This window comes from Bubalus kerabau, chromosome 18 (genome assembly GCF_029407905.1).
Source record: "Bubalus kerabau isolate K-KA32 ecotype Philippines breed swamp buffalo chromosome 18, PCC_UOA_SB_1v2, whole genome shotgun sequence".
NCBI lineage: Eukaryota > Metazoa > Chordata > Mammalia > Artiodactyla > Bovidae > Bubalus > Bubalus kerabau.
Window position 1 is genome coordinate 29,541,558 of NC_073641.1, and position 72,089 is coordinate 29,613,646.

Here is a 72,089-nt window from a genome sequence, read left to right on the forward strand (position 1 = left end):
TGGTTTTGTTGATTTTTGCTATGGTCTCTTTTGTTTCTTTTGCATTTATTTCTGCCCTAATTTTTAAGATTTCTTTCCTTCTACTAACCCTGGGGTTCTTCATTTCTTCCTTTTCTAGTTGCTTTAGGTGTAGAGTTAGGTTATTTATTTGACTTTTTTCTTGTTTCTTGAGGTGTGCCTGTATTGCTATGAACTTTCCCCTTAGGACTGCTTTTACCGTGTCCCACAGGTTTTGGGTTGTTGTGTTTTCATTTTCATTCGTTTCTATGCAAATTTTGATTTCTTTTTTGATTTCTTCTGTGATTTGTTGGTTATTCAGCAGTGTGTTGTTCAGCCTCCATATGTTGGATTTTTTAATAGTTTTTCTCCTGTAATTAACAATTATACAGAAGAGGAATTACCCTGCAAATAAGGGGATTGCAGGGTAATTCCTCTTCTGTATAATTGTTAATTGAATTATATATGAGAGAAATTTTTTTTTATAATTTTGATAACTTTAGCACACTAACAGAAATTTACTTCATTTTGCTTTGAGGTTCTGTAAAAGACCACACAAAAATTTAGTGAAGATTATATCACAAAATCTTTCTTTATTTGAATTACTAGTCAAATGTCTTTAGCCTATGACAAGAAGAAAATTTCAAGTTTAAGTGGTCTTTATATGAAAACAAAATAAAAATCTACTGATTTTTAAATACCGTATTTTTAAAAAATCAGTAGATTTTTATTTTGTTTTCATATAAAGACCACTTAAACTTGAAATTTTCTTCTTGTCATAGGCTAAAGACATTTGACTAGTAATTCAAATAAAGAAAGATTTTGTGATATAATCTTCACTAAATTTTTGTGTGGTCTTTTACAGAACCTCAAAGCAAAATGAAGTAAATTTCTGTTAGTGTGCTAAAGTTATCAAAATTATGAAAAATTTTCTCATATATAATTCAATTAACAATTATACAGAAGAGGAATTACCCTGCAATCCCCTTAGTTTCACCACTTAATGAAGAAAAGGAATGGCTATTCCTAAAATCTGAATTTTTACTAATTAGAACACAGTGGGAAAATATACAGCCAAAGAATTTTAAAGGCTGCATTACTGAACCCAGAGATATTTTATCATATAAAAAATGCATTATTATCATCCTCTATGAAGTGTTAAAAGTGAAACTGTTAAATATAGTTGGAGGCTTTGCTGATGACTCAGACGGTAAAGAATCTGCCTGCAACACAGGAGACCCAGGTTCAATCCCTGCGTCGGGAAGATCCCCTGGAGAAGGAAATGGCAACCCACTTCCTTATTCTTGCCTGGAGAATCCCATGGACAGAGGAGCCTGTTGGGTTACAGTCCATGGGGTTGCAAAGAGTTGGACACAACTGAGCAATTTCAAAAGAGAGTAATTAGTATTAATCCTTTGACAAACTAGAATACAACAAAAATAAATAAATAGTACATTTTAGGTTTTATAAGTAATAATTTTTATTTGAAATGTTTGACATTAAGATATTTTTAGTTTTTTAAAGATCAATTAATTAATCTCAGAAATATGATCCTAATTATTTTGAATGAATCTAAAAGATTTTTTATATAGGGTGGGATCCATGTAGATTTTTCACTAATAATAACAGTTAATCCATGCACAGACAGACTTAAGAATATCATATGCATGAACTCTTTCAATCCTCAGAGCGATTCTAAATGTTAGGTACTGTCATGACCCTTGTTTTATAGATGATAAAATTAAGAACCAAAGAGTTTAAGTGACTTTTGTTAGCTCAAACAGTATGAGGTGGACTCAGGATTTGAACCCAGCAGACTGGCTCCATATTCCACTGCTATACTATCTCCTCATTTTTACTGATCAGAACAGATGTGTAAAAATATAAAGGAAAAACTGTGTTAGTAATAAACTGGCCTTTTTGGTTTGGTTTAGAGGGAAAAGAGGGATGACAATTGCAAATAATATTGTATCTATAGTGAAATATCAACTTAAACACAAGCTGGGGGTCAGATATATTTGGCTATGTTTGGAAAATTGGTGGAACAACAACAGGGGCCAACTAAATGAGAAAACGATGGAATTAGCTGAGACCCCAGCCTCCACCACATGCACACACTACTGTATTCAAAATGGATGACCAGAAAGGATCTGCTATATAGCAAAGGGAACTATGCTCAGTATTATCTAACAACTTAAATGGGAAGAGAATTTGTATATGTGTAATCAACTCACTTTGCTGTACACCTGAAACTAGCACAACAGTGTCAATCAACTATACTCCAATATAAAATAAAAGGTTAAAAAACCAAGTCAGTTTTGTTATTTGCTGCCAAAAGATGATCAATACAGTTTTATTTCCTCCTTATCTGAGCTTTCTCTCATTCTGTCTCAAAAATCTCGCCTTCATTTGCAACCCAAGGTATGTCTTTCTTTGACTTCCATTGATTTCTTTCAGTTAGGAACACACTTAGGTATAACTCTAATATGGTGAAAGTGAAGTCGCTCAGTCATGTCCGACTCTTTGCGACCCCATGGACTATAGCCCACCAGGCTTCTCCATCCATGGAATTTTCCAGGCATGAGTACTGGAGTGGGTTGCCATTACCTTCTCCAGAGGATCGTCCAGACCCAGGGTTGAACCCTGGTCTCCCGCACTGCAGGCAGATGCTTTACCATCTGAGCCACCAGGGAACTCTAATATGGTAGTGCTTTGTAAATATACAGTTACATGCTAATATTATTCTGTAATGCATAGTTACTAAATATGCTAGTACTTTTTCCAAACTATACCTATAAACAGTATAGGTAAGCATTCAACAAATACAGATTGAACTGAATCATCAATGTCAAATCTTATACTATTATAATCACTTTTGATTTATTCTATATAAACATTCTCATAAGAGGAATCTTATTTTGTAGCACACTGCAAACATGTTTAGCAGAAGACAAGATGTTTATCTTTTAGCAAAGAAAGAAGACTCAATCTGCATGTCATGTTGTGGCATTAAATTCAACTTTATTTAAAAATGCACGTTTTCTTTATGGCTTAAATCACATAAACAAATTTTTAAAACATTCTACTTTTCACACTCTTCTGTCAGACTCCTACAACTGAAGGTTACTTATCTTGCAACCTAGCCTAAAGTCAGCAATAAGGAGTTTCATATGAACCAGCAATTCCACTTCTGGACATATATCTGGAAAAAAATGAAAAGACTAATTTGAAAAGATATATGCACCTTAATCTTCATAGCAGCACTATTTACAATAGCCAAGACATATATATGAATGACACGTGCGTGCGTGCTCAGTTGCTCAGTAGTGTCTGACTCTTCACAATACCATAGGCTGTAGCCCATCAGGCTCCTCTGTCCATAGAATTTCCCAGGCAAGAATACTGGAGTGCATTGCCATTTTCTACTCCAAGGAATTTTCCCAAGCCAGGAATCGAATCCATGTCTCCTGCATCTCCTGCTTTGCCAGGCAGATTCTTTACCACTGAGCTGCCTGGGAAACCCCATATATGAATATTACTCAGTCATTAAAAAAGACTTAAATTCTGCCATTTCCAACAATATGGATGGACCCTGAACGTACTACGCTTAGTGAAATAAGACAGACAAAGACACTTTATGCTATCACATGTAGAATATAAAAAATAAAACAAATGAATGTACATATAAAACAGGAGCAGATTCACAGATTAGAAAGCAAATTAGCAGTTACCAGAGGGTAGAGGGGATGGGAGTGGAACAAAACAGATAAGCAACAAAGATATATGTATAGGATAGGGAATTAAAGCAATCTTCATCTAATACTGTTAAAGGACTTTAACCTGCAAAAGTACTGAATCACTATGCTGTATACATGAAACAAATATACTATTGTAAAGCAACTATACTTCAATAAAAGAAATACATTAAAAAAAATTTCAGGTTCCAAACAGAAGCCCCAAAGTCTATGTAATAGAATTTCAGGCAAGTTATTCCCTTAGCTATATGAAAATGGGTAATAATTCTAAACTGCAGCATCACATTAATAACTAAACAAGATAAAGTTACTAAAGTATTTACTTGCAGATCATGACATGGGCATGAATAAATTTGAGAATTAGGTTGAGGCAAAACATACTCAGGATCTACCGATAGAAAAGTCAGACATCACTTGAGAAAAGAAGTTTTAGCCATTTTTTATTTTTACAAATCCAGCTATCTATATTCCAACCTACAGCAGATTAAGAGTAGCAAATCAAAACAATGATCAGAGAAAGCTCCAAGCAACCACTGTAATGATTATTCCTCACCCCCACTTTTCCTCTTTGGTAATGATACATTGTTTTTTTTGAAGTCTGTTAATCTGTTTCTGTTTTGCAAATGAATTCATTTGTGTCAGTTTTTGATTCCACATTTAACAAATAAACATGAATTTGTTTTTCACATTATCTTTTCATTTTTGATGTCTAGTGCTAGTAATACATATGACATTCTCAGTGTTCTGAATCATATAAGACAGTATTGATGTAGGTACCAACAGACATTCATCTTGTAAACTTATGGTATCAATAAATACAGTATAGTACTGTAAATGCTTTTTCTCTTCCTTATGATTTTCTTAATAACATTTTCTTTTCTCTAAGTTCCTCTATTGTAAGAGTACAGTATACAATATATATAATATACAGAATATGCTGTTAATCAACTGTATATGTTATAGGCAAAGGTTCTGGTCAACAATAGGCTATTAGTAGTTACGTTGGTGGAGTATCAAAAGTTATATGCAGATTTTCCACTATGTAGTGTGTTGGTGCCCCAAACTTCCAAGTCGTTCAAGGGTCAACTGTATTTGTTATTGTTGCCAAATCAGAGCAAGTTCGGTAACAACAAGACACATTTAGAGTTATCTTGCTGAAACTGAGGAAGTATATATAAAATCTATTTTTAAAAAATGAGCATGAACCTCCAATGCAGGTGTCATGCAAATAAATCCCTGTACATTATACAGACTTGAGGGCCTCAGATTATTAACACACAATAGAAGTGTGTTGAGTGTACTAGCAAAAGCAATGGGTCTAGGCTCGTATTCAAATTATAGCTCTACCATTTATAAGCTGGGTCTAGTATTTAACCCAAGTTACCCCAGCTGTAAAAGGAGATAACAATAACTATTTAGCAAGGTTATTTTAAAGACCTAAAAAAAAAAAAAAAAAAGGCAAAAAACTGAAGTGCCCATAGCACCGTAATGTAACCGTATTCATTCAATACACTCTGTATAAGGGGGCAGAGAAGTATATAATACAATTTAGAATGATTTTTTTTTTCATTTAAATTATTTCTTATTTAAAAATTGTCCCATTTTAATGTTTTGCATTAAAAAGGGCTTCAATTATTTTGAAACTTTATTTATATGAATTCCTCATTCTTGTAACTGTAACTGTGTTAGTCACTCAGTCATGTCTGACTCTCTGTGATGCTATGGACTGTAGCCTGCCAGGCTCCTCTGTCCATGGAATTCTCCAGGCAAGAATACTGGAATGGGTTGCCATTCCTTTCTCCAGAGGATCTTCCCAACTCAGGGATCAAACCTGGGTTTCCTGCATTGCAGGCAGATTCATTGCTATCTGAGTCACCAGGGAAGCCCTCAGTCTTGGACAATACCAAATGAAGCATTACTACCTGTGAGTTAGAAATGCATACATCATTTGTATGCAAAATGCATCCAATTATCATAATAAGTAGGATGTGGGGAAACAGGCTCTTATCCATACTGCTGAGGTGAGAGGAAACTATCAGTCTGCCTGAAAGACAAGTTGATAACTTACATCAAAAGGTTCAAAATGATGTTCACTCTTTCATCCAGGAACTAGTAAACATATGATAGATTAATAAAAAGATTATATTTATTATATATATTAATTATATATTAATAAAGATTATATTTGTTATTTTATTAATAAAAAGGATTAATAGAAAGAATTCACCTATTAGAGATATTAGAAATATCCTAAAGCTTTGTGAATAGGAAAATTGCAAGCAAACTGTAATTACAGTTCATTCAGATGAAAGAGTAGATATTAATGGATGCAATCCAAAAAGTGCATGTAATTGTCATAAAAACATGATCGTAATTTAATGCTAAGGAGAAAGGAACAAACTGCAAAGTGCATACTATACACTGCAATGATAGGTTATGTGATGCTGTTAAAGTGCAGCACTCAACATGTCAGCAAATTTGAAACACTCAGCAGTGGCCACAGGACTGGAAAAGCTCAGTTTTCATTTCAATCCCAAAGAAGGGCATTGCCAAAGAATGCTCAAATTGGGGGGCGGTCCTAAGATGGCAGAGGAATAGGATGGGGAGACCACTTTCTCCCCCCAACAAATTCATCAAAAGAACATTTGAACGCTGAGGAAATTCCACAAAACAACTTCTGAATGCAGGCAGAGGACATCAGGCATTGAGAAAAGCAGCCCGTTGTCTTTGAAAGGAGGTAGGAAAAAATATAAAAGATTAAAAGAGAGACAAAAGAGGTAGGGACAGAGATCCGTCCTGGGAAGGGAGTCTTAAAAAAGAGAGAAGTTTCCAAACACCAGGAAACACTCTCACTGGCGAGTCTGTGGTGAGCCTTGGAACCTCAGAGGGCAACACAACTGGGAGGAACAATAAATAAATAATTAAAACCCAAGATTACAAGCCCAATGGTAACTCCCAGTGGAGAAGCAGCACAGACACCTGCATCCGCCACTAGCAAGTGGGGACTGGGCAGGGAGGCGCAGGCTGCATTGCTCAGAGTAAGGACTGGGCCTGAATGCCCCTAGGGCAATCTGAGGGAACTAACTTGAGATAGCAAACCAGACCATGGGATAGCTACCCCATGAAAAGCCCTAAACTAAAACACCGCCAGGCCTGCTCATAGAACAAAGGACTGACCAGAGCTAGCCGGCTGCGGACTGGCCCATCCCCCGCTGGAGACAGGCAGGCAAGGGCAGCCAGAGCCAGAAGGGGGAAATTGCAGGTCCAGAGAGGCATCATCTACCAAACTGCAAGCAGGCTTCATTGCTAACCAAGACTTCTTGGGATTCTGGACGGTCGACATCCGCCTGAGAAGGTGCACTGGCTGTACACTCAGAAAACTGAGTGGCAGGGATGGGGGAGGCGAAAAGTTGCAACTACTGTGCTTGCCAAACACCTGGCAACCTGAGAGGCTCGGACGTGGGAAGGGCACAAAACACAGGCCCAACTGAGTCTGTGCCTTTGAGGAGTACCCAAGTACCTGAACCTGAGTGGCTAAGACCTGGGAAGTGCATGTGACCCAGGGCCCACCTCAGACAGTTCCTGGCAGAGCAAGCTAGAACCTGAGCAGTGTAGACTGGGAAAGCACACACGGCATGAGCAGGGGCAAACCCAGTGTGGCCAAGACGCTGGGAGCACTTCCCACACATGCCAGTGTTATTTGTTTGCAGCGTTCCTCTCTCCCCACAGTAAGACTGAAAAAGTGAGCCTAAAAAAGTGTCCACCACCGCCCCCTTGGGTCACTGAAGAGACCAGCAAACAGAAGAAGCTAAATCAGAGGGAACCGCCCTGGAAATGACAGGTGAAATAGATTAAAACCCTGTAGCTAGCACCAACTACATAGGAAGGGGCCTATAAATCTTGAGAAGTATAAGCCGGATCAAGGAACTATCTGAAAATGAACTGACTCCACACTGTCCACAACAACACCAGAGAAAGTCCTAGATATATTTTTACTATTATCATTCTTTAAATTTTTAAGTCATTTATTACTCCTTTAATTTTCATTTTTATAACCTACTATTATTTGTAAAAAAAAAAAAAGACCCTATTTTTTAAAGCGAACTTCATATATATACGTATTTTATAATTTTTGTGACTTTGCTTTTTTTCCTTTAATATTGTATTTTTGAGACTCCAACCTCTACTCTAGATTTTTAATCTTTGCTTTTTGGTATTTGTTATCAATTTTGTACCTTTAAGAACCCAAACTTCAGTACCCATTTTTACTTGGGAGCAAGATTACTGGCTTGACTGCTCTCTCCCCCTTTGGACTCTCCTTTTTCTCCACCAGGTCGCCTCTATCTCCTCCCTCCCCCTTCTCTTCTCTACCCAACTCTGTGAATCTCTTTGTGTGTTCCAGACTGTGGAGAACACTTAGGGAACTGATTGCTGGCTGGATCTGTCTCTCTCCTTTTGATTCCCCCCTCTTATCCTCCTGGCCACCTCTCTCTCCTTCCTCCCTCTTCTCTTCTCTTCTCTGTGTAACTCCATGAACATCTCTGACCAGTCCAGACTGTGGAGCACACATAAGGAAGTGATTACTGGCTAGCTTGCGCTCTCCTCTTTCGATTCCCTCTCTTCTCCTCCTGGTCACCTCTATCTCCCTCCTCCCTCGTCTCTTCTCCATGTAACTCTGTGTACCTCTCTGGGTGTTGCTCACTGTGGAGAAACTTTTCATCATTAACCTAGATGTTTTATCATCAGTGCTGTATAGATGGAGAAGTCTTGAGACTACTGTAAGAATAAGACCGAAAACCAGAGGCAGGAGGCTTAAGTCCAAATCCTGTGAGCATCAGAGAATTCCTGACTCCAGGGAACATTAATTGATAGGAGCTCATCAAATGCCTCTATACCTACACTGAAACCAAGCACCACCCAAGGGCCAACAAGTTCCAGAGCAAGACATACTACACAAATTCTCCAGCAACACAGGAACACAGCCCTGAGCTTTAATATACAGGCTGCCCAAAGTCACTCCAAACCCACTGACATCTCATAACTCATTACTGGACACTTCATTGCACTCCAGAGAAAAGAAATCCAGCTCCACCCACCAGATCACTGACACACGCTTCCCTAACCAGGAAAACTTGACAAACCGCCAGTCCAACCCCACCCACAGTGAGAAAACTCCACAATAAAGAGAACTCCAGAAACTGCTCAAATATGGAAAGGCCACCCCAAACACAGCAATAAAAACAAGATGAAAAGACAGAGAAATAACCAGCAGGTAAAGGAACAGGATAAATGCCCACTGAACCAAGCAAAGGAGGAAGAGATAGGGAGTCTACCTGATAAAGAATTCCAAATAATGATAGTGAAAATGATCCAAAATCTTGAAAGCAAAATGGAGTTACAGATAAATAGCCTGGAGACAAGGATAGAGAAGATGCAAGAAAGGTTTAACAAGGACCTAGAAGAAATAAAAAAGAGTTAATATATAATGAATAATGCAATAAATGAGATCAAAAACACTCTGGAGGGAACCAACAGTAGAATAATGGAGGTAGAAGATACGATAAGTGAGGTAGAAGATAGAATGGTAGAAATAAATGAAACAGAGAGGAAAAAAGAAAAATGAATTAAAAGAAATGAGGACAATCTCAGAGACCTCTGGGACAATGTTAAATGCCCCAACATTCGAATCATAGGAGTCCCAGAAGAAGAAGACAAAAAGAAAGACCATGAGAAAATACTTAGGAGATAATAGTTGAAAACTTCCCTAAAATGGGGAAGGAAATAATCACCCAAGTCCAAGAAACCCAGAGAGTCCCAAACAGGATAAACCCAAGGCAAAACACCCCAAGACACATATTAATCAAATTAACAAAGATCAAACACAAAGAACAAATATTAAAAGCAGCAAGGGAAAAACAACAAAAAACACACAAGTGGATTCCCATAAGGATAACAGCTGATCTTTCAATAGAAACTCTTCAGGCCAGGAGGGAATGGCAGGACATACTTAAAGTGATGAAAGAGAATAGCCTACAGCCCAGATTACTGTACCCAGCAAGGATCTCATTCAAATATGAAGGAGAAATCAAAAGCTTTATAGAAAAGCAAAAGCTGAGAGAATTTAGCACCACCAAACCAGCTCTCCAACAAATGCTAAAGGATCTTCTCTAGACAGGAAACACAAAAAGGGTGTATAAAATCGAACCCAAAACAATAAAGTAAATGGCAACGGGATCATACTTATCAGTAATTACCTTAAATGTAAATGGGTTGAATGCCCCAACCAAAAGACGAAGACTGGCTGAATGGATACAAAAACAAGATCCCTATATCTGTTGTCTACAAGAGACCCACCTCAAAACAAGGGACACATACAGACTTAAAGTGAAGGGCCGGAAAAAGATATTCCATGCAAATAGAGACCAAAAGGAAGCAGGAGTAGCAATACTCATATCAGATAAAATAGACTTTAAAACAAAGGCTGTGAAAAGAGACAAAGAAGGACACTACATAATGATCCAAAGATGAATCCAAGAAGAAGATATAACAATTATAAATATATATGCACCCAACATAGGAACACCGCAATATGTAAGACAAATGCTAACAAGTATAAAAGGGAGAGTTAACAATAACACAATAATAGTGGGAGACTTTAATACCCCACTCACACCTATGGATAGATCAACTAAACAGAAAATTAACAAGGAAACACAAACTTTAAATGATACAATAGGCCAGTTAGACCTAATTGATATCTATAGGACATTTCACTCCAAAACAATGAATTTCACCTTTTCTCAAGCGCACACGGAACCTTCTCCAGGATAGATCACATCCTGGGCCATAAATCTAGCCTTGGTAAATTAAAAAAAATTGAAATCATTCCAAGCATCTTTTCTGACCACAATGCAGTAAGATTAGATCTCAAGTACAGGAGAAAAGCTATTAAAAATTCCAACATAGGGAGGCTGAACAAAACGCTGCTGAATAACCAACAAATCACAGAAGAAATCAAAAAAGAAATCAAAATATGTATAGAAATGAATGAAAATGAAAACACAATAACCAAAAACCTATGGGACACTGTAAAAGCAGTGCTAAGAGGAAGGGTCATAGCAATACACGCATACCTCAAGAAACAAGAAAAAAGTCAAATAAATAACCTAACTCTACACCTAAAGCAACTAGAAAAGGAAGAAATGAAGAATCCCAGAGTTAATAGAAGGAAAGAAATCTTAAAAATTAGGGCAGAAATAAATGCAAAAAAAAAAAGAAAGAGAGAGAGAGAGAGACAGAGACCATAGAAAAGATCAACAAAGCCAAAAGCTGGTTCTTTGAAAGGATAAATAAAATTGACAAACCATTAGCCAGACTCATCAAGAAACAAAGGGAGAAAAATCAAATCAATAAAATCAGAAATGAAAATGGAGAGATCACAACAGACAACACAGAAATACAAAGGATCATAAGAGACTACTATCAGCAATTATATGCCAATAAAATGGACAACGTGGAAGAAATGGACAAATTCTTAGAAAAGTACCACTTTCCAAAACTGAACAAGGAAGAAATAGAAAATCTTAACAGACTCATCACAAGCATGGAAATTGAAACTGTATTAAGAAATCTTCCAGCAAACAAAAGCCCAGGTCCAGATGGCTTCACAGCTGAATTCTACCAAAAATTTAGAGAAGAGCTAACACCTATCCTACTCAAACTCTTCCAGAAAATTGCAGAGGATGGTAAACTTCCAAACTCATTCTATAAGGCCACCATCACCCTAATACCAAAACCTGACAAAGATGCCACAAAAAAGAAAACTACAGGCCAATATCACTGATGAACATAGATGCAAAATTCCTTAAAAAAATACTAGCAACCAGAATCCAACAACACATTAAAAAGATCATACATCATGACCAAGTGGGCTTTATCCCAGGGATGCAAGGATTCTTCAATATCCGCAAATCAATCAATGTAATACACCACATTAACAAATTGAAAAATAAAAGCCATATGATTATCTCAATAGATGCAGAGAAAGACTTTGACAAAATTCAACATCCATTTATGATCAAAACTCTCCAGAAAGCAGGAATAGAAGGAACATACCTCAACATAATAAAAGCCATATATGACAAACCCAGAGCAAACATTATCCTCAATGGTGAAAACCTGAAAGTATTTCCCCTAAAGTCAGGAACAAGACAAGAGTGGCCACTCTCACCACTACTATTCAACATAGTTTTGGAAGTTTTGGCCACAGCAATCAGAGCAGAAAAAGAAATAAAAGGAATCCAAATTGGAAAAGAAGTAAAACTCTCACTGTTTGCAGATGACATGATCCTCTACATAGAAAACCCTAAAGACTCCACCAGAAAATCACTAGAACTAATCAATGACTATAGTAAAGTTGCATGATATAAAATCAACACACAGAAATCCCTTGCATTCCTATACACTAATAATGAGAAAATAGAGAAATTAAGGAAACAATTCCATTCACCATTGCCATGTTGAATAAAATACTTAGGAATATATCTACCTAAAGAAACAAAAGACCTATATATAGAAAACTATAAAACACTGGTGAAAGAAATCAAAGAGGACACTAATAGATGAAAAAATATACCGTGTTCATAGATCGGAAGAATCAATATAGTGAAAATGAGTATACTACCCAAAGCAATCTATAGATTCAATGCAATCCCTATCAAGCTACCAACGGTATTCTTCACAGAGCTAGAACAAATAATTTCACAATTTGTATGGAAATACAAAAAACCTCGAATAGCCAGAAATCTTGAGAAAGAAGAATGGAACTGGATAAATCAACCTGCTTGACTTCAGGCTCTACACAAAGCCACAGTCATCAAGACAGTATGGCACTGGCACTAAGACAGGAATATAGATCAATGGAACAAAATACAAAGCCCAGAGATAAATCCACACATCTATGGACACCTTATCTTTGTCAAAGGAGGCAAGAATATACAATGGAGAAAGGACAATCTCTTTATCAAGTGGTGCTGGGAAAACTGATTAACCACTTGTAAAAGAATGAAACTAGAACACTTTTTAACATCATACACAAAAATAAACTCAAAATGGATTAAAGATCTAAACATAAGACCAGAAACTATAAAAACTCCTAGAGGAGAACATAGGCAAAACAGTCTCTTACATAAATCACAGCAGGATCCTCTATGACCCACCTCCTAGAATATTGGAAATAAAAGCAAAAATAAACAAATGGGACCTAATTAAAATTAAAAGCTCTGCACAACAAAGGAAACTATAAGCATGGTGAAAAGACAGCCTTCAGAATGGGAGAAATAATAGCAAATGAAGCAACTGACAAAGAATTAATCTCCAAAATATACAAGCAACCCCTGCAGCTCAATGCCCGGAGAAGGCAATGGCACCCCACTCCAGTACTCATGCCTGGAAAATCCCATGGACGAAGGAGGCTGGTGGGCTACAGTTCATGGGGTCGCTAAGAGTCAGACACAACTGAGTGACTTCACTTTCACTTTTCATTTTTATGCATTGGAGAAGGAAATTGCAACCCACTCCAGTGTTCTTGCCTGGAGAATCCCAGGGATGGGGGAGCCTGGTGGGCTGCCGTCTATGGGGTTGCACAAAGTCGGACACAACTGAAGTGACTTAGCAGCAGCAGCAGCTCAGTTCCAGAAAAATAAATGACCCAATCAAAAAATGGGCCAAAGAACTAAACAGACATTTCTCCAAAGAAGACATACAGATGGCTAACAAACACATGAAAAGATGCTCAACATCACTCATTATCAGAGAAATGCAAATCAAAACCACAATGAGGTACCATTTCACACCAGTCAGAATGGCTGCTATCCAAAAGTCTACAAGCCATAAATGCCAGAGAGGGGGTGGAGAAAAGGGAACCCTCTTACACTGTTGGTGGGAATGCAAACTAGTATAGCCACTATGGAGAACAGTGTGGAGATTCCTTAAAAAACTGGAAATAGAACTGCCATACGACCCAGCAATCCCACTGTTGGGCATACACACAGAGGAAACGAGAATTGAAAGAGACACGTGTACCCCAATGTTCATCGCAGCACTGTTTATAATAGCCAGGACATGGAAGCAACCTAGATGTCCATCAGCAGAAGAATGGATAAGAAAGCTGTGGTACATATACACAATGGAGTATTATTCAGCCATTAAAAAGAATACATTTGAATCAGTTCTAATGAGGTGGATGAAACTGGAGCCTATTATACAGAGTGAAGTAAGCCAGAAAGAAAAACATGAATACAGTATACTAACACATATATATGGAATTTAGAAAGATGGTAATGATAACCCTGTATGCGAGACAGAAAAAGAGACACAGATGTATAAAACAGTCTTCTGGACTCTGTGGGAGAGGGTGAGGGTAGGATGATTTGGGAGAATGGCATTGAAACATGTATATTATCATACATCAAATGAATTGCCAGTCCAGGTTCGATGCATGATACAGGATGCTCAGGGTGGTGCACTGGGATGACCCAGAGGGATGGTATGGAGTGGGACGTGGGAGGGGGTTCAGGATGGGGAACACGTGTCGACCCGTGGCAGATTCATGTCAATGTATGGCAAAACCAATACAATATTGTAAAGTAATTAGCCTCCAATCAAAATAAATAAATTATATTAAAAAAACAGGTACAAAGAAAGAATTTGTGTATATTTTTTATACAGACATTTGCAGTAGCAACAAAAATATAAGGGATTTAGGAATAAAATTTTAAAACTTTATTGAAAGAAATTAAAAACCTGAATACATCAAAAGATAAACCATAAAAAAAAAAGAATGTTCAAACTACGGTACAGTTGCGCTCATTTCACATGCTGGTAAGGTTATACTCAAAATCCTTCAAGTTAGGCTTCAGCAGTATGTGAACAAAGAACTTTCAAATGTACAAGTTGGGTTTAGAAAAGGCAGAGCAATCAGAGATCAAATTACCAACATTCCTTGGATCATAGAGAAGACAAGGGAATTCTAAAAAAAAAATCTGTTTTATTGACTATGCTAAAGCTTTGACTGTATGGATAACAAGAAATTGTGGAAAATTCTTAAAGAGGTGGGAATACCAGACCACTTTACCTCCTGAGTATCCTGCATGCATATCAAAAGCAACACTTAGAACCAGACATGGAAAAATTGGTTCTAAATCACAAAAGGAGTATGTCAAGCTATATATTGTCACCTTGCTTATTTAACTTATATGAAGTCGCTTCAGTTCAGTTCAGTCACTAAGTCATGTCTGACTCTTTGTGACCCCATGGACTGCAGTGCACCAGGCCTCCCTGTGCATCACCAACTCCCAGAGTTTACTCACACTAATGTGCATTGAGTCCGTGATGCCATCCAACCATCTCATCCTCTGTTGTCCCCTTCTCCTTCTGCCTTCAATCTTTCCCAGCACCAGGGTCTTTTCAAATGAGTCAGTTCTTCGCATCAGGTGGCCAAAGTATTCGAGTTTTAGCTTCAGCATCAGTCCTTCCAATGAATATTCAGGACTGATTTCTTTTAGGATGGACTGGTTGGATATCCTGGCGGTTCAAGGGACTCTCAAAAGTTTTCTCCAACACCACAGTTCAAAAGCATAAATTCTTTGGAACTCAGCTGTCTTTATAGTCCAACTCTCACCCATACATGGCTACTGGAAAAACCATAGCTTTGACTAAGCAGACCTTTGTTGGCAAAGTAATGTCTCTGCTTTTTTAATATGCTGTCTAGGTTGGTCATAACTTTCCTTCCAAGAAGTAAGTGTCTTTTAATTTCATGGCTGCAGTCACCATCTGCAGTGATTTTGGAGCCCAAGAAAATAAAGTCTGCCACAATTTCCACTGTTTTCCCATCTACTTGCCATGAAGTGAAGAGACCAAATGCCATGATCTTTGTTTTCTGAATGTTGAGTTTTAAGCCAACTTTTCCACTCTCCTTTTTCACTTTCATCAAGAGGCTCTTTAGTTCTTCAACTTTCTGTCATAAAGGTGATGTCATCTGCATATCTGAGGTCATTGATATTTCTCCCAGCAATCTTGATTCCAGCTTGTGCTTCATCTAGCCCAGTGTTCTCATGATGTACTCTGCATATAAGTTAAATAAGCAGGATGACAATATACAGCCTTGACATACTCCTTTTCCTATTTGGAACCAGTGTGTTGTTTCATGTCCAGTTCTAACTGTTGCTTCCTGACCTGCATACAGATTTCTCAAGAGGCAGGTCAAGTGGTCTGGTATTCACATCTCTTTCAGAATTTTCCACAGTTTATTGTGATCCACACAGTCAAAGGCTTTGGCATGTCAATAGAGCAGAAGTAGATGTTTTTCTGGAACTCTCTTGCTTTTTCAATGATCCACCAGACGTTGGTAATTTGATCTCTGGTTCCTCTGCCTTTTCTAAAACCAGCTTGAACATCTGGAAGTTCATGGTTCACATATTGTTGAATCCTGACTTGGAGAATTTTGAGCATTACTTTACTAGCATGTGAGATGAGTACAATTGTGTGGCAGTTTGAGTGTTCTTTAGCATTGCCTTTGGGATTGGAATGAAAACTGACCTTTTCCGGTCCTGTGGCCACTGCTAAGTCTTCCACATTTGCTGGCATATTGAGTGCAGCACTTTCACAGCACCATCTTTTAGGATTTGAAATATCTCAACTGGAATTCCATCACCTCCACTAGCTTTGTTTGTGGTGATGCTTCCTAAGGACCACTGGACTTTGCATCTCAGGGTTTCTGGCTCTAGGTGAGTGATCACACCATCATGATTATCTGGGTCATGAAGATCTTTTTTGTACAGTTATTCTGTGTATTCTTGCCACTTCTTAATATCTTCTGCTTCTGTTAGGTCCTTACCATTTCTGTCCTTTATTGAGCCCATCTGTGCATGAAATGTTCCCTTGGTATGTCTAATTTTCTTGAAGAGATCTCAAGTCTTTCCCATTCTATTGTTTTCCTCTATTTCTTTGCATTGATCACTGAGGAAGGCTTTCTTATCTCTGCTTGCTATTCTTTGGAACTCTGCATTCAAATGGGTATATTTTTCCTGTTCTCCTTTGGTTTTGGCTTCTCTTCTTTTCACAGCTATTTGTAAGGCCTCCCCAGACAGCCATTTTTCTTTTTTGCATTTCTTTTTTGGGAGGATGGTCTTGATCCCTGTCTCCTGTACAATGTCACAAACCTCCACCCATAGTCCATCAGGCACTCTGTCTATCAGATCTAGTCCCTTAAATCTATTTCTCACTTGCACTGTATAATCGGAAGGGATTTGCTTTAGCTCATACCTGAATGGTCTAGTGGTTTTCCCTACTTTCTTCAATTTCAGTCTGAATTTGGCAATAAGGAATTCATGATCTGAGCCACAGTCAGCTCCCAGTCTTGTTTTTGCTGGTTGTATAGAGCTTCTCCATCTTTGGCTGCAAAGAATATAATCAATCTGATTTCTGTGTTGACCCTCTGATGATGTCCGTATGTAGAGTCTTCTCTTGTGTTGCTGAAGAGGGTGTTTACTATGACCAGTGTGTTCTCTTGGCAAAACTCTATGCAGAGTACATCATGCAAAATGATGGGCTGTATGAAACACAAGCTGGAATCAAGACTGCCAGAAGAAATAACAATAAACAACCTCAGATACTCAGATGATACCACTCTCATGGCATAAAGTGAAGGGGAACTAAAAAGCCTCTTGATAAGCATGAAAGAGGAGAGTGAAAAAGCTGGCTTAAAACTCAACATTCAAAAAGCTAAGATCATAGCATCTGGCCCCATCACTTCATGGCAAATAGAAGGAGAAAAAGTGGAAGCAGTGACAGATTTTATTTTCTTGGGCTCCAAAATCACTGCAGATGGTGACTGCAGACATGAAAAGACATGTGCTCCTTGGACAAAAAGATGTGCCAAACCTAGACTGTGTATTAAAAAGCAGAGACATTACTTTGCCAACAAAGGTCCATTTAGGTAAAGCTATGGTGTTTCCAGTAGTCATGTACATGTGTGAGAGTTGGATCACAAAGAAGCCTGAGCGCCAAAAATTGATGCTTTCAAACTCTTGAGTCCCTTCGACTTCAAGGAGACCAAACCAGTCAATCCAAAGGAAATCAACCCCCAATATTCATTCATTGGAAAGACTGATGCTGAAGTTGAAGCTTCAATACTTTGGCCACCTGATGCAAAGAGTCAACTCACTGGAAAAGACTCTGATGCTGGGAAAGATTGGAAGCAAAAGGAGAAGAGGAGGGCAGAGAATGAGATGGTTGGATGGTATCTCCAACTCAATGGATATGAATTTTAACAAACTTTGGGTGATAGTGAAGGACAGGGAAGCCTGCCATACTGCAGTCCATTGGGTTGCATAAAGTAAGACACAGCTTAGCAACTAAAAACAACAGCAACAACAGTGTATACTTTTAAAACCTATATGCATTGGTAAAACTTCAGATTAAAATGATATAAACCTGTGATAATAATTGTTTGGAATGATGATAGATGATTCTGTTACTCCTTTGTTTATTTTAATTTTCTCTTTTCTTTTTTGCCTTCACCATGTATTACTTTTGTAATAAGAATATAGAAACAAATGTATTTTTAAAGACCTGAATATAAACAAGACCATTTCTTAGAAAACATATAAAACATATTTTTAATAATCTTACATTTCTATAAGATTTTGCATGTAATACTTTTCCATACAGTTTTGTCTGAAGTCTTTGTGATATATCTATTATTCATCCCAATTAAGGATGAAGAAACTAAGTTACTTCAACAAAATCATCCCACTGATAAATGACAAGTGTGTTAATTGCTTCAGTCATCTCTGACTTTGTGCAACCCCATGGATTATAGCCTACCAGGTTCTTCTGTCCATGGAATTCTCCAGACAAGGATACTCATGTGGGAGCTAGTCCTTTCTCCAGGGGATTTTCCCTACCCAGGGATCGAATCCAGGTCTCCTACATTGCAAGCAGATTCTTTACCATCTGAGCCACCAGGGGAGGTTCTGTCTTAAATGCAGTTCTTCTGAGTTTAAGGCCATGGCCTTTTCCAACTGCACTGAGAGCTGCCTCCCACTTAATCCCTGCATGGCAGTGAAAGAAGCGAACCAAGCATTAAAATATAGTAACTTCAGCATTTCTGCTCCAGAGGCTTGTAGGAGCAAGCCAGTATATCATTATTTTTCATTTAATCGAGTTTTTTAATGACAAATTTTGACTGCAAACTCTTTCCAGAGTGAAGAGTTCAAATTAAAATGTCAGTTTTGATTCAGTGAAGATGCTTTACTTTCAAAATATTTAAGGAAAATATTTTCATTAAAACCAGGATGATTGGATGTTAGGGGATATAAATATCATAACAAGTTCCACCATTTAAAAGATTTCAGGCCTCATTAGACAAATCCTGAAACTTTGTAACAAAGGAAAACATTCATCTCATTAAAAATATACACATGCATGTATAACATATTTACCTAAATATTTAAAACATATGCAGTAAGTTCAAGATCTGGATACTTTAGTTTGTCAATGTCTATGACAAATAATCCAATCTGCTGATAAGCAGTCTCCAACAATTATTGACAATGACAGCATCTATTAGACTTCTGTGCACTAGCAGCTGTCTCACTGATGAATTGCTATGCATACTGCTAAGCTAAGTCTCATTTCTTTCCATATATACATATTAACTCCTTTGTAGTTCTTTTTTAAATAGGAGATAGATGTAGACTTTTGAGGTTCATTTTAGTCTAGATTGATATTCTTCAGACAAAACAAAATCTCTCATTATTAAAAAAAAAACAAAAACAAAAACCCACAATCTTTAATACCCCCAGCATCCTACACCAAAATGGTGGGTCATATCACAAATACTTTTATTAGAGTCAGGCCTTATGGGCAGTTTTCATTTGAATTTAAAACTTCACCCATAATTGGGTAGAGATCTCTTCAACCATGGTGCAAAGTTCAACACTGTCTTAAGAGGAGAGGCTTTTGCACAAATTCCATTTCACCTCTCTTTCTTTCTCTCTTCCAGGATCTAGAATGATCCCACCCAATCTTTTCCTCTCTCAGCAGCATCACCATTTGCCTTCACGTTTCTCTACAATCTTCAATAAGGATAAGGAAAAGGCTTCTTTAGTTCTTCCTACTCCGAGGATTTCTAAGTACTCTTCTGCAACCCATGGAAACTAAATCAAAGCAGAAGCTGTAGTTTATTCTGCTGTCCTAGCATTGCACTACCTACCCTGCTCTCACCCACCTGTCCTGTTAGCCTTCATCTTTATTTTTCTCTCTCTCACCACTAAGTCTCCTTGAGATTTCTCCAACATGATAAAGGAGGTCTCCCAACAAGGTCTTTCTCATTGGGAGGGTGATAATCCACACTCTGGATTATCACAATCTCTGCTGCTTGCTTTGTTTTACTATGCAGACCACAGCAAGGCCCTTCCTTAGACAGGCACATGGCTTATTAAGGGTTTTATACATACAAGGCTTAAAAGTGGTATCCTTGCATGTATAAAGTCATTCAAAAAGCAGAATAAAACTATTTTAACTGATTTGATCCCATTGCCAAAATACTTAAAAATAAGTCATCTACTGAATTTAACCAGAATGCTTTGAAAGTGAAAGTGAAAGTCTCTCAGTTGTGTCCGACTGTTTGTGATCCGATCCAGGCCAGAATACTGGAGTGGGTAGCCTTTCCCTTCCAGGGGATCTTCCTAACCCAGGGATCAAACCCAGGTCTCCCGCATTGTGGGCAGATTCTTTACCAGCTGAGCCACAAAGGAAGCTTTAACCATTGTATTTAGACATGGCAAATCATGATTGGACAGATCCACTAGAAACTGAAGCAAAGAGGGTTTGGTAATGTTGAATTCTAGAAGGGTTCTCTTAGTCAATCCAAAATTCAAGTAATAATTATTTATGGAGAACTTAGATTCCAGTACTATTTGAAATTCACCAAATAGTCCAGCAGAAACATAAGACAAGTTAGAGGAGAATTCAGGAGAAGCATACATAAAGAATTTAGAGAACAAAAACACAAAACAGTGTATAATTAAAAGGCAATACCTGTGGCGGATTCCTGTTGATATATGGCAAAACCAATACAATATTGTAAAGTAATTAACTCCAATTAAAATAAATAAATTTATATTTAAAAAGAAAAAAAAGGCAATCACCAAGGTAATAGCAGAGATACTACAGAAATTCTTATAAATGAAATACTAGACAAGGATGGTTTGGATGAGGATATGGAACTCAAAATGAACTATGTGGATTAAAAAAAAATGTTTCAGGAAAGGACATGAGAAAGGACACACAGTTAAAATGAATAACCATGTAAGGGACTAGAACTAAACATTATAAGAAGTAGATGACTTTCTTATGTATCTGTTTCAAACAGTCTCACATGGGGAAACTCAAAGTAGCCATAAATCTTCCCTTCCAAGAGCTGAAGTCTATCTCTTCACCGCCTGGATCAGAGTTGTCATGATGGCTTCCTTTGGCCAGTAGAACCTTAGCAAACATGCCACAGCAGAGAAATGAGTAAGAAACACTTGCATCTTGGAGCTTGCCTTTTATTATACTGGTATCCTATGACCATCATGGATGAAAAAGAACCCAAGCTAGCCTCCTGTAGCATGAAAGATGAAAAGACCCCAAGAAGTGAGGTGACACAGATAACAGACAGCTCCAGGCAAAAGCCTTCCAACTGCCAGGAATACAGTGAGGCCAAGCAGCCCGCCAGCTTACCATGGACACATGAGTAAGTAAGATCAGCGCGGCCAGCCCAGCGCACCTTGCCAATCCATGGAATTCACACACACACTCTCTTGAGTGTTTGTGTCTTCCTTCAAAATTACTATCTTCCAATTAATCATCTCCAAACTGATGACCCAGCTTTCAGCTTTTCCGTCCAAGCTACCTTAATCACTGCTGTCAGATTAACTTTTCAAAAGTTAATCTTAATCAAAGCTCATCTTTGATCCTCTTATTCTTCTGATACCAGGTTTCTAACAAGCATTCATTCATTCAATACATTTATTGATCACCTGCTAGGTCCTGGCCACTAATCTAGATGTCGAAAATACAGTTTTTAAAACATTGAACAAAATCTCTGTTCCTCCAGATTAACATTTCAGCTCATCAGTTTCTATAGTAAAGGATCTCCAGTGACTCCACATAAGATCACTGGGGGAGATTAATAATGATGCACTGAACATAAACAACAGAATGACAAAACAAACATTGTTTAAATGGTTATCCATAGGGGGAAGAAGTATATAGGCTGGTGTAGTGTTGTTGTTGTTGTTTAGTTGCTAAGTCATGCCCGAATCTTTTGTGACCCCATGGGCTGTAGCCTGCAAGGCTCCTCTGTCCATGGGATTTCCCAGGCAAGAGGACTGGAGTGAACTGGTGGGACAGGCTAAATTACTTTGACAGTAACTTGATTTGTAAATTTAACATGGGAAACGTGTAAATATCCTATACAATTATAAAAGAAAATTAAACTTATAAATTAGCCTCTTTAAATGAAAATAAAATGGGCTTTAATAGATAACCAATTGCTGGTGCAATCAAATGGATAAACTGACTGTGGGCTTTCTGGTAGCTCAGTGGTAAAGAATCCACCTGCAATGCAAGAGACACAGGAGACACCGGTTCGATCCCTAGGTCAGAAAGATCCCCTGGAGGAGGAAATGGCAACCCACTCCAGTATTCTTGTCTGGAGAATCCCATGAACAGATGAGCCTGGCGGGCTACAGTCCATGGGGTCACAAAGAGTTGGACATGACTGAAGCAACTGAGCATGCATACAAACTGACTGTAACCCCTAGTGGCATATACACTAAGAATAAAAAGATAACAAAGGTTCCAGTAATAATATTATTAGAAAAGAGGTGTTTGTTGTTAATCTGAAACTTTTGTGTGATCACGACAAGTCAAAGCAAATGGCTTATTATAAAATATTCTTCTAACATTTCTCATATCATTGAAAACTGGGATTCAGGAGAGACTTAGGGAAAAAACATACTGACACATAACAAGCCCTGTGGTGCTGAGTTTGAATGGGATGTATCTATAGATCTTTGAGGTGAGAGTATCTTAGAAAATAAAATCTTCTCTGGCACTTTCCATTTAAAAGGCTTAGAAACATGGCCTAATAGCAGTGCAAACCACTAGTATCCAGCATGTAATCTTAAAATATGGTTTCTTAATGGAAGATATCAAAGCTCCACCTCAGGTTTGGGACAGGAAGTGTCCTAGATCATCCTGACACATTCTGTCATACTAGAAAGTAAATACTGTTTTAAATACTATTAAGGAGAAGGAAATGGCAACCCACTCCAGTGTTCTTGCCTGGAGAATCTCAGGGACAGGGGAGCCTGGTGGGCTGCCATCCTTGGGGTCGCACAGAGTCGGACACGACTAAAGTGACTTAGCAGCAGCAGCAGCAGCCAAGGTCATGTCAGAAGAACTCTGGAGCCAAACTAAGAAGTCCCTACCAGGCCAAGAAAGACCTGAGAATCAGTAACAGTAACATTGCAATGGCCTGGAATATGCCAAACATGTTTAAATTCAGAGTAATACTAAATAAACTAACTAAATAATTGAATTTACTGTATGATGCTAATGAACAAATTCATTATTTTTAAAACTGGTAAATAAAGAAAAGAATCATGTATCCTGCTTTTCCTGTCTAGACTATACCACTTTTTAAGCAACTAGCAGATGAAAGAAAATGTCTCTTTATAGAAGCATTTCAACAAGTTAATGAGAGATGATAGAATATCATCATTTTGCAATTTCTGTTAAATTAATGGATCAAGGCATTGCTCATCAGTGGTTGCTAACATATTAATAAGAGAAGCAAACAGATATCAAGTGCTTCTAATGAAAGAACACATCATTACCTAGATATTGGTCTTAAAAAAAAAAAAAACAACTGGAACATAAATCTTTTAAAACCTTTAGATCCAACTATAAATAACTAGAAAATATGCTAAATATATTTCATATGCTAGTATGCAGAAACGGTATGGACCTAACAGAAGCAGAAGATATTAAGAAGAGGTGGCAAGAGTACACAGAAGAACTGTACAAAAAAGATCTTCATGACCCAGATAATCATGATGGTGTGATCACTCACCTAGAGCCAGACATCGTGGAATGTGAAGTCAAGTGGGCCTTAGGAAGCATCATTATGAACAAAGCTAGTGGAGATGATGGAATTCCAGCTCAGCTATTTCAAATCCTAAAAGATGATGCTGTGAAAGTGCTGAACTCAATATGCCAGCAAATGTGGGAAACTCAGCAGTGGCCACAGGACTGGAAAAGGTCAGTTTTCATTCCAATCCCAAAGAAAAGCAATGCCAAAGAATGTTCAAATTATTGTACAATTACACTCATCTCACACACTAGCAAAGTGATGCTCAAAAATCTCCAAGTCAGGCTTCAATAGTACGTGAACCAAGAACTCCCAGATGGTCAAGCTGGATTTAGAAAAAGCAGAGGAACCAGAGATCAAATTGCCAACATTTGCTGAATCATAGAGAAAGTAAGAAAATTCCTGAAAAACATCAACTTCTGCTTCATTGACTATGCCAAAGCATTTGACTGTGTGGATCACAAAAAAACTATGGAAAATTCTTAAAGAGATATGAATATCAGATCACCTGACCTGCCTCCTGAGAAATCTGTTATGTAGGTCAATAAGCAACAGTTAGAACCAGACAGGGAACAATGGATTGGTTCCAAATTGGGAAAGGAGTAAGTCAAGGCTATATATTGTCACCCTGCTTATTTAATTTACATGCAGAGGACATCATGCAAAATGCCAGAATGGATGAAGAAGAAGAGGGAATCAAGACTGCTGGGAGAAATATCAACAACCTCAGATGTGCAGATGACACTACCCTTATAGTAGAAAGTGAAGAAGAACTAAAGAACCTCTTGATGAAGGTGAAAGAGGAGAGTGAAAGAGCTAGCTTAAAACTCAACATTCAAAAAACAAAGTTCATGGCATCCAGTCCCCTGACTTCATGGCAAATAGATGGAGAAACAATGGAAACAGTGAGAGACTATTTTCTTGGGATCCAAAATCACTGCAGATGGTGACTACAGCCATGAAATTAAAAGACGCTTGCTTCTTGGAAGAAAAGCTATGACAAACCTAGACAGCATATTGGAGAAGGCAATGGCACCCCACTCCAGTACTGTTTTCAGTTTTCAGAAAATCCCATGGATGGAGGAGCCTGGGGGGCTGCAGTCCACGGGGTCGCTAAGAGGCAGACATGACTGAGCGACTTCACTTTCACTTTCCACTTTCATGCATTGGAGAAGGAAATGGCAACCCACTCCAGTGTTCTTGCCTGGAGAATCCCATGGATGGAGAAGCCTGATGGGCTGCAGTCCATGGGGTCGCACAGAGTCGGACATGACTGAAACGACTTAGCAACAACAGCAGCAGACAGCATATTAAAATCAGAGACATTACTTTGCCAAAAAGGTCCTTATAGTCCAATTCGGTTTTTTCCAGTAGTCATATATGGATGTGAGAGTTGGACCATAAAGAAAGTTGAGTGCCAAAGAATTGATGCTTTTGAATTGTGGTGATGGAGAAGACTCTTGAGAGTCCCTTGGACTGCAAGAGGATCAAAACCAGTTGGAAATATGTCCTAAATGTTCAATGGAAGGACTAATGCTGAAGCTACAGCTCCAATACTTTGGCCACTTGATGTGAAGAACTGACTCATTAGAAAAGACACTTATGCTGGGAAAGAAAAGATTGAAGGCAGGAGAGGACGGGGACAACAGAAGATGAGATGGTTGGATGGCATCACTGACTCCATCACCGACTCTATGGACATGAGTTTGAGCAAACTCTGGGAGTTGGTGATGGACAGGGAAGCCTGGCATGTTGCAGTACATGGGGTTGCAGAGTCAGACATGACTAAGTGATTGAACTGATGCTAAATGATACCATAGGAAAGAAACCAGCAAAACGCAGAGTAAAGAAAATTTTGTAGAACAATCTAGTTTTTTGAACAAAGAGAGAGAGAAATGGAGAGGAAATATTATATATTAAAAGAGATATACCAGCCAACATTATTGTGTTGCTGTTGTTCAGTCACTAAGTCATTTCTGACTCTTGGAAACCCAGAGCAGCACACCAGGCTTTCTTGTCCTTCATAATCTCCCAGCATTTGCTCAGAGTCATGTCCATTGAGTTGGTGATGCTATCTAACCATCAAAATTCTAATTCAATCTGTAGAAAACTGTGCACAAACACTCACACTGATGAAACAGTAACCAATTAAAACACAACTGGCTATTTCATGATATTATAAAAGTATGGTAGCATTGTATATCCTTATTTAGCAATACAAACTGAAATGTTGCAGCTTCCCTGGAAGCTCAGCAGTAAAAATCTGCCTGCTAATGCAGGAGACACAGGAGATGTGGGTTTGATCTCGGGAAGATCCGCTGGAGGAGGGCATGGCGGCCCACCTCAGTATTCTTGCCTGGAGAATCCCATGGACAGAGGAACATAGGGTCACAAAGAGTCAGACATGACTGAAGCGACTTAGGACACACGAACTGAAATGTTATGGATGAAATTTTATAATGTCCAAGATCTGCCTCATAACAATATAGAAGATGGGGAGCGGTAGGGGTACAAGTGAAATGAGACTGGTTGCAGTTGCAGAAGTTGGGTGATGGGGTGGGTGCAGAGGTGTTCACTATCCTGTACTGCCTACTTTTATACATATTTTAAATCTTCCCATAACAAAAAGCAAAATGCATATATACATTGATACAAAGGCCCTAACCTCAGAAATTCAAATGTAATTGGCCTGAAGCTCAGGTAGGAGAGGGAGAGAGAGAATAAAAAGAGGAAGCAGAAATAAAGAGGAAGGAGAAGAAGAAGCAGGAGGAAGAATAGAAGAGGAGGAAGAAAGAAAATTACAGAAAGAAGAAAGGAATGAAGATAGGGAGGAAGGGAAAGAAGAAGGAAAGTAGGAAGGAGGAGGGAACTCTCCCTGTGACCCTACTGCAGGAGCATCCTGGGCAAAGAGCTACTTGTCTACCCTCCAGCCATCCCTTTACTTCAGTCACCCAGCCATGCCTCTGTTTCTCAGTGGTTCTATCAGCAATTAGAGGTAAAGAACCTGTCTGCCAATGCAGGAGATAAGAGACACAGGTTCTATCCCTGGCTCAGGAAAATCCCCTTGAGGAAGGCATGGTAACCCACTCCAGTATCTGTACCTGGAGAATCCCATGGACAGAGGAGCCTGGCAGGTTACAGTCCATTATGTTACAAAGAGTTGGACATGACTGAAATGACTTAGTACACGTGTGTTAAATATGTTGATTCCTGAACCTCGTCTCAGGTTGGGGAGGGGCCTGGGAGCATGGACATTTCATAAGCTCCACAGGTCACTGGCTGTCAGCTTAGGCTGAACTCCTTCTCTGTGCTTATCAGAGCAAGCCTTCTGTTGTTCTCTGCACACGTGCCTCTCGGGCTACTGGTTGTGAACCTTTGTTTGTTCTGCTCAGCTCTTTCCCCATCTGAAATGCCTTTTCTTTCAGTCAGTTCACTTCAGTCACTCAGGCCTGTCCAACTCTTTATGACCTTATAGACTGCAGCTCGCCAGGCCTCCCTGTCCATCACCAACTCCCGGAGTTTGCCTAAACTCATGTCCATTGAGTCAGCGATGCATCCAACCATCTCATCCTCTCTCGTCCCCTTCTCCTCTCACCCTCAATCTTTCCCAGCATCAGGGTCTTTTCAAATGAGTCAGTTCTTCACATCAGGTGGCCAAAGTGTTGGAGTTTCAGCTTCAACATCAGTCCTTCCAATGAACATTCAGGACAGATTTCACTTAGGACTGACTTGTTGGATCTTCTTGCAGTCAAAGGGACTATCAGGAGTCTTCTCCAACACCACAGTTCAAAAGTATCAGTTCTTTAGCACTCAGCTTTCTTTATAGTCCAACTCTCAAATCCACATGTGACTACTAGAAAGACCATAGCTTTGACTAGATGGACCTTTGTACGCAAAGTAGTGTCTCTGCTTTTTAATATGCTGTCTAGGTTTGCCAACAAAGGTCCGTCTAGTCATGGTTTTCCCAGTGGTTATGTATGGATGTGAGATTTGGACTGTGAAGAAAGCTGAGCACTGAAGAATCGAAGCTTTTGAACTGTGGTGTTGGAGAAGACTCTTGAGAGTCCCTTGGACTGCAAGGAGTTCCAACCAGTCCATTCTGAAGGAGACCAGTCCTGGGTGTTCATTGGAAGGACTGATGCTGAAGCTGAAACTCCAGTACTTTGGCCACCTCATGCGAAGAGTTGAGTCTTTGGGAAAGACCCTGATGCTGGGAGGGATTGGGGGCAGGAGGAGAAGGTTACGACAGAGAATGAGATGGCTGGATGGCATCACCGACTCAATGGACATGAGTTTGGGTAAACTCTGGGAGTTGGTGATGGACAGGGAGGCCTGGCGTGCTGCGATTCATGGGGTCACAAAGAATCGGACACGACTGAGCGACTGAACTGAACTGAACTAGGTTGGTCAGACTTTTCTTCCAAAGAGTATATACCTTTTTATTCCATGGCTGCAGTCACCATCTGCAGTGATTTTGGAGCCCAAGAAAACAAAGTCTGACACTGTTTCCACTGGGACCAGATGCCATGATTTTTGTTTTCTGAATGTTGAGCTTTTAGCCAACTTTTTCACTCTCTTCCTTCACTTTCACCAAGAGGCCCTTTGGTTCTTCTTCACTTTCTGCCATAAGGGTGGTGTCATCTGCATATCTGAGGTTATTGGTATTTCTCCCGGCAATCTTGATTCTAGCTTGTGCTTACTCCAGCCCAGTGTTTCCCATGATGTACTCTGCATATAAGTTAAATAAGCAGGGTGACAATATATAGCCTTGATGCACTCCTTTTCCTATTTGGAACCAGTCTATTGTTCCATGTCCAGTTCTAACTGTTGCTTATTGACCTGCATACAGATTTCTCAATAAGCAGGTCAGGTGGTATCTGGTATTCCCATCTCTTTAAGAATTTTCCACAGTTTATTGTGATCTACATAGTCAAAGGCTTGGGCATAGTCAATAAAGCAGAAATAGATGGTTTTCTGGAACTCTCTTGCATTTTTGATGATCCAGTGGATGTTGGCAATTTGATCTCTGGTTCCTTTGCCTTTTCTAATACCAGCTTGAACATCTGGAAGTTCATGGTTCATGTATTGTTGAAACCTTGCTTTGGAGAATTTTGAGCATTACTTTACTAGCATGTGAGATGAGTGCAATTGTGCGGTAGTTTGAGCATTCTTTGGCATTGCCTTTCTTTGGAATTGGAATGAAAACTGATCTTTTCCAGTCCTGTGGCCACTGCTAAGTTTTCCAAATTTGCTGGCATATTGAGTGCAGCACTTTCACAGCATCATCTTTTAGGACTTGAAATAGCTCAACTGAAATTCTATCACCTCCACTGGCTTTGTATGTAGTGATGCTTCCTAAGGCCCACTTGACTTCACATTCCAGGATGTCTGGCTCTAGGTGAGTGATCACACTATCATGATTATCTGGGTCATGAAGATCTTTTTTGTACAGTTCTGTGTATTTTTACCACCTCTTCTTAATACCTTCTGCTTCTGTTAGGTCCATACAATTTCTGTCCTTTATTGAGCACATCTGTGCATGAAATGTTCCCTTGGTATCTCTAATTTTCTTGAAGAGGTCTCTAGTCTTTCCCATTCTATTGTTTTATTTCCTTCTCCTTATCTTCATCCAAATCCTTCCTACTCTATGAGAAGTGAAGTTGCTCAGTCATGTGTGACTCTTTGCAATCCCATTGACTGCAGCCTACCAGGCTCCTCCATCTGTGGCATTTTCCAGGAAGAGTACTTGAGTGGGTTGCCATTTTTTTCTCCAGGGGATCTTTCCAACTCAGGGATCAAACCCAGGTCTCCCACATTGCAGGCAGACACTACTCTCTGAGCCACCAGGGAAGCCCCTACTCTATAACCCAGTTCAACTCCAACCCTAACCCTATAACCCAGTTCTAAAATCACCCATCCATGAAAGCTAATCCCTTCAGCTGTGATTCCTTCCTCTTTTGAAGTCAATTTTTCCCCACTACACAGGTTTGCATCAGTTTATATACCCCTACTCAATAATAAGCTGCTTTGCATCAAAGGGTCTTTTTTTAAACATACTCTTGTAATCTCATTGAATTTAGACATTGTTTTTGAGTTCAATAAATATATAGGAAATCAATGAAGCAATGAAAGCATAATGGCTGATGGTGGCCAAAATACTTATCTATACACTCTCTTCTCTTAAGGACTAGTTACCATCCCCATTCTACCCTCAATATACAAAGAAGCACCTCTTGAGGAAAGGTGGTACTAGCAGGAAGGCAGTTCAAGATAAATGACTATCAGGATCTCTCTAGAATCAGCTATAAAAGCTTGATGGTGGTTTAATCGCTAAGTCATGTCCAACCCATAAGACCCATCAGACTATAGCCTGCCAGTCTCTGTCCATGGAATTTTCCAGGCAAGAATACTAGAGAACGTTGTCATTTTCTCCTTCAGGGGATCTTCCTGACCCAGGGATCAAACTTAGGTCTCCTGCATTGCAGGAGGCCTCCCGCGTTGCAGGTGGATTCTTTACCTACTAGACCTCCAAGGAAGCTCATAAAATCTTGACTACTTCCTAAATCAAAATTCCATGCTTATCATTTTTACCAACTAAAGAAACTGGTTTAAAGAAAAATATTTCAAAGACTATTTTGCATATGGTAACTGTGCCCAAATATCCTGATGCCTTGTTTTATAAAAACATAAGTAAATATGCCTTTCTGTATAAATGTGCTTCAATTTTAGGAGACTTCTAAAGAAAAGGGATATGGATTTGTAAAGACCTCTACTTCAGATTCTCAAAGGAAAGAAAAGAAAGTCTTTTAAACTCTGACTAGGAGAGTTGTCATTATAAATTAATGCCTGGCACTCACTGAGTGCTTGCCATGCTCGGCAGTTTATCTGATTTTTCTCACTAAGTCTTCTCTGAGTTAGGATTATCCATGGTTTGTCAAGAACAGTGAGATCTGGAGAGTTTGAGTAACTGCCTGGGGTCACCCAACTGGCAGAAGTAGAATTCAAGGCCCTATACACCTGATTCTTTCTTCCTACAGATCTTGGCTTTCTTAGAACTCTGCTGACTACTGAGAGTAAAATGACCAATGCTGGGGAAAGGGATGAGGAAGAGGAGGAAGAGTGGTCTAGAGAATGAGAGAGGAGATGAATGAACAGAGGGCGTTAGTGTTACTGTTCAGTTACTCAGTCGTGTCTGACTCTTTGCCATCCCAAGGTACTTAAGCTTGCCAGGCTCCTCTGTTCATGGAATTTTCCAGGCAAGAATACTGGAGCAGGTTGCAATTCCCTTCTCCAGGGGATCTTCCTGTCCCAGGGATTGAACTTGCATCTCCTGCATTGGCAGGTGGATTCTTTACCATGGAGCCACCTGGGAAGCCCACCGAGGGTTTTGCTGTGAGACTTATTTTGGTTCATATCTGTACTGAACTCCTCTGATCTTCAGCTTCCTTCTCAGTAACAATATGGACCATCTGGAGCTGCTGTGAGGAGTGTTTAAGATGGTGCATATGAGGATCCTGAACTCAATCAATGGAAAGTGTTGGGTAAAACAGCCAGTATGGTCAACTTTGGTCTTGTCATGAATAGAGTGTCCTTGTAGATCTCTCCTCACTAGACTAGCAACTAATTCAGTGAAATGAACTGAATGATATTTCATCCTTCACAGATTCTACAGAAATCACATTGTATCACATTATATCACCTAATTTGTTGTTGTTGTTTGTCAAAAATATCTTAAAGGATTATATATATATATTATATACTTTATATATTTTTATATATAATATAGTATGCACTCTTTATATATATTTATATTATATATAAATATATTATTACAGTATATAAATATATTACACACTCTTTAAATATATATACATATAAAGGGTCACCCTCATTTAACCCCAGACTCATGAGCTGAACTGCTCTTAGCAGCCTCATTCCACATGATCTGTCATTTAGGCAGAAGGCTCCACTCTGTGCCCAAGTCTTGCCCAAGGGGATGAGGCCCAGCAGGGTCAGCTCAGTACACACAGTACACCTGTCAGTCAGCCTCTCTAGCAATCCTTCTGCAGCCTCCTTTGCTTCACCCAGGGATAATGATGATCATTATTTCCCTCAAGTAATCCTTTCTAGCAGCTCAGACCTGGCAGAAGGGAATGGTTCCTGGAGGGACACTCCGCTTGCCATTCCTCTCTCATCCCTTTTTTCCTCCCTAATTTGAATGGTTTTACCCTAAACTAAGGAGTAAGTGCCTACCTCTTAGGAATCCAAGAAAAAAAATTCTTTGCTAAATCCTCCTGTACCATTTGTGTGTGTGTGTGTGTGTATGCATGTCCTCAGTTGTGTCTGACACACAGGCTCCTTGGTTCATGGAATTTCTCAGGCAGGTATACTGGGGTGGGTTGCCATTTCCAAGCCAGGGGATCTTCCCAACCCAGGGATTGAAACCAGATCTGCGTTGCCTGCACTGGCAGGCAAATTCTTTACCACTGCGCCACCTGGGAAGTCCCACCACCTGTTTAGGACGTACTTATTAGGTTTAACAGAGTGGTCTGAGTCCATGGTTAAATTCCAAGGTGAGTCGATACTTAGAGATGCAAACTCTTCTGCCTTTAAATCAGTGTGGACTTTGAGTAATTGATTCAATAGAGATACTGAGAGAGAGTCCACAATTGCTGATGATTTATCATTTTGTTTACCAATTATAGCCACAGACATTATGTATAGAAAATTATTTACAATTTCTACTTTGTGAGAAACATAAATTAGTAACAAAAAAATTTGTAATTTGTGGGTTTCTGTGCACAATCTTTAGTCTTTGAAATAAAATGTTCCACTAGCACCTTTCTGTACCTGAATTGAAGAAAAAACTAATAAAACTGAGTGTTTATTTATAACTTAGAAATAACTTTGCAGGTATGTTGACAGAATGATTCAGATACCAATACAAGCATACCTATTTTTTCTGGCAAATAGCGTAGTTCTCCACACTCCAGGATGGCTGAAAATCTCTTGCTCTCTGGGGGAATCTTTCACAAACTAATGTATGAAGATATTTTATTCTCCCTTTATTCACAGAGAGCTAGGTTTGGAGAGCTGACCCTTTTAATGTATACAACATTTCTTAAAAACTTAAGCCCATTTATGTTTTTCTAAAAGATATGCTCTGATGTTCACACTTTTAATAATATGGCTATTTTATACATACATACAGAAAATATGAGACATAAATATGATATTAAAAGTAGAGTCTTTTTGTTATGGAACCAGCACTAAAACAGGATTTTTATTGTTAAAATTTTCCTGAAAGCACTCTGCATTTATGAGATTAAGCTGCTGTGAGGTCTGCTTTATCTATTCCTGAAATTATTTTGTCAGTCTCTTTAACTATCTAAGTATCTTTTACAGTTAGAATTAAAAACCCAAACCTATCGTTAGGATTCTTATAAATCCTCTGTAGAAAATCCGTTTACCAAGAAAAAGAAACAGAATAATTCTTAAGCAGAGGATGTCCTACAACCGGAAATGATGTAGAAATAATGTAAAGTACACATTTTTCCAAAATGTACATTTTCTCTCTTAGAAGGATGTAGAGGAAAACAATTCTAACTCAATATGCAGGGAAAACTTGGTCATGCGCCCAATACGCTGGCTTAAGCTTTCTTCAGTGCTCCTGTACTGCTCTTCACTGGCTGCTGAGTAACATTAGCATAATCCTGAATTATTAAGAAAATTAGAGGTCAGATTTGCTTTAGGAGAATTCAACCTAGCTGAATCAGGCCTGAGACGGTGGTAGCATTCCAGATGTGAGCCCGGTGGTGGGTGTAAAGTGCACCCCATGTAGAGAATGTGCACAGTAAGGAAAAAGACAAATTACCCAGAGCTATTACCGTCATTAGTTCCATCAGCCTGGGAAGCCCTCCCACGGCATTTTCAGTGGAGTGTGTGGAGCAGGCCTGGGGCTTATCACATCTCGCAGGGGGTCGTCTTCTGCCGGGCATAGTCACATAGCTTGACATTTCAGTTAAAAAAAAAAAGTCTGGGCCTTCATTCTCCATGCAGGCTTCTGTTTCTCAGCTCCACAACCAGTAGCTCAAATAAAGGGAGCCAGCCCAGTGAAGGCGCAATCATTTATCTGATGGCGGAATTGCTAGCCTACACCGAGGTGCACACTATTCTTTCACACAATCAGATTTCGGCCAAGGAAATAAGTCTGTGCCACTGCATTGTACCAGAAGCTCCTCTGGGGCTTGTTTCATTAACCTCTTGAATATTTTCCCATAATTAAAAGGTTAGGAGTCTATGCCACAGGAAAGGTGATGAAATAATTAAGCACACACAATAAATGTTTAATAGACTACTGCATTAAGACTGTGTAATGGTCACCAATGAAAATGGCTTAAAGAACCACAGATGTAATAGAGCCATTTTCCCAAGGTATTTTTGATTCTGGAAGTGCACATAACACTTACTATGGGATATTGAGCAGAAAGTGTAGAAAACAATGCATATAAATATATATATGTATATGATATTGATATAATCTTATATTCACTCATACTTTAATATATATGCATTAAATATAGGTATACATATACATTATAATCATAACTATATGATAATCTGTGCTTGTGGGAAGTTACATGTAAAAAGGGAATGGGTTGTGCTAGGTAGGGTGGTGTAATTTTTTAAAATTGTCTTTTAGTCATTTGCTAAAATCCTTTTAATTTTGCATATTCTCCTCAGTTAAAGGAAGCCATAGAAGTTTATGCATACAAGGATTCTCATGAAGGAAAACGTAACCACAGAAAGGAAAACAAGTGTAAAAAATAAAAATAAGAAAAAAACACAAAGGCTCAGTATCTATTTCAATACGTAACAAAGAAAAAGATGCAAAGAACCAAGTACATTCACTCAAGAGAATAATACTTTTCTCACACTCTTCAGAATACAGTAATCATCCTACATAGCAGGCACACATCAAACTAATCTAACAAGCCATTCCTAGACACGTGGAAACAAGTTCTGAGAAGCTAAGTAACATGTCCAAGGTCAAACAGCAAGTGTTCATATCCAAGACTGCTGCCTGATTCTGTCTTTGCTCTACATCACATATCTCTCTCTCCTCACCATCATCATCATCATTTTATTAAGGTCCAGTCATAACTTTGAAATAGCACTCTTTTTCTGTTCCTCTCTGCTGCTGCTGCTGCTAAGTCGCTTCAGTCGTATCCGACTCTGTGCGACCCCAGAGACGGCGGCCCACCAGGCTCCCCCGTCCCTGGGATTCTCCAGGCAAGAACACTGGAGTGGGTTGCCATGTCCTTCTCCAATGCATGAAAGTGAAAAGTGAAAGTGAAGTCGCTCAGTCATGTCCGAATCTTGGCGACCCCATGGACTCCAGCCTACCAGGCTCCTCTGTCCATGTGATTTTCCAGGCAAGAGTACTGGAGTGGGGTGCCATTGCCTTCTCTGAAGACATCACTAAATCTATAGTAGAAGACTGTGGGACTTCCCAGGTGGCTCAAGTGGTAGAGAATCCACCTGCGAATACAGGAGCTGCGGGAGACTCGGGTTTGATCTCTGGGTTGTGAAGATCCTCTGGAGGCAGAAATGGCAACCCACTCCAGAATTCTTGCCTCTGGAGAATCCCAGGGACAGAGGAACCTAGTGATCTCCATCCATGGGATGCAAACAGTCAGACACGACTGAAGCAAATGAGCACACACGTATAGTAGAATAGTTTAGAAAGCCAAATACCCAAAAAGTATCATTTTAATGACAAGGAGGAAAGGGGGAAAAAAAAAAGAAGGAAGAACCATTTGCTTATCTGCCTCACACTTTGTTCCCAATACCAACTGACTAAATACATGATTATTTTACTGACAGCAAACTTCAGCCTTGTTAATGACTCAAAAGTTCCCGTCTTTCTCTTACTCCATATGCATTCATGTTGCCTATAAGAATATGTGCTACAGATCAATAGCTATAGATCGGAATGGAAGCCTTGATTCATTGAGGATAAGGCTTCTAGGCACAGTTAGAACATGCCTCAACTTCATAGGATGGGTCACAAAAGTTCTCATTCACTGCCTGTGTCATCTAGCCACCCATCTGGCTTATGCATGGCTTGCTATAGAGCTAATTGAATGCCAAGAGGTTTGGGGACTCAGGTAGAGAGTCTAACTGTCGTGAATTTATTGGCATGTTTCCTTCTGAGAGTTTATTGCATAATGTCAAGACCAAGACATTTATTTAACTCTATAACTTTCTAGACTATGATGCTCATACAGTCTTGCTAAGCAATAGTGAGCAATTCAGAGCTGCCATTCTGAGATAGTGGGTAGTGGGGAAGAAAACAATTCTCATTAACTCTCAAGCATAAGAATAAGTTGAGGCATGTTCTAACTGTGCCTAGAAGCCTTATCCTCAATGAATCAAGGCTTCCATTCCGATCTATAGCTATTGATCTGTAGCACATATTCTTATAGGCAACATGAATGCATATGGAGTAAGAGAAAGACAGGGGAACTTTTGAGTCATTAACAAGGCTGAAGTTTGCTGTCAGTAAAATAATCATGTATTTATCATCATTCATTTTGAAGAAAAATGATTTTCTCTCTAATCAATTGGTTTCAGAAAGCCACTTTTCTGAAAACGAATGTAGTTTGGATTGCTGTGGCATTTTTTTTTCCACAAATAGAAACAACCAAAACTTTGTCTTTGGAAAAAAAGACAACTAATATCAGATCAGATCAGATCAGTCGCTCAGTTGCGTCCGACTCTTTGCGACCCCATGAATCGCAGCACGCCAGGCCTCCCTGTCCATCAAATTAATTTAGTTATAACAGGTAAATTACATTTACATTATTAATATACTTTTTATATGATGCATATTTTAGAAAGTTCATCAGATGAACACAAATGATATTTCATTCAGAAGAAAACAGAAGATTGTAATGGAAAGTATTTTGTATGCCAATTCTGGATTCCACAAAGAAAAGCATAACTAAAACCTTTACAATTATGGAGGTGTCTTCATTTTATTGTTTGATGCACTTTAACACAATCTCAAAATTAGAGATAGGGGTTGGGGAGAGATGGGATCTCTCTCATTTTAGGGGAAAACAGTAAGAACTCACCAATATTTAACATTTTCAAAACTGACTAATTCAACTATCCCTACTAAAGTCCTTTGCTCTGTCTTTACACACTTTTCCATACTATACCTTGTGCATTTACGCATCAGATGAGGTTTCCTATTTCCTCTACGTTGGCCCTTATAATCACATAAGCCTTTCTCTTCTTCCTCCATCCATTCCTTCTTTTAACAAAGATTTTATGTTTTACCTTCTTGTGTATACTCCAAGTACTGGATTAAAAGTATTTAATCTTTTTAAATTATCTAACTATTAATACATAGTATGTTTTTATGTTAATAGATTTAGACTTTACTTTTCCCTCCAAAGTGTCTACATTTTATGCACATCTGTAGTGGTACATATATACCCTATCATTTCTCAGAAAGTAAAATAAAACTAACAGAAATATATATTCTTGGTAGGCAATCAATCCATGAGAGGCAAATTATGGCCGATATTACCACTGGCTTTCTCTTCCCACAGACACCTCTGTGATGCAAACCAACATACCATCTGATTCTGTGGTGTTTTCAGACTGGCAAAACATCAGCTGGATGATGAGTTATAAGACAAAATATATGAAGGCTTTGCTTCTTGCCACTTGAGTTTCTAAGGCCCGAGTATTTTTTTCCTTACTTCAGGTGATTTTCAAACCTGTTGCTTTTTCTCAAAGTGCTTTCAGCTGAGTTTTCAATAGCATGATAATATACAGTCCAAGGAATCCTAGTTTCTGATGAAACATCATCTATTCTAGCCTACTTGTCAACAAAACTAAGCAAATTGCTAACCTCTCAAAGAGTTTTACAACATGCCAATATGCCTTTTTCTCTTTTAGGTTTTTGCCTAGGTTCTTATAATTATTGCATAATGACCTCTCCACGCTCACAATCTCTTTTGACAGCTTAGTTCTAGCCGCTGGGATTTTAACATCTAATTGGTTTGTCTGCTTAGATTGTAGATACTTGAGTCTTCCTGAAATCAGCAAAGCCAGATGGCCCAAGGAATTAAAAACATTTTAGGTAATTCTGTCCTCCAGAGCCCTTCTAAAATAGAAGTACCAGGCTCTGGTACTTCTGTCACTCTTCACAAAACTGGTAACTGGACTCAGTGAATACTTTGGTTATCAGAGCAGCACTCTATAGAATCACTGCACTCAATAAATGTCCAATAACAATGGTGAAGAGTTAGATGAACTATATTTAAAATATTTCCCCCTTAATTCCCCTCTAAATCTGGCTTCCATCTTTGCCTCTTTATGGTATCCAATGATCTCAATTCAGCCAAGTTCAAAGGCATTTTCTCTGTCCTTATCTTCCTTGATCTTTCTGATGTATGGGGCACAGCTTTTCATACCTGCCCCTTTGAAGGCTTCTGGCTTCAGTTCCTGAGACACTTCTATTGTCATTTATTTTTCTTCATCACCACCCTGGTCTCTTCACTTATTTCTCACGTTGCTTTGTCTTTTTTTCCTTACACCTTTCCAGTCACTTTTCTTCCAAACATATCTCTGATGAATTACTGTTTTCCTTGTGTCTTCCTGCTTTTTTTTAATTCTACAGAGATTCTTTTGTTTTCACTAAGTTATGTAAACTAATAATTTATGGCTACCTCTCTAACATTGATCCATTTCTTTCTGTACATCAAGGGCACATTTAAACTCAAATATACAGTTTCAGTATATTGAATTGATACAGTACATATATTATCTCATTTTCATTTTTTCCAGTGCTCACTATCTCTTCAAATGTCACCTCTTCCGAGAAGTTGTACTTGATCACTCTACCTCAAATTCTGTCTACCTTTCTAAAATATGCTTGATTTTTCTTCAGAGCATTTATTATTGTCTTCACTGTAGTATGCATTTATTTGTATGTCATTTGAATGCATCACAAAAATATAAATTTCATGAAAGCTTCATGTTTATTGCTATATAGCCAACATATAAAACAGTACCTAGGATGAAGTAACTACAAGATCAGAATTATAATGGGTTAATGAATGAGTGAATGACTCAGTAAATAAATACATGATTCATTCAGAATCTGTCATTCAGATTCAGAACTTGAGAACCATCCTTCGATTTCTCACTACCTCAATGCTCTAGTCTATATCCTATTATATTCAGTTCAGTTCAGTTCAGCCGCTCAGTCATGTCTGACTCTTTGCGACCCCATGAATCGCAGCACGCCAGGCCTCCCTGTCCATCACCAACTCCCACAGTTCACTCAAACTCACGTCCATCGAGTCAGTAATGCCATCCAGCCATCTCATCCATCTCGTCCCTTTCTCCTCCTGCCCCCAATCCCTCCCAGCATCAGAGTCTTTTCCAATGAGTCAACTCTTTGCATGAGGTGGCCAAAGTATTAGAGTTTCAGTATTGTATTAGGGTAAAGCTAGGCTTAAGTAATAAATAGACCTAAAAATAACTTAATGGCTTAAAGAAGATAAAAAATTACTTCTCACTTATAGTTTGAGCTATTTCAAGCTCCACTGGGAAGCTGGGCATGCCAGTCCCTGGAATTATTTAGAACGTAAGTTATTTCTATCATGTTGAGCCACCATACCCATAGGGCACTTTCATCATCTTTCCTTTCAAAGCTGGACTTTCTTGGGCTAGTTAGACGGAAAAAGAAAACATGAATGAATCACATCCTCAAGCCTAGAATAACCTACATTATTTCTGCTTAGATTCCACTGGTAAGGATGTAATCATGTGTCCCCTACCCCAACACACACCTGTAAGGGAACCTGGAATATGAGCCTATTATTCAAGAGCTTATGAAAAGGGAAAAACACATTCTGATGAGACAATTGCTAGTCTGCTCCACATCAGTTAGTTTCTCAGAATATTTTTTAGACCAATTTCTTCTGTTCTCTTCCTGCCAAATCAAAAAAGACCATCCCCTGCCTGAACCACTGTGATCCTTGACTTGTTACTTTTCTAGACTTTAGTCTTTCATCTCACAAGCTTATTTCATTCCTAAATCCAAATGACTTTTTCAAATTATAACCATCATTTTTAATTTGTTGCCTCAAAATGCTTTGGCTAGCAATTCTCACATACATTGTCAGAATTATTTGCTATGGATTTCTGTGCTCAGCATCCTCCAGCTTCACTAAAGTGAAGGAGAAATGAGTCCAGCACATATGACATTTGCTAGTCCACACTCATGGGTCTGTTTCTCCTAAAGGTTCTAAGAAAGAAGTCTTAAATTTTCAGTTATATAATATCACAATATTTTTTTTTCTTCAAGGCCCTGGATCTAAGCGATTTTCAGATCAGTGTTTGATAATGGAATTGAAAAGTCACAAAGTAAAACTGCAACCAAGATCTGCCTTGAAAGCAAACCTGTATCACTAGAACTTAGCCTAAGCAATTAAATTCCCTCACGCAGTGGTTTCTCTATAATCCTTTTGTAAAAGCACATTTTTAAGGCAAAGGGTCTCAGTATGTGATCTGGGGACCTCTTAGGAGGTATCTCTGAAACTTTTTCAGAGGGTCTATGAGGTCAAAAGTCTTTTCATAATAATAACGCTGACATTTTTTACCTTGTAACTTTCATTCTCTTATGAGGACATGAACTGTTCCAGAGGCTACAGGATGTATGATATGACCACAGCTGGAATGAGGAAGCAGATATGAGAATTAAGCTGTCTTCTTTAAGCCAGATATCTAAAAGTTTTGCAAAAATAGAAAACTATATACCACTCTTCTCACTAGATTTTTTGCTTTGCAATCTATACTTATTTTTCATTAAAAAGTAATTTATGTGATCCTATGGCATATTATTTCAAGTAATAAGTATTTCAAAATTATCACTTAAAATTTATACAGTAAACAATGACAAATATAACTCACATAAACCAAAACTTTTTGAGATTCTCAATAATTTTAAAGAGTTTAAAGGGGTCCTGAAATCAAAAGTTTAAGAGTCCCTTATTTAAGGAGATTAGGGACCAGTCCATTCTAAAGGAGATCAGTCCTGGGTGTTCTTTGGAAGGAATGATGCTAAAGCTGAAACTCCAGTACTTTGGCCACCTCATGCGAAGAGTTAACTCACTGGAAAAAACTCTGATGCTGGGAGGGATTTGGGGAAGGAGGAGAAGGGGACGACAGAGGATGAGATGGCTGGATGGCATCACCGACTTGACAGACTTTTGAGTGAACTCCGGGAGTTGGTGATGGACAGGGAGGCCTGGTGTGCTGCAATTCATGGGGTAGCAAAGAGTTGGACAAGACTGAGTGACTGAACTGAACTGAACTGAGGGACAATGTTGCTAGTAGTCAATTGAACTCACCAACTTCACCATTCAGCATCTCCCCTCACTTCCTGGAAGTAAGGAGAGTGGACCTCACTGAAAATGTCTATAAAACAGTTTCCATTCTCTGATCTAACATAGTCCTCACTAAAGCCATCGAGGACAAAGTATTGCTTCTTTGATGTTCTGCTCTTACACATATGAGGGAAAGACAAGGGAACTGAGAATTATGCTGAGAAACAGGTAGAGAGGTCATTAGGAAAACAGGCTCAGTGGCTCTCATGCATAAATAATGACTGTAAAGTGCTTTACAGATGGAAAAGTGTCATGTCATGGCAGAAACAACCACTATGCATCTCTTGCTCTAGGAGAAACAGCCTCCTTCCCTGATACTCCCTATAAAGAAGACTTAAAATATTCTTTGACAGTACAATGATTCTAGAAGTGTTTAACTTGAATATAACCAAAACAGCATTCACAATGAACAATATTCATCATTTATACTCTTTGACCATCATTCGATTCTGTAATGTAACAGATTCTATTCTAATACAGCCACTTGGCTTCGCCCTAGAGAAAACTGTAAATGAACTCATTTATCCACAAGAATGATTTCACAGAGTCCATCACCACTACAAAATGAAAACAAATAAACAAAGCATCACTCAAATTCCAGTAAATAATTCATTAAAAACAAGTTCCTATATGGTGAGTAAGCAGTATTTCTAGGACCAGCTTTGGTCCTAGATCTCAGTGGTAGAGAAGTTATATGATTTGCCTGGCAGGAAAATTTCTAAACTATCTGGTAACTAATAAGGGTTACTCTCAGAATTCTAAAAGATGGGGGAAATACTTTCAAGCCTTTAAAAAAAAAAAGTGTTTGTTTTTAAAGTCAATTCTAATCTTACCACTTCATATGCTCATTTTCACCTGTGAGATTAATATATTATTTAGGCCCAGATGTGATTGAAATTACTTCTTAGGTTGTTTTGGCCTTGACATACTTGTTATAAAACATTGCTGGGTGAAATATGTCCAAGCCCTGTTTTGCAAATGACACAAAAGGACATTTTCCATTAACATTAATGAGACCTATGAATCCATTGATGGGATAATAGAGCTAAAAGGTGAATTTTTATTAGTGATTTACAATCCTTCATCCAAGTGTTCAACTTCTGGTAAATAGGTAGATATTTGGTCATGCATAGAATGCCTTAGTGACAAGTATCTCAGAAGTTGCAAAGTCTTCAAAGATGCAGCATAGTCTTAAAATAGGAAATGTACTTTGATACAAAAATAAAAGTCTAAGCAATAAGTCTCTAAAGTATTTCCATACATTACTGAAGAAAGTAAATGAAGGATTTCAGAATTTACTCTGTATTTTTACTCTCCAAAAAATGATAATCGGTTTCATTCTCCAGAAACCAACAATAAAGTATTCTCTACATTTAATTATTTTAGACATCTGCATTCATCGTTAATAGAAGAAAATTATTGTATTTTACAAATAAAGTCACTCATTTTGTTTGATGTATTAAATCTTAAATGTTATTTAGGTTGCCAGTTTATTTTTATTTCAATTATTTCTTCTTGAGAACTTATATCCCCACAACAAAAATTTTTGGACAACTGTTACATAATTTCAAATAACAATCAATTATAGTCTGTGAATTTAACATGAGATTTTAACTATTTGGCCAACAGGCACTTTCTCTTTTATTGCTTAAAATATACTGTTTCAAAGTAATATACGCTCTCATCCCAAATATAACTTTTTTTTCTATTTCCTGATCGTTTTCTCCCAAAGTCAGATATTCCTTTTAGTATGCTAAACCTATTTTTACAACAAACCTCCTGTATATAATACAAACAAATCAATATTTGATCTAATAAGTAATTATTGAAATTTCTAAGACAAAATGTATTTTTAACTATGTGTGGGCATTTTTTTTTTTACTAAAGGTAAAAAAACTTATCTAAAACTAATTGAGACTATATGCAAAATAACTGCAGACCAGTACCTGCACAAGTAGCATTTTGCTAGTCATGTCTTTAATGCACCTTGAACAACTGTTTACTGTATATTACAGAAATGTTGTGAAAAAATAGTTGAAACATTTTGAAGAGATTAATTGAAAAGCTATTGGGAAAAACTAAATTCCTTTATAGCCCCTAAAAGTTCATTCCCACCATATTTTACCTTATCATATTCAGTGGCCTGTCTAGTATTATCTCCATATACCTGCTAAGTTTAACAAGTTTCAAACAACACTTGTATTTGTGACAGTTCAAAATAAACAGCAATTCTTACCCATGAGCAAAGGAAAGTCAGTGCCTGAGTTACAGTTAAGGATTATTTTCTGGAGAAAGAAAAAAATTTTTCTTTAAAGCTCCCTATGGAAATTCTTTCATTTCAGGAAAACTTGAGTTTTGTCTTTTTTCATTTGACACTTTGGTGAGACTGGGACCAGGCAGGGAAGAACATGATGTGAACTCATCTACCTCAGAGCTGGGAGATGGGGTCGTCTGTATTACTATCACATGAAGCACATAACCAATTTTCCTGACCTCCCCTGATGGTTAGTTTTTAAACAGAGGCAGTATTATCTGTTCCATGCCAAGGACACATATACACGTACAATGTTTGCAAACTAGAATAGTGAGTAGCCAGATGTAACTAGAAACTCTCCCTTCTTTTTGAAACAAGAGAAAAACCCCACAGGGAAGGACTAAAATTATAATTAACTTAATCGTACTCAATTAATTTGAAATGCAAGCCACAAAATCCTGGATTATAAATCCCCAAGCTGGGTTATTCGTCATTCCGAAAAGGGCAAGCGCTTTCCCAATGGTCCCCCGGCTCCCAAGTGGACGGCAGTGTTAGCCGCTCTGTGGTGGAAGCCAGTTGGACGATCAAGGCAGGATTCCACGGTGTGCCCAGTGAAGTGGTCACGAAAACACAAGAAAGTCACGCCACTTTCTGTGCTTGCTGGGAAAAGAAAGGGCGCTCGCCGCTCAGGGACACCCTGTCCAAGATGGTGACGCATCTTTCTCGGTACATGGTGGGGGGCGGGAGGAGAAGATTATTACTGAACTAAATGTTTTTATCGATCGCCCTTGAGTCAGAGCCCACTGACCCCGAAGACCATATGTGGTGATAGCGCAAAACTGTCATTTCCAGGCAGCAGGAAGAGATACCGGAGCAGTCCAGGACACCTCACGCTGAGCTTTCTCCCACAGCCCCTCCACCCCTCACTCCCCGGGTTCAGATCCAGATGCGGGCAGCTCTGGGGTCTCCGGCTAGCCTCGGGCCCGGGTAGCCACCACTCGTGCGCGGGGGCCCGAGGACACAGAGCGGACGGTGGGGCTGGCGAGCCCCCCACCCGGCGTCCGAGGCCCGCCGCCACGCAGAACTGCCCGGCTCGGGGGCCGAGAAAACAAATGACTGCTTCGCGGCCCTCCCCATTAAACAATAAAGCGAGCTGTAAAGCCTCAGGTGCTGTGTTTGTTGTGCCGTCTGCGCCGCGCGGTGGCTCCGGCCAGGGCGAGCCGGGCGCAGTGGCCCGGGGAGCGCCTCTTCGGCTGATTCCAGGGAAAGATAAGGAGCCGCCGAGCCACCAGCTCTGTCTAGACTCGCGACCTCACAAGTCAAGCGCCTTGTTTGGATTAGCCCTCCAGATCTGCCAACCTGATCAACCCCTGAAAGAGAAGGGGCCAGCAACACCCTTTTTTCCTCTCTGGTGCCAGGACTGTCCCTACGTTAAGGGATCAAGGGCTGGCTTGCCCGCGGGGGTCACAGGGCTGGTTAGACCGGTGTCCCGGTGTCGGGTCCCCCCCACCAAACACACACACTCCCGTTCCTAACACCAAAACCCGAGTGCAGCCCGGCTCTGCCCTGCTCTCTGGAGGTGAGAAACACACCAGTGGGGAGAAGCCCCTAGAAAGACTGGAAAAATAAATTGCAATTCAATCAAATCCACAAATAACATCGCCTTAAAATGAGCACCAATTTTTGCTCAGTGGAAGAGAAAGAGGGTCCTAGGAATGCAGAGGGGCTGAGCAGAATCTCTGCTTCGGGCTGTCCTAAAGCTCAGGTTAAGGTGCCTTTCTTCCCACCTGGTGAAAAGCAATCTTACCCCACAATCCCCCTACTCTCATGCCCCCCCCCCAATCATAGGCATCCTCTTTTGGGGGGAAAATGGTTTTCTTTTTACAACGCTTTGCTTATCATTGCTGAGCGCTTCTGCAGAGGCATAATTATGCAGAAAGACTTGCAAAATAAATTGTAAAATATTAAAAGAATCAAGTAGCCTTTAAGTGGGGTTCCTGGGAGAGCCTGGCTTCTCCAATGCACAGACACTGGGTTCTCTGAGCCAACAGCTTAAGCGCCATAAAAATTAAAGGATGTGATAGTAACAATGCTCCCAGCAAACACTCAGCAGCCGCCCCTCCCGCCCCTCCCCCTCCTTCGCTTCCCGTGAACCAACTTCTCTGTCTACACTTCAGAAGTCTCCGGGAGGTGTGGAGAGATCCTCCATCACGACTTGGGACATTGTAAGCTGTGAAGTTTATGTTTGTGGCGCCTGGGCTCAAACAGCCATTCAGTGGCTTGCTCGGTTATCAAGAAAACAACAATCAGAAAAGATCAGTAAACAGAATCGGCTGCCAGCGCCCTGAATTAACTACTTGCATTTTACTTTAAAAATACCAACTCACACTGTACAAGTTAATTTTTTTATTTTAAATAGTTAATGAGAATTCAGGATTTGGAGTCATTTTTGAAAGTAATACTTTAAAGACAAAAACAGAAAAGAAAAGAAAAAAATCCTCTCTCCCTTTCTCCCAGTGCCCACAAAGAAAATCTGACTTGCCATGTTGTGACGTAATCTTTAATTGTTGATTAGCAGTGAAGAAGTAAATAGTCTTTAATGAATAGAACCCAAGCATAATTTGGATTATAAATCTCCTTTACAAAAGTGGACTAAACTGAACTTTACAGATAAGAAAATAAGTACTTTCTGCTCAGATAGTTTACTTGTATTAGGGATGAGATTAGACCCAAACTGGCTGTGTTTCATCCAAATTTAGCTCTTCTGGTGGTTTGGATCTAGTTTTACTTTTTCCCCCTCTTTTTTAAGAAAAGGGAAAATCCACATGGGACTTTTAAGAGAGATTTCAATAAGACTGATTTTAAGGGTTAAAAATTCAAGGTGCTAGAAAAATATCAAGTACTTTGAGGTACCTTAAAAAGCACACTATGCCTTTTAGTCAAAAGGTAAGACAGACCAGAAAGGAAGTCAATAGATGAGTTTAACAAGTTGGTCAGAGTGAAGAGCAGCAGGCCATCACAAAATCTTGACTTCCAAAAAAGTTATGAATTGGGAAATGGGTACACACACCCACAGAGAGTCTCAAATAACTGAAAGTGTTATTTCAACCTAGAAAAAAAAATCTCTTCAAGTATGATTCTAACTTGAGAAGACCTTCTTTCTAAACGTTAAGAAAACCCAGGTCCATTTGATGCAAGGGAAAGACAGATATAGTAAACTGTAATACAGGATGTTATTGCTCTGAAACAATAGGGAGAAAAAAAATCCAATCGTTTTGAGTATAGATGTTGATATGGATTCTCTGATTTAAGGAGAGTGTCCTGGATGTTTTTTGGTTGCATTCAATTTTAGCTTGCAGAAGCTGGAGGAAATGAGTCATAATGTCCAGAAGGAAGAATTCAGAGTAATAAGGGGAGGGAGGATCAAAGATAATGGCAAACAGGAGGAATTTCATTAGAAGAGCACCACTCAAAACTCGGTCTCCAGAGGTGTGCAGGGAAAAGGAGAGTATGTGCTGAAGATGGTTTGCAAACAAGAAGACATCTCAGCTACATGTTTTAGAGAACATGCTGAGGAGTCTAGAAGGGAACACACCTTTCATATGAATAATACAAGAACTGGAATGCTATCGACCACTCAATCCATTCTCAGCCAACAGGCAGCAAATATCTTGAATCTAGCAAGTGAAACAAAATCATTCAACACTTCCCTCACAAATTACTGTACTTAAATTCGAGCTGTGGACTTCAGAATAGACAGATATCTACACAGGAGATACAATAGTATCTCCTCTTACCCCCCACCCCACACACCTAATCTTAGAAATAAATGTCAGTATGAAAATCTATCACAAAGATGTGTGCCTCACTTAAGTACCTCCACTGCATTCAAATCCTAATTCCCCCGTCTCTAAGCCCTAAGGTTTTCAAGTGTCTACTAAAGGCTATGCCTGGGGAAGAGGATTTAACAGTTTTCAAACCAGGGCCTGGGCAATGGATAACTTTGGGCTCCTGACACCACATTCATGTTGTACCTGCCATCCTTGCACATATCCCAGGTATGACTGTGAGGAAAAATTAAAATCGAAAAGACAGGTGAATAGAACAGTGAATGGGAAGCTGAAAAAGTCCAGTTTGGTCCAAGAGACAGAGGACTGAGACAGGAAAGAAAAGAAAAAAAAGGGGGGGGGGGGAGGCTTTCTCGATCCCTGTGAGATAAGACATAACTCGTGTTTTTCTCAACAGATGACTACAAGCCATTATTACTGCCGGCCAAATTATTACCCCTCTGTCAAGAATTAGACACAACAATCAAAGTAATCAACGGGCATGTCTAATGCACTGTAGCATTTTCAATGCAAAGTTTGTTTTCTCTCTGCCCCCACGTTAGAGCCTGTAATTAACCCGTTATGTAGAACGAGGCCAAACAAAAGCCTAATTGAAGCTCGTTTCCCGACTTGCGGCAGGTTTGGAGCGGGTGAAAGCGACTTGAGAGGTGGGGAGCCGCGGGGCTCTTCCGTCTCCAGCCCGGCCTCCGGCATGCCCCACTCGCCAAGGGTCCGTAGGGGCGCACGCCAGAGACACACGATTGAGGGTACGTTAGCTTTCGTGTTTATTACGAGTTGTCAGATGTTTAAAAAGGCATTGCACTCGTGCGTACAAATGCATCCCGTTTCTAAAGAGCCAGGGTATCATGGTGGCGGGGTGGGGGGAGCAGAGGGGACAGGGTGGAGCCCCAAATCCTGGCTCTTTACCCGCAAACGAACCGAGAAGCCAGCTGATTTCGAGCAGAGCCATTTCTCCGTCCCTGAGTTCTGCCTCTAGCACAGGAGCTACGGCTCAATGCCAGCGAGAAAGGTGTGGAGCCCGCACGTCCACGAAACTCAGACCGCCGACGGGGCGGCGGAGCACGCTACGAGGACCCCTGCCCATAAAAGGCAGTACCCGACCGAGCCCCCGCAGCGCTTCTCCACCCTAACCCGTCACCCTCCTAAGCTTTGGGGGATCGGAGTTGGGGAAGAGAGAAGGGGAGGGGGCGGGTAGGAAACCAGTTGGAAGCGGCGGTGGGAGGAAGAGGCAAGGAAAGACCCACTCTGGCTCGTCTGGGAACTGGTGAGAAAACTCCCCTCTCTTGGCCTGGTCTTCTGCGCAAATAAAGCAGCATTTCTCTATCGGCTGACAGCCGCCACTGGTAAATAATGGTCATACTTCACTGGCTAGGCAGAAAGCCTCTCTTTTAGCAAGAGCTTATACTTGAAATATGGGTCATTTCAATAATCCTAAGCAGGCGACTTTGGTAGAAAGCACTCTAAGATAAAAATAGTGACTCGATCAAAATCCTTTTTAAGCAGGACCTTCTTCCTATTTTCGGTGGGGTGGCATAGGATAGGATGGAGGGTAGGGCAAGAAAAGAGGAGGAAAAAAAGGTGGGGAACAGGACTGAGGATATTTTTTAAAAAGCCAATAACATTATCACAGCTGAGAGTTATAAGCTTCCGACCAGTTTTCCCCAACTATTGAAATGCAAATTTGCAAGCTCCATCTTAACTATTTGCAATAAAATATCACACCTATTGTATTTCAGTTTAGCCCATTCACATGCAGTCCTTAATTTCAGACATTTTAATGACTTAACTTGTAAACATATAAAAGAGGGACCCTGGATCATTGCATTTATTTATTTATCTATGCCAAACATTTATTGGTGAAATAGTCCTGAAGATATAATTCTACATATGGCGCTTTCATTTCACATAATATTTAAGAAAAAAAAAAAAGACAAAACAAATAGAATTAGACATATAATTCAAAGACCACGGTACAACCTTTATCTTTTTCTTTTTTACTTCAGCAAACAAAAAATAATGTCAAATGACATGAAAAGTGGCAAGTCTTCTGACAATAAATAATAAATTACTTTATAATTTTTGCAATGCAAGAGCAAACAAAAAAAAAAGTTTCCTTTTTTCCTCTTTATTTCCAGAGAGAGAGAAAACAGTCATTTTAACCAATAACTATACACATCTTTGGGGGAAAAGTTCTTGGACGGACACAAGTCAAACACAATCCCGAGACGCTTGTGGCAAAATAGAGGTAACCTTGTTGCAATGCTTTATAAGTTGGTTTTTAAATCTGAATTCAAAAACCTTTAAAGTCGCTTCAGACTTCTTGATAGAGGATGGATCTCAAAAAAAAAAGAGGGGGGAGGGGCAAAAGGAAAAAAGAAATCAGCTACAGGACATGCTAGAGACCCAGGATTTCAATTAACCCCTTGTTAAAGTCAACTAAAAACATCGCAAACCAAGCAGCTCCACCTTCTTGAAAGGACTCTTTCAGCCAAAGAGGCCAGTTTCTCTTCCTGCTCATTTGCTGGAGCTCCTGTTTGGCAAGGCAATGACCAATATAGAAACAGCACCATTCAGAATAAGATGGACTAGAAAATCTCTATTTCTGCTTTTCTCTAGATGTGCAGTGAAATGAAAATGCTTTTTTTGAGATCCTTGAATATAAATCCTCTACGTTTCAAAAACGTCTTTTTTTTTTTTTTCTTTCAGTATTCCTAAGGTCATTGGATAGCGTTATGTTGGGTTTGGGTTTTGTTTGCTGTTTTAATTCTAGTAAAATCCCATGATTGTCTTCACAGTGTTGCTACCATATCACCTTGTCATTAAAACAGACTTCGTGCATTTCATGGAGCATTCATTTCTCGATTCAGTTTTCATTGACTGGGTCGTTAAATACTTTTGTTTCGGAGTTCAACATTATAATTTCCCACTTTCTCCAACAGGGAAAAAAAAATACGTCTGAATGAATGTTCCTCATGCCTCAATTGGACTGGCTACCATGCTGTTAGGTGTATCTGGGAGCTGAGAGGACATCGACGCCACTTCACTGCCAGTGGAATTAGAGCCCGGTCCTCCTTCTGAAAAATTAACCTGCACAGAAGGTTGAGACATGAATACAGGAGGCTATGATCGTATTCACAAAAGGATTATAAACTCGTCTTGTGTGTGTGTATAGACAGATAGATATAGAGATATCCGCATATATAATTGAATTTTAACAGGCTTAAAGAAAACCTATAAGGAAAAAAAAATGAGAAGAAATCCTCTCACTTTCCCATCTTCCAAGAGATCTCTGTTTTAAATGAAACTGAATTCCCAACATTATGTTGCATTAAATTATTTAAGAACAAATGTGTTTCCCACTGTAAAATGGCATTGCAACTCTACCATGCATACTGAAAATAAAATTATCCTGCCGGCTACATGTTTCCCTGGGAGCAGACGAGTTCTCAGTCTCCAGGCATCAAAGCCTCTCTTCTCCAGTTGAAAAATCCATAACACAACGCTTAGATCCTGTGACGGGAGATTCAGAGGAGGCTCCAGAGAACAATGATTAACTCCTCAGAGAGTTCACAGCAGGGGCTTTCTTCCTTCTTGTTGGTCCTGCTGCCTTTGGCCTCTTTTTCTCTTTCAATCAGGCTCTTCCTTCCAAGAGGAGACCCATATATTATAACGTCACCCATATTATAAATATCTGGCTCCTTAAGTCCAAAGTATTGTGTTGCTGTTGTAAACCTTCTTCTCCACTCTGCTCTCAACACTCCCGCCCCCGCCCCACTCTTTGGCTGCTCTCAGCTGACACTAAAGATTCAGAAGGTGCAAACGCTTGGCTGCCCTGAAACCTCCCCTTACCTGCCTTCTATGATCCAAATAACTGGCAAGATTAGCGTGACACTAAAAATCAGCTCTTTTTCCTAATTCCAGGGTCTACCTTTCTTCCTACCTTATTGAACTTTCCCACTGTGACGGTCAAGGGACTTTTTTGCCTCCTTTAGACTGGCCTATTTGCAAACAGACACCTGGGCCAAGCAATTTTTAATGCACTGCCTGTGGTCCATTACCCAACTGTTGCCACAAAGAAAGAAAATGCCCTCCAGGTAAATGTGAGGGTAAAATACTAACCTCAATTCAAGCTTTATTTTCAAAGAAGGCAACAAGTTTTTATGACGGATCATGTTTTATAGAACAAGATTCTATATGGCTGTTGATTATTTAAGGGAAAAAAAGCCTTATGAACATATGTCATATCACAAGGACATACACTTAATAATCTTAGTTCTCTTTACCCTTAAGCCTTTTGTAGATGAAAGGTGAGTTGATTTTCTCTTCTCTGGATGTGTAAAACATTAATGCTAAGAGAGGCTTTTATATTCTTATCCGATTGATAGAACTCTGATTCTGTTTGCAATACATGCCCCACAGAACATGACTGTGTATGCTATTTGAACTTATACCCTAAAAAAATGTTTAAGCTGTCCAACATTTTAGATTAAGATACAGTCCCAGAAAGGGATATAGTTACAAAAAGCATCAGTCACATCTCTGAATAACTGAACTCTTTATTGATAGGTTTGAAAATTGCAATGTGGGTGCCCGCTAACCACTGATAATAAAATTGATTATGTATAACAACAATGATTATTATTATAATCACCTTGATTTAGGGCCTTAACAAGATCATTCTCTAGGAGCTGAGGAAGGAGTATATTTACTAGCTGCTGATCAAAATGCCAAGGTGATCTCTAATGTCCCTTTTGACTCTACAAGTTGGAGATGTATGATGCTGCAACCCAGTACACCCCTTCCCACATTGTGTCTAGTGAGTTAGGTACCTTGAAGCTAATCCCTAAGAGCAGGCCTGATTGATAGAAAATTCAACGTAAATGGTCACATTACAAAGTCTCATAGAGTAGACTCACAAGAGGCCTGTTTTCCTTGCATTCCTTCCTTCCACCAGGCCTCCCTTGGCTCTCCCCAATCCTGGGGCTAGAGTGGCCCCCTCCATACTCCCAGAATCTTTAATTGTGTGACAGTTTGATCAGAATCTCCTTTCTTTGGAGATTCAGCCTCCCCAACCTGGGAGCTGACACTTACCAGTTGCTGAAAAGCCGGCTGATCGATGTCACTCTGCAAGGCGAAGTCACTGAGTACTTTCCAAGGCGGCTGGTAACTTTGCACCTCCACTGGGTTTGCCTGTAAGCCACCGTCATGTCTCTCCGGACTGGCAGCCACCATGGGAGTTCCTGTCATCCCTTGGATATTCTGTGAATAGGCACCCCCCAAACCCAACATGTTAATGAGCAAACTCCCTCCCTCCATTGTCTGTGCAGGCTAAACAAATATACCCTGGTATTATCTTATCTATATAGTTGCCTTTATTGACTCAGTTAATCTGCTGCACCTATGGATATTAGCCAGGGTTCAGTTTTGTTTTATTATGTTTTGTTTTTCTGCTTCTGTGGGCTGAGCTATTAGCTATGCTTGAACCTTAGGAAGTGAAATTCTGTCTGAACTTTCTTCTTTCCCCTTATATTCAGCAGTCATCTCAGTTTCCCCTGTCTGCCTTCCCAAGCCACAGCATCTCAGCAGAAAACTAGAGCAGGAAGGGCCTCCCTTCAGCCTCTAGACATGGTGGTTTTCTGGGCAGTTTCGGTGAATCAGACTTTTGGTTAGATTTTCTCCAGGCAATTCTCTGGGAGCCAACCCCCACTTCCAAGCATTTAGGTCTGGCAGCTATTGTGCTGTTATGCACTAACCAACTTCGAAAGTGCCCTGGCCCAGGCTTGGCTGGTCTGCCACATTTAATGACAGCAGGTTTTATGGCATTTAAAAATATGGCCTAAGCAGTAAAAAGGAAAAGCTAAAAAAAAAAAAACAACTCTTAACTTAACCAGGAGGCCTGCCTGGTGGGTGCTGTCCCGGCCCAGGGATGCCAGGGGCCTGACATCTCTAGAGACCTGGGCTTGACCTGGAGCAGAGGGTGTCCTATTTTCATGGGTCACCTTGGGGACTTTCCTGGCCTGGGGGCTCTGCAGCAGGCCTCCCACCAAGGGGCACCCAGAGTGACCCTGGATTAAATAGGAAAGCAAGGATTCCTCCCTTCCTCCCCTCGGGTGTCTGAGGAACTGACAACCAGAACTTTGGCAAACCAGCTCAAGGCCTCTCTGCCCACGGTGGGGGCGACTGCCCCTCCTGATCTGGGATGGGGCAAGAGGGCGAAATTGAAGGGCGGGAGAGCCCACCCATGTGGGCTGGGGGCGGGTGGGCCTCCAACCCGCAAGAGGGGCCTCCTGGAGCATCTGGGGCCCTGGCGGGTGGGCCGGGCCGGTGGCCTCTCCCCGGGGTGCGGGTGGGAGTGAGGGGCCGCCAGGGCCAGCTCCTGCTCGGGAGCCGGAGGGAGAGAGCCAACCCATATGGGCAGACAGCACGCAAGCCTCCTCGAGCCCCCTGCCCGGCCCAGGGCCACTCACAGTTTTATCATTGGGCTGCTGTTGCTGGAGCTGCTTCATCATGATGCTCCGCTTCTTATCCTTGCACCGCTTGTTCTGAAACCAGACCCGGATCACACGGGGACTGAGGCCGGTCATCTCCACCAGTTGCTCCTTCATGAGCGCATCGGGCCGGGGGTTAGCGGCGTAGCAGGTCCGCAAGGTGTGCAGCTGCTTCTCGTTCAGCACAGTCCGCACGCGGGTGGTCTTCTCGGGCTGCTTGTGGACATGGGGCCGCAGGGCCGGCTGCCGGGCGGAGATGGGCTCGGCTGCGGGGCAAGGGGCGCGGTGAGCGCGGGCCAGGACGCCCGCCTGCCCGCGCTGATCCGGGGAAAATGGGACAATGGCCAGGGCTTTGAGACCTCGACAGACAAAGCAGAGGCGGCAGAGGTGGGGGTGCGGGACGCAAAAGGGAGAATGAAATCTCGCTCTCTAATCTTAAGAGGTCAATGCTAAGTAGTCTGGACCCAAGAAAGCGGCCTCCGCCCCTGCTCGAGTCAACACGGCGGAGTTAGCAAAGGGGCGCATCTCTCAGGTTCTGTCTCCCGGTTCACAGCAAGGGTGGCATCGTTCTTCCTAGTTTCTCCTCCCTTCTCGCCTTTCCTAGGACCCAGATCGGGGCCCAGATTCCCCTCCCCCCGTCACAGGCCCCGCAAGGGAAGGAAAGGCAGAACACCCAGTGACACCGAGAGACACTACCCCCGTGGGATGTCTGCAACTAAGGCGGAGAAGAATTCTGCCGGAGAGCGTTGAACTTCAGTCCCCGGAGGGTAGTTAATGTCAAGAGGATAAAGAAATTCGGTATTTCGGCCGTCTCTCCAGCTTCTGATCCTTCGTACTCTACCTGGATCTACTAAATCTACCTGGATGGTTCCCGATGCTATCTGCTCCCCCAAAAAGGAAAACCGATACTCTTTAGAGCTGCCCGGCCTCTAGAGAAAAGACAGTTGGGGCATGCTCCTGACCCCCTCCCAATACTCTACGTGTTCCACAGCAGAGCCCAGGTTGCACTAACAGAAGTTGCCACCACTGGCTTGGCTCCCCCGCAAGCTAAGTCACAACCCCTCCCATGCTCCTGACAGAATTCTTAAGAGAATTCTGCCAGAAAAGCAGAGGGGGAAGAGCTGTAGATTTTTCACCACCAGGGTTCCCGGCGGATTATACACCGGACAGTTCCACTTAAGACCGAAAGGCAGGTTTGGAAACTTTATCGGCCTTCCTACCTGTGGCCCCCACTCCGGGCCAACCCTGTTCTATTTCTACTCTCCTTCCTGGGCCAAGGGCCCTCAGATCTGTATGTTACAAATCTTGCATTTTTCCAGGACCCCCGGGGTCAGGTCAACACCTATGAGGTCAACTAGGTGTCACAGCAACAGGCCTGAAGATGAAATTCTCACCAAATCAAGTAGAATGAACAGTTTAAAGAGGCAGGCTCCCTTTAAAAGGCAATTACTGCAGATTACCTTGTTGACAGTTTTAAATGACGGCTCTGTGCGAAGGCTTGCAATTATTAAAACTGTATCTTTTTAGGTCCCCTGTCTAACAAAGGGATGAAGATACACTTCAAAAATATTTTGGAGTGTGGGGCAGTTGGCAAGGAAAAAAGGAACTGAGGGGCTAACTTGACTTAAGTTTCCTTCATTGGGTTAAAGGAGGAAGCTCCAGGGGCCCAGAGCTCCACCCCTTTAATTAGGAAGCGGCAGAGAATACCTGGAGGGAAGCTGAAGCCCGTTGTCAGAAAGCCACGGTTTGGAGGCCAAGGTGAACTGGAAGTACTGTTTGGGCGTGTGTATACATGCGTGCACAAGTGGTGTACATTCGCGGGCACCCACACATAGACACACAGACGTGTAGTGTAGGTGTGCCAGGGGAGTCAAGGGAGACACTGAGTGCATTGAAGCTGGCCGCAAAAAAGAGGGAAGCACTGTGCAAACCGCACCTAGAACCCTCCGTGTAACTGGCAGCTGCAGCGGCCGCCGCGTGGGTCCCAAGATCGCGGCACGGCGCTGGCCTCGCCTCGCACCGGCATCCCCGAGGAGGGCCTCCCTCCGCTCCCAGGAGTACCTGCCATTTGCAGCGGCCGCGCCGGGTGCAAGGGGCTGAGCGGATCGCCGGCGCCCAGGCTGGCCCTCTCCACCACGTCGTGGTCGGCGCGGCAGAAGAGCCCGTCCTCCCGCAGCGCGAACTCATCCCCGGGGATAAGCTGGCGGCTGCAGGCCACGCAGCGGAAACACTCGATGTGGTACACCTTGGAGCGTGCGCGCATCACGAAATCGTTTTTGCTGAAGCCGATGCTGCACTTGGCGCATTTGATCCCGTACAACCTGCGCGGGAGTGGGATGGGGGGCGGGCCGGGAAGGAAGGGAAGCAAAGAGAGAGAGGGAGTCACTTCAGGCGGGCGCTGCCCTGGGTCTAGGGTCGCTGGCGACCTCGGCCACAACTCCCTGAGACACTGAAATCAGCATTAGCAGGCAAGCTGGGAATGGGAGGATGGAAACGATTAGATTTCTTTCTTTTCCCGCTCCGTTTCCCTTGCCTATGAACCTCTGTGTCTCGGTCTGTACCTCTTAGTTGAGAACGCCCAGTCCAAACTAGAGAGAAATGTTTGATGTGTTGGAAGCCTGGGCGGCTGCTCCAGCGACCAGTACCCTGGTGGCTCTTGCTCCTCTTGGCAGGAAGGAACCCCGGGGTGAATCCGGGAGCCACTGGTCCCACATTTTCACCTTCCTATCCCCCAATTTCTGCTGCTAGAAACGTCTCTAAAACTGCAACCTGCATCCTCCTTTCAAAAGAAAAGGAGGTTGGGCAATGAGATTGTCACCCCACAAAACATACACAAATGTACAGGCATTAGAACAAAATGAAACCTCTGAGGGTTTCCAGAGTCCTTTCTGGATCAGGAGCCCATTGCTGTTTCCCCAGCTAAAGATTTTTTCCTCAGGCAACAATGTTACCACAAAGTTTCCTCTCCGTTCTTCCTCTCATTAATTTTTTTAAAATCTGCTTGGGCTCCTTCCATCTTTATCCAGTTGCTGAAACATCTACCTCTATTTCTGTCTGTCTGAGAACTCTGACCTGCCAGAAAAATGAAAAGACTCACTTGTAAAGTCTTCCTTGCAGCTCACCTTTCCTTACCAACAGACAATCCTTGTAGGTTTCATCTAGAGGCCCTGCCCTGGCCCCCTCTCCACATAACCAGAGAGGGGGCATTCCTACAAACAGAATGGAGGAGAGGCAAAGATCCACACAAAGAGGGGCAGTGGGGGGAACCTCGCTCCCCCAAGGGGAGAAAGGTTTTGGGAAATCTCAACGGTCTCTCTGTTCTCCTCTTACAACTACAGGATTTCAAAGGGACACACACAGTTGCACGCGGGCAAGCGCGCGCGCACACACACACACACACACACACACACACACACACAGTTGAAAGAGTGGAGAAGAAAAGGTAAAAGCAATTGGTTCCTTCCACAAGCATGTATGCAGAATTAGGCACATGCAGGTCTGAATACAGCTGAGCAAAACACGACCCCCACAGGAGCAATGGCACCCTCTCCAGAATCTGGAGCTCATACACCAATCAAGTAAACAATTGAAAACGGCTCATTTGTCAGAGGTTAGAAGGTAGATTCAAAAGTTTTCCTTCCCTCCGCCTACTCCATGTGAGATCTGCCATTTCATAGGATGAGGACTTTACCTTGCCTGTGACCAAACAATTGGGAAAATCCCTCCCCCTTCCTCCAGCTCCCCACTTCCCCTCTTTGCTCTCATTCTCCTCTCCCACCACCGAAGTATTCATCAACTTTTCCCCCCTGCACTGTTCACCTTTATCTATTAAAATTATGCTCTCCACTTCATGGTTTGAAAATAAGAAAAATTACTGAACACCAAGTGAGCAGAAAAAAAAAAATCGTTAACTGCATACTTAAATCCTAACTAAACTTTAAGTTCTCAGCTCCATAAACTCTGTAACTTCCAAAGCTAATTACTTGTTAATAGCCACTGGACAATTTATTTTTAAAGATAATATTCTTTATTATTCAACATAATAATGAAGGTGTTATCTCTTCTGTTTTGTTCTTAAAACAATAATATTTTCTTTGGAAATTCTACTTCCTTCCTTAGGCAGAAAATAAATTTTCTGACATATGTATACACAAGTCTGAGAAAATTTGAGATTGGCAATGCATGAAGTTTAGATGCAAAATAAATTGAAAGAGAAAAACTCAGGACGTTCCTTATGTGATTTTATTCTTGTCAGTATGGGCAATTCGCTCATTTTATCAGTTACCAGATTTTAATGTGAGAAAGGAAGCTGTTCAATTATCTAAATATACCCCTTGTTCATAGACAGATGATGGGCAATTTGATCTGCTCTGTCTAGTTCATCAGCTCAGATAAGATAAGAAGACAGTCAGATGTCACCAAAGGGTTAATATTTAAAAAGATTAAATCTCCCAGTGGTTTTTACAGAGAAGATTTGAGTTGGTTTTTAAATTTTCCAAGCAGGATCCCTTACCCAAAAAGTAAAGGGCAACACCTCAATTTGCTCTTGCAAAGTACACTTTTAAACATGCCTAGGTCAAACTTTTATTTTACCTATTGCATTGACGTCTTCAAAGAATCTGGAAGTTACTAATAAAATATTGAATTAAAATAAAAAGGAAAAACAATGTATAACAGAATAAAATCCAACCTTTTAAAAAGTTTAGAAACCCCAACTTATTCATCCTGAATTTTTTAAGTTTGTTTTGGAAAGGGGAGGATAACAGGAAAATAATTTCAGCATCACAAATTCGAAGAGCAATTAAACAAAGCTTCAAACCACATTATTTATGAAAACCACTATTGAGTCTCATTTTTTTTCCCCTGAAAAGTAAAATGAACAGCATAGTTTAATTTACTACATTTACAGGGGTAACTTCTGCACGCTAGTACCCATTAAGGCATACTCTGGCAAAAGACAAAGCCACACAAAATAATAAATAGCGAATGGGGAGAGGAAGGGGACTCGCACAAAATTAAGTAAACGGTATAAATGGCGTACCTGATATAATCTCTTTTACAGTAGGTTTTCCCATCTCTAACAAAGCACGTACAGCTCTCGTCCAAATACTGATTACACTCCGCACATTTCAAACATGCCGCATGCCATTCCAAATCCGGAGAAACCCTCAGAATATACTGATCGTGAATTTGATTGCCGCAACCAACACACAGGGAAATCAGACGTTTTTCTGAAATGAAAATAAATACATGATTGACTAACCGTTTACTTCCTACAGAGATAAACACACTTTTAGTGTCGTTCTCTTATAGGGCGTACTCTGGGAGTTTTTTTTTCTTTCTTTCTTTCTTTCTTTTTTTTAAGAGTATTGCACTTTGGGATGGTAATTGAAGTGTGCCATCAAAACCTTGACTCATTTTTAAAAGGAGGTGGAATATATATAAAATGCAGATTTGAATAGTCTGCATTTGCAAGCCTAGCACGCAATCAAACCCGTTCATTTTGTATTTCTTTTCCCTCCCTCCTCCCTCTTTGCCATAATCATTGGGAAAGATTATGGATAAGTCAAGTCAAAGAAAAGGTTTTGACTAGAAGCGTTAAGTGAACGCAGGGATGTCTATATTTTCCATGAAGCACGCTCTTAAATAGCACATAGGACTGGATATTGTTAGCAAGAGCAGACATCAATACAGTTGTCACTCGTTCTCTTTTGCAAGTCTAATGCTAATTCACATCTCCGGGTATTGTACGTGCTGGCAGATCTTTGCAACAGAATAACCTTCTCGGAGAGCTCCAGAGTCCCAAGGAGAAAACCGCCGCTTAGCACCGGAAGGCTAAGGTTTTGGAGGACACTCGCAGGCGAATTCAAACACAAGGTACGATCAGTTTCCCGAAGATCGGAACCGACAGCAAGCATGCAGGCGTGGCGGCAACAAGAAAAAGCCACCTTCTCTCTCTTTCTCCAAGCAATGACTCCAACTCCGAAGAGCCCTTGGCACCCGTGCCTGAGAGACCCCCGCACAAGAACAGCACACCGAGCCCCACAAGGTAAAATCGCTTCTTACTTTTTGGTGGATCTCCCATGTCTCCCATATCTGTAACAGGGAGTAATGTCCACAGTGAAATGGTGGTTGTACAGTTGGTGAACAGCCCACAGAGAGGATGCTGGAGCTGTGGCTAAGTGGGAAACAGTGGCCCCTGGGGTTGCCAAGGATGAGAGAGCCCGCTGCCCGGCTGCGCCGCGCCCTCGCTGATCGGGGAGTCCAATTTAAGCCGGCGGAGTTGGCGGAGCGGAGGCGCTGCGGCGGCGCGGACTCGGCGCGGCTCGGGCACCTCTCTTCCTTATCTCTTACTCAAACTTCTCTGCTCCAACTCAGCTCCATCGCCATTGGTCTGACGCAGCGCGCGGGGACGTCAGGCGAGCGCCGCGCCCATTGGCTGCGGGGCGCGCGGCGCAGCTGTTCTGATTATCATATTTCAGCCTCGCTGCCGCGGTGCGCCACTGACCGCTCTGCAAGCCCGCGGGAGAGGATTAGGGCTTCTGAGGCGACTCGCTCGGGGCTCAGACCGCTCTCCCCCGGTGCTCCGGCGGCTCTGGCTTTTGGCCTCCATTCTCCTCCTTCCGCCCCGCCTTCCCCCTTGCTCCTAGCCGGCCGCGCCGCCAGCGCCCTCGCCTCCTGTCGCGCTGCTCCTCCGCCCTGCGCTCCTGGGGTCCCCGCAGTCCGGCTGGCCGCGTTGCGCGCGGGGCTCACTTTTCCGCCTCTGGTGGCGAGGCTGGTGGGTAGGTGTTCTAGATGACGAGGACCCTTCCGGACTTTAGGAAAAGGGCGACTTGGAACAGGCCGTTTGGCTCGGTTTGGTCTCGCGCTTTGGCACACAGCTCCGGGCCCGGCCGGGCTTGGTTGCCAGGGCGGGTGAGTTCCCGAATTTTCTGCGCGTGGCGCTCTGGGAGCTGCCTAGGGGAAGACGCTGGTTCTGGGATGAATGGACCCAGAGGAATTGTTCGCTGCTGCTACCCCAGTACCCCGTAAACCCCTTACCTCAGATCTCCAGAAACGCGGGGTGGGGGTAAAGGGGCGCTTCTTACCTAAGCGGAGAATCAGGTTGGAAGTGCACAGGTCTAACCAAGTTGACTCCGCGGACTTCTCTCTCTTTCGGACCCGCGGGGTCTGCTTTGCAGTCTAACTCTAGAACTAACCCGAAGCCTAAATGTAAAGTGGTCTTCCAGTAGTTTAAAGTTTGCAAAGCTATTACGCCTATCCGATTCCTCTCTCTGCCGGTCTCCTGCCTTTTGTTTTTAAGCAACTGTGTTCAGTTAGCTGGTGGTGTGTAGATCATTGTAAGGCCAAGTCTCCACGTCTCTAGAGATTTTAAAAATGCGTCAATCTAAGGGCCTGAGTAGGGAGGGGTCTAACACAGAAGAACAGCGAAATACCTATTTCATTTCACCGGCTGTGTTTACCTTATCAACAACCTGGAGAGAGAAGAATGGTGACTTCAACTCGCCGGTAACCCTCTTGAATAATTTCTTACATGTTCCATCATATCTTACTGTCTCTCCAAAACAAAGTCACAGGGAGGCCACGAAGAATCCCTCCCTCCCCGTCCGCATCTCCAAAAGCTTCTAAACATTGATTCCTTATCTAGTGTGACGGCCAGTTTTATCTGAAAAGCTCCGCAAATGCACGCAGTAGTAGGTTTAATTTCGGTGTTTCATTGCCTTGAGAAAACCCGGTGTGTTAGGAAACTCCTTTCTTTGTATCATTCGTCAGATCTAGCCCTCGAAAAGAGGTGTGAGCCCTCCGCCGGCCTGAGTGGCTCGGTTTACAGCAGTATGCTTCTCCAGAGCGCAGAGAGAAGCAAAGACGGTGAATTTCCTCGTGATATGGCTGGGGCTTTACCAAGAACATGCTTTTGTTTTCTCTCAAGGAAAATTTCTAACTGGATCTCATCCCTTCTATTTCTATTATAAGTTATATCGGTGTGGGTGTGTGAAATCGAAAGTTAGATGTTGATAGATTTAGCAGGTTGGGGGTCGGGGGCAGGATGTTTCTGTTTTTGTTTTTTGCTCACAGTTTTCTAGTGTCTCCGGTATTATATGCGTGGAGTCTTTTGTCAGGCTGCTTTGATAAAACTGATGCTGATAATGACCACATGAAGCAAATCGTCCCAGTATATGGGCATGTTTCCTGTACAGATAACCAAGTTGACACTAGTTTAGTTTAGTTTTGTTTTCAAAAGGTACTATATCCCTAGAAAGTAAATAGAGAATTTTAACCAATCATATTCCATCATGTCACCTTTATAACATGGAATTAAACAACGGAAGCTGCCAGAAGCCTGATGACTTATATTTGAGATCCAGAAAGCACCCTCACTATCCATCCTTCTTCAAACACACACACACACACACACACACACACACACACACACACGCACACTAACTAACTAACTAAAGAATTAGTGCTGATGATAGCAAGTCCAAAAAGAAAACCTGGTATGTGGCTTGGAGGAAAAGCGTTAGTAACTGGCAATTTCATCATAATGAAGACAACGAGTGTTTCTCTTCAGCCCATACTGTTACTGTAAATAAGTAGTATTTTCTTAAGTTCTTAAGCTGTTAGAGGTAAAAAGATCATGCAGAAGATACCCTCTGGCAAAGGGAGCAATCTGAAGAAACCCAATGTTACATTGCTCCACGATGGATGTACTTGGGAGGTCTGTGTGTTGCTAATACATTTTGCATTAAAATCAAAGTTAGGATAGCAGGCATTATTGTTTCCCTTCACCTTGAGATTCAGATTTGGTCACAGATTATTCCCCTGTTTCTTTAAGTGATTTCTAGACACATTAATGCATCAAACATGTCTGTAAAAAAAATTGTAATGTTTTTATAGAATACATCAAACTGTGATTAGCAGTATTTTCCCCCAGTATTTGATCACAGGAGCGACCTCTTGTGTTCAAAGGGGGGATTAAACCCTCTTGTCAAAAATGGACTCAGTTTTGACCTTTGATAGTCTGTTAGGTCAAAAAATCTACCCTTAAAAATAGTTTTGTGAATCCCCTCTGTAAGCTCCTCTACTGATGAGAAAGAAAAGAAAAATATGAGTACTTAGTTACCATTACCTCCAGGCCATCCCAAATATACTTAGTGTCCTTGAATATAAAAATGATGCTGAGATTTATTAAGTTCTATGTAAGCCTGTGGCATCTGCCCACATGGGCTTATTGGGCTTTTCCACCTAAAATTCCTAGTGGGCTTTATGCCTGCCTTTTGTGTGTTGTTGCTTTCTGTGCTTTGATTAAACTTTAAACATTCTGTATCAAAAATGCCAAATACAGATTCCTATACAAATATCATGTTCTCAAGATACATTTCAAATATTTAAATAGGTTTTAACTGCAATTGTCAAGTAGCATTACATATTTAGAATTTATTTCCCAACAACTTCTGGCAGATATAAGTGGATTTTTAATTTTGTTGTTAAAAAGTTTTTTTTTGGGGGGGGAGGGAATTATGTACAGTAAGGGAGAAAGCTTTTCCTCACCAACTAACCAAAATTAGGAAGGAAAGGCAACTTTGATCAGCTTTCCCTGAACTTATTCCCAGGGAGGTGATGCTGTGTTTAGCTCACACCAAGATCAAGTTTGTGAATAACAATTGGAATGCCAATTTTCCACAAATAAGGTGTTCTGACAGAAAAAATAACTGAAGGACTTGTATTTTCTGATATCCACAAATATGTAATTTGGGGGTCAAAATGAAACATGGATGTATTTTATTCACCTCAGAAAATGTGGAATAGGATACATATATATTTATCCCACTCACACTTTTTGTTTTTACTTTTCCTGTGTAGTCTATCATGTAGAATACAGCTATACAAACCATAAGTATCTTAAATCACATCCAAGTGTCAGATAAATTATATGTATATAAAGGGAGTCATGATTAACTATTTATTTTCCAACCAGAAGGCAGTGGATGTGGATATTTAGAGCTACTTTGCCTCTCTTCCAATTTTTGGTGGTGGCTTAATGATGAATCAAGAGAATCTGCACTCTAATTTCACAGAAAAATGAAAGCGAAGTTCTGTTTGTACCGTTGGATAGGAAACGATTGTCTCTTCTTTCCCCTCTCCTTTTACTCCCCACCCCCATAATGCTAAGCAATAATAATAATAAAGGTAGTTGTTAACAACAACAAAACTTTAGTCTTGATTCTTACTATATTGCCAAAGACTCCTGCTGTGATTGTGGTTTTGTTGAGTGTCAGTTGCTTTATTAACCAGTTAAAACAATCTGGGTGAATTAGCACGAATTTTCTTCCGCACGCAGAGCTTCTCAGCCTGAGTTCAGGTAGTTGTGTCTGTCACCAGCAGTCCTGCTCTTCTTTACTGGCAGACGGCAGCCCGGGAGGCCGCGTTCCTGTGCGGTCTGCTGCTCGGTTCCCAGCCAAGATAGAATTCCACGCTCCCGGCAGCGGCGAAGCCACAAACCTCAGATCAGTCTTGAAAATGCGAGGTTCCGCATCTCATTACCGATAGGACTTCGACCAAGCGAAGACAGAAATTTGCACCCTCCTTTTAAAATTGTGCTTTTGGAAGTATTTACTATAATTTCACAAAAGCGCCGGCCATGTCAGGTGAAACCCTTTCCTTTAAAAAGTTTTTTGTTCTTTTTTGAAACCCTATGTGACTAGGAACAGACAGTTTTTAACAGGACCAGAGTTATGCCTGGAGCCCAGGTTGGAGCCTATGAGTGCAAAGGGCTAAGAGGTTCTGCCCCCAGGATGCGTTGAACCCAACCTCTGGCAAAACCTTTGTTAAAAGTACCGGATTATCATGGGGGCGGGGGGGGGGGGGGGAGTTGGTAATTGGAGTCCTGAGGGCGAAAAAGCTTTATCCCCTAAGGTCCTGGGCGGTTCAGCTGAAAGCTACCAGAAATGCACGGAATCCAGCAAAGCACCCACGGACCCACCCGAGCTCTCGGGAAACCCGGAGCGAATTAACTCAAGTGTAGCTGATCAAATGACATTCTTTCTGAAAGAAGTGACACCATTTCCCCCACTACAATCCTGTCGAACCGGCAGGTCTGAATTTAGCGCCCAAGGATTGATTTCCAACTCGTACTGGAGGTTTACTGGGAAGGAGAGGGGGAGGGGAGGCGAAGGTACCTTGTTGGAGGTCAAGAGGAGGAGGAGGAGCAGCAGAAAATTACCAGCTCAGCGCGGGAGGGAGTTGGAGGCCAGGAAATCTACCCAGGAAGCCTCAAATAACATTTTCTCAGGTCTCAGAATTCAGCGCTCAAAAAATCAGCCTCAAAATAAGGTGTCCTGGGCTGGAGTCCTCGGGTGGGCTGCGGAAGCGATGTCAAGAGTTATTGCTACTTTCTATGAATTAAACTGGTGGCTAAAGCGCGTCAGGGCCGTTTAATGTAGCTTGAGAGGAGCGTGGGTGGGGGCTGTCTTTAAGTGGAGAGGCAGTCATTGGTGGCATCTACCCGTAGATCGTGAGAGAAAATGTGGTTTCAGGGCTGGAGAAAATTCTGCAAACCCCAGTGAATGGCTAGTCAGGTCGGAAGATATGATTTTAGGGAAAATCTTAAAGGTGGTTGTCTGATTCGATTCCGTGGAGGTGAATAGGAGGCTTTGCCCGCGGCGCGTGTGCCTTTAGAATTTTGTACGCCTCCCGATCCGTGCTGTTAAGCCCTCTCATTAATTCTCCCCGACTTTAGGTTGAAAGGAGAATTTGCTTCGCTCCTCTACCTGCTAAATTCCACGAGAAAGGGGCTCAGGAGACGACCCCTTTTAGGAAGAACGTCATTTGATCAACTCAACCGAGTTAATAACTGGTCTCCCGGAAGGGGTCAAGAACGCCTTCCCTTCGCACCGGCGCAGCCCGCGGCGCCGGGTCGACCACTCCTACCCCAGGTAGCCTCTCACCGAGGCCCAGGAAATCCTGCCTGACTCTCCTTTGAAGGCTCAGAGCTTTGCGATCAAGTTTCTGGTATTTCCTAGAACCCCACTCGCCTACGTTCAAGCGCGTAGGTCGTACAAATTTAGCCTACCCGAAGTCCCAGGATAAGAGCAACGAGAAACAAAGAGACCACCCCCTTCCCCCACCAGCAACCTCTGTCCCTTTGGCCTCCTCCCTTACGAATTTCCGATTTGCAAACCTCTGCTGGGAACCCCCAACCTCCGCCACCCTCAAGGTTCTGCGCTTAAGGGCATTTTCAATGTGTCTTGCCATTGTAAGGCGCGGAAAAATCAAACTGGAGCTACACTCCCGGCCCTAATTCCTATTAGACTTAAGGAAAAACAAAAAAAAAAAAACAAAAAACAAAAAATAACGTCCTGCAGACCTCTTTCTGTCCGATTGGCGAGTCTAGCCCCCAGAGGCCACTTCCTTACTGTGAATTTTTGCCACCCATCTTTGGGAGCAGAGCTCCCCTGATGGCCTGTCTCTGTCGCGCACTGGTGGGCCCAGGTGGGGGGACTCGAAAGGAAAGATGAATCAGATTTCCAGCTCGCGGTACCAGAGCTCTAAAAGGGCAGGAGTGTCTGTCTGCCACCTTGCGGGGGGGCGGGGGGGTACCTGCTGGGAGACCCTCTAACCCTCTAGACCAGGAGTGGAGCAGAAAGCGCAACTCCCGGCTGCAGACAGACGCAAAAACTAAACCCTTTCGGAAGGTAAAACTTTGTGTTAGGTTTTACGCCTTCTCTGTCCATACCCCAATCCCCAGGGTTCCCCCCCACAAATGAATACTTGGAAATGAAAGAATCAAGGTACCATGTTAACTGCTTCAAACTCTTTGTCAGATCCCCTCTTTATGCCATCTGCCAGAGGCTCAACTTGCTCTGGGCGCCTACATTCCGGAAAATTGTGAGGACGACGTTCCCTCTGCTTTTGCCTTGGTGGCAGCGTCCGGAAGTGATGGCATAGTTACTGATACAGAACGTCGGAGTGACTAGTTTAATTCTTACTATCACCTCTAAAATATAAGTAGCCCCAAGTATCAGTTGGCATTTTTTCCCTAGGTTTATTTTACTCACTTCGTGTGGCAAATGTTTGAATTGGAAAACAAGAGAGAAACCCCACAGCGTAGATTCACTTCTCTGTTCTCCTATCAGGCGGGAGACCCTCACAGGCTGATTAGTCATAGAGGCAGGCTTCTTTGTTGATTTAAGAGTTCATCAGGCGAGACGCAACAATTACCTTGTTGCCTTTACTTGATTCTCTATTGTTGACTTATATCTGGAATGCCTCCATTGTACAAAATTCGATCCAAAAATGGAAAAAAAAAAAAAAGACAAAAAGGTAATAATGGCAATAGAGGTTTCTGTTAACTGACTTTTGTGTGTAGATGGTACATACCTCATAGATGTATGAAAAACATTACAAGTTATAAAGTTTTGTATATATTTGTGTATGTTATAATTATGTGCTAATGATAGCATTATTTAATATTGTAATTCCAGAAAGAAATGTTTGAAATGTCACTTCATACTACACTGTAATACTCTCCTTCCAAGAAAATAATTAGCAAGCTTCAAAATGATATTCAGGGTGCTTTGTAATAAGAACAAAATCTGAAACTTCATGGACCAAAATCCCATCAAACATAATGGTTCCTAACTAGGTTGCTACAGTTGAATTCTATAAGGAGATAACCTTCTGTTTTGCACAATTGCATTTTATTTCAGTTGTGCATTTAAAATATGTATTCTACATTTTCTATTCTGAAATTTCCAGTCACATCATATCAGCAAGAAATAAGTCCTAGATAATGCCTAAGGATGACTATGATTAACTTTTGTGGTTTGACAGTATTTTGCTCTTCTTTATTTAAATGTAAATATTAATATATTAATATTACTAGATAGCTTCATCACCCCATGATTTACAAGATATTCATATAAAGTGAAAGAGTGAATATTACGTTCTAGAATGCTACTTAGAGTCTACTATCAAAAGATAGTAACAATAAGAAGATTCACTTGTGTATATGTAGCTATCCACTCTGATCTCAGAGTGTTCAGTTTAGTTACAAAAACATTGAACTATTGTATCACGTGTGCTCTCACTTGAGTGTAGTTAATGTTTTGCCAGTTTTAAGAATCCTCCCTTCACTCTCCAGATATATGTAATAGCCTAGGAAGATCACTGCATCAAATGTAATGCAAAATGGGATATTGCAATACTACCTATAACTAGCATCCTGCTGACTTTCACTTGTATATCAGGACTCGAAGTATGCTATGTCTCACTTTAGAGTGTGGTACAATGTGCTATTTTGTCTTCTTTGCTCAGTGTGAAAATTTATTATTCGCTCTCCTTTTTATGAGCTGCATGAACAACTGGTGATAGTGATGAGAAGCATTGGGTATAGTTTCACTGGCTTTGGAATCTCCTATGCTATATGGAAGAATAGAAATCTTATCTTTTTAGGTCTTAATGGTATGTTTCTTACAATCCTGAGACAGTAATTTAGCTGAGCCAAATGTCACGTGATGTGCCTCTTTGTGATCCTGTACCCAAGTCATTGCAGATCTGCTGATGTGACTTTGGATATGCTGTGCTAGGGCAATATAGTCTTTTGAATGATGCCAGTAGTGAGGAAGAAACATAAATGCAGCTCTCAAAGTGGAAGAAAAGGTAAGTAGATGGAAAATCACTCCTTTGAATAAGGTGGTGGAGAAAGAATTGAGTGTATATAACTTTATCCGCCATCAAAAGAGAGGCTGAAAATAGATATTAGACTAAGATGAGTAAAATATTCAGTTTTGAGAAGGGTAAGAGAAAGCTTAGTGAGGAAAAGAAAAACGTAGAGTAAACGTCAAGAGGAACAAAGCAACAGGCCTTGGTGACCCAATTCATCTAGCACCCAGATCTTTACTAGCAGTAGATGGAGGTTGAGAAAGCAGATGGGAAAAATAGACTTTATAGTTACTTTAATCTGGCATTTAAACTTTAAAACTCTTTTTTTAGGGGGGAGGTTTTTGTAGACTATTTGACAATAATTTTAAAAAGTTTCACTGCATCTTTAAGTATCTTAAATTGGTTGGCCAAAAAGTTTGTTAGGGTTTTTGGAACAGAAAAGCCTGAATCAATTTTTTTTTGCCAAACCAATACTAGAATGCTCACCAAAAATAAACCCATTGTTGGTAAACTGAATCAGCATAGAAAAGACAAACTAAAGTTACTAAAATACCATACAAGGGATTCCTACAATTTTTCTTGTAACTGATTTCATTAACAACAAGATTCAGGACTCAAAAAAAAGAAAGAACTAGAACTGAAAAAGAATTTTCAAAAATGTCTTTGGGGTTTTCCAGAGTTTTGGTCAGTTGTTGCCCTTTCTACAGGTTGGATTATAGCAGAAAATGTAATTCACCTATTTGGAACTGCTCATTTAAACCATAATAAAAACTGAAAGATGTGAAAAAATTGCTCTCTGCTCAAATTCATGCCAGGGAACTTGAAGGGCTGCCAGAAAATCGCTGGTCTGTTAACATTTCTGACCTGGCTTCACAGTCTCCCAGACTTCGTTCTTTTGATGTGAGAAGAATGTAAGCCAAAACCACAAGGAAGCATTCTTTGCACCCATGCCCTTGGGAAGAGTTGGGGTGTCCAAAATGTTGGAAAGGTTAGATGCAGTTGTCCTCACAGAATCTACTTTGGAGGTCATGAGGTCAGAATGTCTGCCCATGTGCACAAACCAGCAAGCCCATAAAAGCCGGATAGGAGGCAGCAGTGCCCCATAAAAGGTCATACCCAGCCAGAGCCCAACAACATTTGAAAAGCGTCTGCTACAGAGAAGAAATATGAGACTGACAGCATTGACTTCGGCCACTGCAGCAGCAGTGAAGAGAGATGGATGGGGATTAATCATGGTAAAATACTGAGCAGAAGAGACAGCAAATTCTGCCAAGTATGACTACTTCTCCACTCACGTGTTTCACTAAGTACACTCTTCAAAGTACAAGCTGATTGGCCAAGGTCAGGTTGATCTTTGCTAGGCCTAAAGTAGCTACTGAGAGCATCCTCATGGCAGAAGACACTTAAAGATTTTTAATGTTAAAAAAAAGAGGAAAATTATTTGTGGTTCAACAATAGAAATACTCCTGATAACAGTTGGTTATCAAAACTGCATTCTTTCTCAGCACCAATACCATTCATTTTGGGGTAACACTGATTTAGAAAGGTTACTGGTTGTTATTGGCCTGTGGATCTTCAGGACTTTTCAGGTATATCTCTTATGTTACTAGATTTAGCATTTTGCCTCATTTCATAATCTCTCCTCATCAAGACATTCTTTGTATGAGTAAAACCTTTAGATAACAGCCTTTGAAAGACTGAATAGGTAACGGAATAGTGACCCTCGACAAGGCTACCAAGAATGACATAGCACCACATCCCTCCCCCAGTATATATCAAGGGACATAATATAAGTTTCTTTCAGCCCAGCGTTTCTCATGATGTACTCTGCATATAAGTTAAATAAACAGGGTGACAATATACAGCCTTGATGAGCTCCTTTTCCTATTTGGAACCAGTCTGTTGTTCCATGTCCAGTTCTAACTGTTGCTTCCTGACCTGCATACAAATTTCTCAAGAGGCAGGTCAGGTGGTCTGGTATGCCCATCTCTTTCAGAATTTTCCACAGTTTATTGTGATCCACACAGTCAAAGGCTTTGGCATAGTCAATAAAGCAGAAATAGATGTTTTTCTGGAACTCTCTTGCTTTTTCCATGATCCGGCGGATGTTGGCAATTTGATCTCTGGTTCCTCTGCCTTTTCTAAAACCAGCTTGATCATCAGAAAGTTCACGGTTCACGTATTGCTGAAGCCTGGCTTGGAGAATTTTGTGCATTACTTTACTAGCGTGTGAGATGAGTGCAATTGTGCAGTAGTTTGAGCATTCTTTGGCATTGCCTTTCTTTGGGATTGGAATGAAAACTGACCTTTTCCAGTCCTGTGGCCACTGCTGAGTTTTCCCAATTTGCTGGCATATTGAGCGCAGCACTTTCACAGCATCATCTTTCAGGATTTGAAATAGCTCCACTGGCATTCCATCACCTCCACTAGTTTTGTTCATAGTGATGCTTTCTAAGGCCCACTTGACTTCACATTCCAGGATGTCTGGCTCTAGGTGAGTGATCACACCATTGTGATGATGATGCTGTTAATGTGTTGCACTCAATATGCCAGCAAATGTGGAAAGCTCATCAGTGGCCACAGGACTGGAAAAGGTCAGTTTTCATTCCAATCCCAAAGAAAGGCAATGCCAAAGAATGCTCAAACTACTGCACAATTGCATTCATCTCACATGCTAGTAAAGTAATGCTCAAAATTCTCCAAGCCAGGCTTCAGCAATACATGAACTATGAACTTCCAGATGTTCAAGCTGGTTTTAGAAAAGGCAGAGGAACCAGAGATCAAATTGCCAACATTCACTGGATCATTGAAAAAGCAAGAGAGTTCCAGGAAAACATCTATTTCTACTTTATTGACTATGCCAAAGCCTTTGACTGTGTGGATTACAATAAACTGTGGAAAATTCTGAAAGAGATGGGAATACCAGACCACCTGACCTGCCTCTTGAGAAACCTATATGCAGGTCAGGAAGCTATAGTTAGAACTGGACATAGAACAATAGACTGGTTCCAAATAGGAAAAGAAGTGCATAAAGGCTGTATATTGTCACGCTGCTTATTTAACTTATATGCAGAGTATATCATGAGAAATGCTGGGTTGGAGGAAGCACAAGCTGGAATCATGATTACTGGGAGAAATATCACAACCTCAGATATGCAGATGACATCACCCTTATGGCAGAAAGTGAAGAAGAACTAAATAGCCTCTTGATGAAAGTGAAAGAGGAGAGTGAAAAATTTGGGTTAAAGCTCAACATTCACAAAGCAAAGATCATGGCATCCGGTCCCATCACTTCATGGCAAATAGATGGGGAAACAGTAGAAACAGTGGCTGACTTAATTTTGGGGGGGCTCCAAAATCACTGCAGATGGTGACTGCAGTCTGAAATTAAAAGACACTTACTCCT

General features: G+C 41.0%; 1 protein-coding gene and 1 long non-coding RNA gene across 4 annotated transcripts; one reads left to right on the forward strand and one right to left on the reverse strand.

Moving 5' to 3' along the window:
• Positions 1 to 3,074: 3,074 nt before the first annotated feature.
• Positions 3,075 to 60,409, reverse strand: ISL1 (ISL LIM homeobox 1). Of its 3 annotated transcripts, none has more exons than XM_055554791.1 (6): positions 60,086 to 60,409; positions 59,061 to 59,250; positions 56,081 to 56,340; positions 53,999 to 54,285; positions 52,623 to 52,790; positions 3,075 to 3,199 (listed from the first exon to the last, which is right to left on the reverse strand). In XM_055554791.1, the coding sequence occupies exons 1-6, from the start codon at positions 60,111 to 60,113 to the stop codon at positions 3,164 to 3,166; spliced, it is 969 nt and encodes a 322-aa protein (XP_055410766.1). In that variant the 5' UTR covers positions 60,114 to 60,409; the 3' UTR covers positions 3,075 to 3,163. The 3 variants fall into 3 exon arrangements, with proteins under 3 accessions (XP_055410766.1, XP_055410764.1, XP_055410765.1); XM_055554789.1 differs by lacking the exon at positions 3,075 to 3,199 and adding an exon at positions 49,489 to 50,618; XM_055554790.1 differs by lacking the exon at positions 3,075 to 3,199 and adding an exon at positions 49,489 to 51,169.
• On the forward strand, positions 48,910 to 50,789 carry LOC129633018 (uncharacterized). Its single transcript, XR_008704837.1, has 2 exons — positions 48,910 to 49,776; positions 50,471 to 50,789. It is a non-coding gene; the product is annotated as an uncharacterized LOC129633018 (long non-coding RNA).
• Positions 60,410 to 72,089: the final 11,680 nt, after the last annotated feature.

Bases quoted from the DNA above. Each gene is read 5' to 3' on its own strand.
- ISL1 (XM_055554789.1), bottom strand. From the start codon at position 60,113: ATGGGAGACATGGGAGATCCACCAAAAA. The intron at 54,286-56,080 runs GTACTCCTGGGA...CTTGCCCCGCAG, and splicing joins GCGGCCGCTGCAAATGGCAG to CCGAGCCCATCTCCGCCCGG. The intron at 50,619-52,622 runs GTAAGTGTCAGC...CCTTCTGTGCAG, and splicing joins AGCCGGCTTTTCAGCAACTG to GTTAATTTTTCAGAAGGAGG.